We start from the raw sequence: 72,089 nt of genomic DNA on the forward strand, positions 1-72,089 counted from the left end.
CTTTCGGACCAACATAACAAGAAAGATTGTCCTCTTTTGCAAGACAAAGAAAAGGCCATGCACACGATGCAATGCCTCACATTACATTCATCACCTAAATATTGTGCTATAGAGGTTCTTCATATGGAACAAAAGCACAAGTGTTGTGTGCCTCCTTCAATGTGGCAGTCCACCTTTGGCCCCCATGATTTGACCCGCATGCATGGCACTATAAACGGACAAAATATTTGTATTTTAGTGGATGATGGTGCAACTCATAACTTCTTGAACTATAATCTAGTCAAGAAATTGAAGCTTACACAGACTCCCTACTCTCACAAGTATGTGGTGGAGTAGATGTCTGGGAATGATAAAGAAGTATGGGACATGGTAGTTCAAGTGGTTGAGCTTATTGTTCAAGATCATACGATGACCCTTGACTTCCAAGTTATGAACATGGATCGTGCTGATTTAGTTTTAGGACAGGAGTGGCTGCATGGTAGGAATCACATTGCACACGAGTTATAAACACAACTCCTTATCCTTTATGGCCAATGGTAAACATGTGCATTTTCTCGGTGAGAAAAATATACCATCTGCACCTCTTATATGTACAACCTAGCTTTCTATTTTGCAGAAAGCAGATTTAATAGATGAAGTCTTTTTGTGTTATTTCTTGTCTCCAAGTCTTGTGAATTCTCAAGAGCAAAGTGCTATGAATTCTAGTAATGGTATGCAAAGTGCAATGAATTCTACTGATAAACAAAGTGTTAACAAATCTAACGAGGAGATTGCTCTCAATTTTAATTCTATAGATTAACGTGCAGCTGTTGTAAAACAAACATTACAGGAATTAAAAGATTCTCCATCCCAACATAACTCTAGTTTACTTTCTCCTTTTGCACGACAAGAGCTTACTCACTTACTCACGGAGTATAATGATGTGTTCTCAAGTGATTTACCATCGGGTTTACCCCCTACACGTGATGTGCAGCATGACATACATGTCTTGCCAGGCACTAAACCGGTGAGTAAACCACCTGATCGTATGAGTGCTAAAGAAGCCAAGGAAATTGAGAGTTAGTTGGCTGACTACCTCCCTCGTGGTTTCATTAGACCTAGCACTTCGCCTTGGGCATCACCAATTCTATTTGTAACAAGGAAAGATGGTACTATGCACATGTGCGTAAATTATCACGGATTAAATGCAATAACCATCAAGAACAAGCATCCTCTACCTCGAGTGGATGAATTGTTTGATCAACTCCACGGGACAAGATAATATACAAAGATATATCTTCGTTCAGGATACCACCAGGTATGTATCCTACTGCAAGATATCTCCAAACTGCCTTTAGAACACGGTTCGAGCATTTTGAATTTTTGGTTATGCCTTTTGGTCTAACCAATGCTTCAGCTACATTTATGACAATCATGGATAGTGTCTTATGTCCCTATCTTGGAAAATTTGTTGTGGTTTTCCTTGATAGCATTCTCATTTACAGTAAGATTAAAGATGAACACATAGAACACTTATGATTAGTGTTTGAACAGCTACGAGCTCACGCGCTGCATGCTAAGCAAAGCAAGTGCGATTTGTTTAAAACAAAGATACATTACCTTGGTCATGTGATCTCTTATTCTTGCATCAAGATGGACACTGACAAGGTCGCTGCCATCCTTCGATGGCCACATCCCAACACGGTTGAAGAGCTTCAAATATTTTTAGGCATGGCTGGATTTTATCGACAATATATCTGTGACTATGCCAAAGTCATTGTTCCTATGACAGATCAACTTAAAGAAAAAGGTAAGACCTTTTATTGGGAAGAAGCCCAAAAAAGCAGTTTTGAACAGTTCAAGGTAGCTATAGCCACTGCTCCCATCCTAGCAATCATCGACCCACTTAAGCCGTTTGTGGTAGAGACTAATGCTAGTGATAAATCCATTGGTGGGATACTTCTCCAGGGGGAAATACCGATAGCCTTTGAAAGTAAAAATTTAGATAGAGCTCAACAGAATTATTATGTTTATGAGAGAGATCTCTATGCCATAATTCACGCTTTATGAAAGTGGCGACATTATTTATATGGTGCCGAATTTGAAGTAGTTTTTGACTGAGAGTATCAAATGGTTTACTACTCAAACATACTTGAAGGGCCGTAAAGCTAGATGGGCAGAAATCCTTCAAGATTATGATTATAAGCTACGATATCGTAAAGGGCAATATAATGTAGTAGCGTATGCACTAAGTCGGATGCCTTAGATTAATTCACTTGCTTTCACAGAACTAAAGAGTGTATTTTTGGAGTTATTATGTGGAAAGTCTGCACAAGATCAATCATATGCTAAAGTGTGAAGTGCAGTTTTAAAAAGGGATCCCTCACACTCACATGTCTCTTAACAGCCATATCAACATGTCTCTGCACACGCAAATAAAAACTCCAACACACAGAGCTCCACCCCTACTTAGGAAGATCTTAAGCGATGGAAGAATTTTTCTATTGATGATGGCTACTTACTCCACAAAGGTAGAGTATGTGTGCCAAGGGACTCTTACACTAGGCGCCAAATCTTATTTGAGTGTCACAATAGTCCAAGTGCTGGTCATCCAGGTATTCGTAAGACATATGCCTTAGTTCGACGACAATTTTTATTGGTCGGGCTTACATCATGATGTTCAAGAGTACATACTAAACTGCCAATAGTGCCAAGTTAATAAGGCAGAGCGCCTCAAGGTAGGTGGCCTTTTACATCCTTTAGAGATTCCACAAGGTAAGTGGAAGAGTATCTCTATGGATTTTGTAGTAGGACTACCTACTACAAATCGTGGCCATGATGCCATTTGGGTAATTGTAGACCGTCTCACAAAGATGGGACGATTCATTCCCACTAAGACTATAGTTAAGACACTGGAATTAGCACTTCTGTTTGTAGATCATATATATAAACTCTATGGTCTTTCAGCTAGTATCATTTGTAACAGAGGTCAAAATTTCGATAATCACTTATGGAGAGCTGTGTTCCAAAAGCTCGAAACTAAATTTAATCTAAGTACGGATGATCATCTAGAAACGGATGGTCAAACAGAAAGAGTTAATCAAGTGCTAGAGGATATGCTATGAGCGTAGGTTAGCAAGAAGCAAACCAATTGGGAAGACTACTTACCTAAACTGGAATTTTCTTATAAGAGTTCAAAGCATGTGACTACAGGGTTTAGTCCATTTATTCTTTTATATGGATTTCAACCTAGATCACCCATTACGGTGGGGTTGGCTAAGGAGAAGATACAAAAAGCGAAGGATTTTCTCCAAGACCATTTTGAAATGCTTTGAGTTGCTCAACAGAATGTTAAGCAAGCTCAAGATCGATATAAAAAGTACGCAGATGAGCATCATCCTCTTGCTACTTTCAAAGAAGGAGACAAGGGTTTCCTCAAAGTTTTGGAGCATTCAGAAAGTCTGAAGACGGGAAAAGTTGCTAAACTTTGACCATGCTATTGTGGACCGTTTACCATTCTCAAATGTATAGGTCAAGTGGCCTATAAGTTAGCTCTCCGAGAGCACTCACGAGTTCATCTTGTTTTTCATGTTAGCCATTTAATGCTTGGCGGTTCGATAAGGTCAGCTAACACACATGTGTCAATGACGTTATTATTCTGTCCTAGCTGTTTTTGTACCCGTGAACACTATCCGACTATGCGTAATCCCTTCGAAGTCGCTTCTCCCTTGCGTGAGTAACTCCACAAAATTTGAAGTCTTTCACATCAACCAAACCACCACTTTTCCTCAATGATGTTCAAACTCCACAACAAAATTACTTCACCTCGGTGCACAACAAGCAAATTTCCACTCCCCAGCGGGATCGCCAAAGGGATGATGGAGAAAAAGCCATCGTGTGCACACTCACACACCCAGACTTTCTCAATCAATGGTGAAGTCTTTGCAATGGTTTGAGAGAGTAATTTTGTGGCTGAAGCTTTTGAGTTTTTGATGGTTTTTATTGTATATTTTGGTCAACATCAAGTGTGATTTCAAGTGTTGATCAATTGGACTCGCCTTGTTGTGTCTGCGGGCAAGGAAGGGCTTGTAGGTTGAGGTGTTTTGAGTTTGAATTGAGCTTGTGGGTAGTAATTTTATTAATCTCTTGAGTGGTGGTGTGTGTGGGTTGTAATTTAAGTAAATTCCACAATGAGAAGTACATCACCCTCAAGCTTTACATACAATGTGCTTTTTGTTGGACTATTACAAAAGCCTCGTTTGACCAAATGAGTGTTATCCTTCTCATACCAAGCACAAGGAGATTGTGTCAACCCATACAAATCTTTCTGACATTTGCACACTTTATCCTCTTTTCCTTCCTTAATAAAACGGCGAGGTTGTGTTACATAAACTTCCTCAAATATATCACCATTCAAGAAAGGAGTTACAATGTCTGACTCATGTACATCCCAACCAAAATGAGCTCCCAATGCACATAGAAAACACACAGTAGTCATACAACAAGTGAGAGCAAAGGTCTCTTCATAATCACTGCCCTTTTGTTGTGCAACAAGTCGAATGCTTATATCGATCAATCTCACCATTCGGCTTGCGGTTCAACTTGTAAATCTACTTCATACCAATGGCCTTTTTTCCAAGAGGCAAATCACATAAAGTCCATGTGACATTTTCTATAAGTGCATCATATTCAAATTGCATGATAGCCATCCAATTTTTTGAATTCTTTGCTTCATCAACAGACAGAGGTTCCTCAACATCACATAAGCTAGACACAACAAAAGCATAAAAATCTGATGCATAAGATGCATGGAAAGAACCTAAATGAGTACAACTAGACAAAGAATCATCCAATTTACTAACATGCCAAGTATGCACCAACCATATTGGCATACCTCTAGCCTGCTCATTCTCAACCCTTTCCTCATCAAGTACATCATGTACATCTGCATCAGTAATAGGCTGATCTATAACATTTTCAAAAAACCCCATAGGTTGTACATTTGTCTCATTGGAGTTTGCATTTGAACTTCCGCCACTAAAAAGAAGCAATAAAGTGTCATAAATTTCCTGTGAGCTTACATTATTGTCTCTAGTACATAGCAAGGACTGAGCTGTTCCTCCTATGAGCGAAGTTTCTGCTCCAGTTTGTGATTGTATCTGGCTTCTTTCACCCATAGTGTGTGAGCTATTTGCCCCATTGGTGTTGGCCCAAGCTCAATTGTATCTAAACATCAGAAATTCTCCTCTTTTGAGCTGAGTTTTTTGGGTGTGTGTGTGTGTGTGTGTGTCTGTGTGGTGGATAGTCTCTCTCCTCTCACTCTAGAGGTGTGTTCCCTGTCTCGGCCAGGTGTGTTGTCTAAGCCGAGTGGTGCCCCATAGTGTGTGTGTGTATCTTCCCAAGAGTGTGTGTCGGGTCGTTATAGAGGCGCTGTGTGTGTTTTCATCCCGCCCACAACGCAAACCAAGCTCTCCGACAAACACAACATCCTGTGAGACCAAGATACGCTTTGTTTGCGGATGATACAACTTGTAACCACTATACCCAACAAAAATATATTTGACAGCCTTATCATCTAATTTTTTGCGTTGCATTTGTGGCACCCAAGCATATGCCAAATAGCAAAAAATACGCATGTGCTCAATAGAACACTTTCTATCATGCCATGCTTCATATGGAGTCAAAGACTATAAAGCTTTTGTAGGACACCTGTTAAGTACATAAGTGGCACACATGATGGCCTCAAGCCAAAATGAATGAGGTAAAGCTTGACGTTTGACCATACATCGTGCCACTTCCATAAGTGACCTATGTTTTCTCTCAGCAACACCATTTTGCTAAGGTGTATAAGGCTGGTGTTTTACCCCACAACTAGCAGAAATGCATTAAATTACACCACATGATCGTGTTTATAGAAAGGAAGCTCTTATGCCCATACAGGTGCAGTTGGATGCCTTGAAATTGTTGTGCAGAATTCAAGGTGCGCATATTGACAAGATGTTAGGAAAGAATTCTTGCTCTAGAGTTATTGCAAATGAATAAAGAGAAAGCCAGTGATTATTATCTTCAACAAGCAGATACAAAGATAGAGATAATGAATAAGAGGTTTCCAAAGAAAGAGATTAAAGAGGGAGATATGATGATGAAGTATGACTCTTGCTTGGATTTCACTTTTCAAAAGAAGTTGAGGGACAAATGGTTGGGACCATACACACTGAAGCACGTGTCACTCCCCCATTTCACACACCCCCTCCCTCCCTCCATGTTTTCTATGCACCTCACCTCTCCACCCCCCTCCCCCCCCCCCCCCCCCCCCCCCCCCCGTTCCAAATCCTCATGGCGGCCTCCTCTGCTCCACATGCCTCGGACTATGCACCCATCCTCTCGCCATGCTCGCTTGCCATCCTGAGTTGCATCCGCCCTCCCTCTCCTCACCATGATTGGTTGTTGTTGAGCTCGTTCGCAGTTGTACAACTCATCTCGGCCCTACACTCAATCCGTCTGGATCTGCATACACGGGAGAGAGAGAGAGAGAGAGAGAGAGAGAGAGAGAGAGAGAGATGACACCCCTAGGTCTCTCTTCGTGTTTGTCACTGGCTCCCCCTTCACTGAGAGAAAACAAACTTCTTTGTCTGCACCCTGCGAGTTTCTTTGAGAGAGATGACACCCCTAGCTCTCTCTACGTGTTTGTCACTAGCTCCCCCTTCGCTGCCCCTTCATCGAGAGAAAACGAACTTCTCTGTCTGCACCCTGGGAGTGTCTTTCAAAAGGATGAGAGCGAGGGAAATATCTTATAGATATAGAGAGAGAGTGTGTGACATGTAGATAGGTAGAGAGAGAGAGAGAGAGAGAGAGAGAGAGAGAGAGAGATTTATTGACTTTAGCTTTTGCTCAAACCTTTAGGATCTTCTTAGATTCCCATGAAAACAAATGGTTTGAAAATTCGGCAGACATACATACTCATTTCTGCGTACTCCTATTAGGAGGTGTCAAACGCGGGCCCGGACAGGGCCCTAAAATGTACCATTGGGCGCGTTTCCTGTCACACAGGGCGGCCACTTTTCGCCACAGGCCTTACTAGTGCTTTTTTTTGGGGTGGGGGGAGGACCCGCGATTCCCAAATGGAGGGAGAGAGAGAGAGAGAGACAGCATGCAGCTTGCAGTACTTGAGGACAACAACGCGCCTCCCGCTGCGGAGTTTCTCAGCACCCACTCATCATCCTAGTAGGCACAACTGTCCACCCAAGATCCTCACCTACTCATCATCCACCCACTCATCATCCTAGTAGGCACAACTGTCCACCCAAGATCCTCACCTACTCATCATCCTAGTAGGCACAACTGTCCGCCTCCCAAGATCCTCACCTGGAGGCTGGCCTCGTAACTGATCGTAACGTCTCCTCACGTCTTGTATATATATAGCTACACACCTGCAGAGCATTCATTGCCCATGGCCTTAGCTTCTTGCTTCATCTTCCCCACGCCTCTGCGTGCCCCCTCTTCTCTTCTCTCTCCCTGTCAGGTACCTCCTTCTCTACATGCACACCATTGATCTATTTGAAGCAGCTAACTTTCTTGGCATGCGTTGGCTGTGACGTCTGGCATGTCTGCATTTGCTAGCGATCTTGAACGTCGAACTAATATTGGGTTCCTTCCATTTTGGCATGCCCAAAGGTAGTGCGTGCTTTCACTTGGGCATAGCTCAAACTCCAAAAACATGAGTGCTATTTTGCTATTAGTAGAAAAAACTTCTTGTCATTCCTTAACATTTTGATCTTTTAAGAGTTACTGTTGTTTTGTTTACTATAGGCATTGAGTTCAAGATTCAATCATTAAGGTCTCTTGTGATTGTTCCTGGGACATTACAATCTTCTCTTCTCGTGTGTGTGTGTGTGTGTGTGTGTGGAGGATATTGGAATAACACTTCTATCACCCAAGTGTGGTGAATTAGTTATCCAAGTTCCCTCTTGAATAATTGGTCTCTAGTTTAGCACCATCAGAGATAGATCTTTGAGGTCTCTTGGGATTGTTCCTCTGAAATTAATTAATTCTCTTCTCTTTGCTTCTATAACATGTTGAAGGCTTTAGAACGATAGATTCAGTATGTATTCATGGTGTCAATGCTATAGGTTTCATACTAATAATGAAGTATTCAAAACACTCGAAAGAGTCGACCAAAAAATGAGACAAAGCATAGCTTAGTCAACTCATAGATTCGATATAGTCTCTCACACAGGGATTTCATTAACGCGATCACAACCATGTGAACAAATTAATAACGTTGAGTGATCACGTTTCAAAAAACGTGATTGCGGTAAATATTCATGTGAATTTCACTTAACCTATAGAAATCATCTAATTTGATAAGCCCGTTGGGATTTTTTCATTTCTGAACGGGCTCGGTTTAGCGTTTACATAGTTTGCTAGTAAGCTTGTTAGAAAAAACGCAAACCTTGGTGGGTTGCCACGTCACCACTTATTGGCTTTTTTGTGATCACGTTAATTTTGATTATATGAATGTGAATATGAGCATTGTGATCAGAAGAAATTTCACGTGATCACGTGAACATTAATTCCCTGCTCACACTAAATGTGTAGAGAGATAGCATATATGTAGAATAGTATCCCAATGGATAAAGGTGTCAATTTGGGTATTACATAGAGTTTTTGAGATGTGTGGATATAGTAACTAGGAGTTCCGTTAAAAGTAATATAGGAAACATGGGGCTTAATGATGTTTGAAACCCACTAGCTATCTAAGTGGGTACAAGTGGGCGATGTTGTTGAACACCCCATGAAATATAGAGATGATCATGTGTCATGGGTGTTGGACACATCAAATAGAGGTTGCAGATGGCAGAACAAAGAGTTATCTTCTCACACAACCTCCTTCTGGTCTCAAAGAGTTGTCTTCTCATACAAGCTCCTTTTGGTCTGGTTGTGAGTGAAGCATGGCAAGACACAAGAAGATGACATTATGACAATGAACTTTGAGACAACATAACTCTCATAGAGACATCAAGGATACTTGTGTCAAAAAAAATAGGTAGCAAGCACATGAACGAGGAAACAATGCCAATGAGCATGCATGCCTTGATCCACCATGCAACATGGTACCTTGACACCAATTCCCTTTGGAAGAGATGACATAGTCTCCACTTTTTGATATTATGGCTTTGTTCATAAAGATTCCTCTAATCTTGCTACAAATTCTTAACGACACCCTCAATGTCTATAAGAGGCTCCTTCTTCTTAAGGAAATTGTTGAATAAATGGTCAGAAAACTTGCTATGTTAAAGAGCATTGAGAAGTACGACCACCTTGTCTTCATCTGGCTCTTACTCTTCAATAATGCACTCCAAATAACTCAAATGGGTGCATATGTCACTCAGCCTTGTGACAAGACTAGCTACATCTGCTCCATTCTTGCACCAATAGGATCAATCCAAAGAAAGATACTTTCAAACAAACTTCAGTAGTCGAACTTTTGGATACCTTCCTAAGCATGAAGAGAGGGGTCTTACCCTTTGGTAGGAAAGGGTAGTGTCTACCTCTTATACAAAAGGATCAAAATGAGATCATCACCTTATGTGAGAATAGAGGATACACAACATAGAAAGGGTTGGTTGACATGAAAAATTAAAGAGGATTACCCAAGCGCGTGAGCTAGTATTGTCTTTTTGGCAATCCTTAAACTCCAAAAAGATTGAGTGCTATTTTACTCCATTCCTTAGCATTTTGATCTATATAAAAAGTTATTATTGACTTCTCTATAGGCGTTGATCGCATAGGTTTGATGCACTAGCTCTCTTGCAAAATGTTTAGGAGGTAGACAAAGCTTCCAGCAAAAGAGGAATACATCACCAAACAATGGAGACACATAACAAGATTAATGATGTCGAAAATCCACAACCGATTCAAGTAGATAGGTGATTTTCATCAAGACCCACGCAACAAAAACTTTATTCTCATGGGTACTAGATAGATCATATAGAGGTGCAAAGGATGGACCAAATACTTTCCTTCTCATAGAACCTCCTTTACGATTTGTTCCTAGTGAAACATGACAAAAAACAATAAGAAAAACTTATGAAAATTATCCCTGAGACAACATGCCTCCCATAGAGACTATGACAATGCTTGGTTTTCTTCTTGTTGTCCTTATCGTTCCTCCTCTCATCTTGGTAAAAGTTGTTGATGGCATCCTCAATGTCTTGGATAAGCTCCTTCTTCTTAACACTAGAATGGTAACCTAACAGGACAATATAAAAGTGTCCTTTCAGGGTTTTGGGAAAAATTTCCAAAACCATAGTAAATCCACTCATTTTGAAAAATCCTTTCATGAGCTTATAGTTCAAGAACTACTACATATGGAAAAAATGAGAAACTTGTAAGTTTTCTCATCCCTTGGTCACTACAAGCCTCCAAAGTTGATGGACCAGTGCATTTTGCCCAAAACAGCAATTTCTTACGGTTGATTGCATATAAATAAGAGTGGGGATTTTTGTAGGATGTGAGATAAAATGCCCTGTTAACTTCAATGGGTTGGTGATCAAAAAATATGGTTTCTTTTACCTCACTAATTTTTTTTTGGGCAAAAAAAATAGGTACAAAAAAGTTGCATTTTTGCCATTCTGCGGACCTATCATCAAAGTTTCTATAGTCACTCTCAATACAGATACTATATACATGTTTTCTTAGTTCCCTTTGGGCCTTTGGATTCAAAAGGAGCCATGGAGAATGTCAAAAGGATAATGGATCTCTTACTAAGTGCAACCTTGGAGGCAATGATAAAGTGCTAAATACAACAAACATGAAAAAATTGGGTTTAGCATTATAACCTCTAGAAACCCATAGAAACTACTCAATATCTAGCCAAGTTTGTAGTCCATGATTAGATATGGTTACTACCTACAAAATACACACAATTGGCCTAAGAAACTAGCAATATGGAGAAAGTTATACTTGCTACTCTAAAATGTAGCGTATTCTTCAGCAATCAAAAAACTCAACCATCATCATATACTATGCTATATAGCATATTAGGTTCCCCAAAACTCAAGTAAGATTAGCTTTATGTTATACATTACACTCACACAATCAAAATTGAATTTGGATATCAAGAAAGCCACCCAAAAAATCATAAAAGAGCTAATTTTGGCCAAAAAACAGGATTATGCAATTCTTGTAGGTTGGTCATAACTTTCAATTTTAACACTTAGCTTTCCGTACAAGCATCAAAACATGTTGAGAACTATGAAATCCTAACCTCTAGCCATCTAAACCTCATAAACATGAAGTTTAGAGTGGTATAGTTGCCCAAAATTGAAAAAAATCCAAAAACAGGACTCGTTTTTTCACACAGTTTAGGTTCAAAAATGTCGTGCAAGAGTAAGGTTAATGGTGAGATCGATGATCCAAAAAAAATGCTAAGTTTTTTTCAGCTCATAAGGCAACTTTGTGGATATATAGCACCTAGAAATTCATTTTCATACTCTTCAAATAATTCAAGCAAAATGGCCACTTAACAGGACACAAAAGTGTCCAAGGACATAAAAGTGTCCTATTACCATTCTAGTGTTAAGGACATTTTTGAATAATTGGTTATATCCTAGTTCTCTTAAAATTCTTTGAGAAGTAAAACTGCATTGTATTCCTCTTTAATATGCACTCCACACATGCCAACACGGTGCATATGTAACTCAACCTAGTGGCAATACTAGCCGCAACTTTTTCCTTCTTGCACTTGCAACATCAAACTAAAATGAGATACTCTTATGAAAATTTTAGCATCAATTGCTCGATTGGAATCATCCAATTGATGCACAAAATTGTCTAGTCTTCATCAATTGTGAGAATGGATCTACGTCTTCCTCAATTGTAAGAATGAACCCACATCATCAAGCATTGGATTTCCACCTGCGAGCAACTGTGGAAATCAAAATCTTAGAGCTTTTTTATATCTTCTTGTCCCATTGTGATTCCTAATTTGCATTTATAGGGATTATCCTATGATAGTAAAGGAAAGTTTCTACTCTTTTATGGAATGAGCAACTTTTCTACATACAAATTTTGACATCCATTTCAAAGAGAGTGTGTAGACAAATAGAACCCTAAAAATAGGGAATAATGGAGAAAATTTCAAATTTCACAGGTGAATAAACAAAAACATATGATCTGGGGGAATGTGGGTTATTTATGACATTCTAAAAGTACTTCTAGGTTGTTAAGGGTACACCTCTTCCCCATTTTGGGCCTATACCTTTAGTCTCGATCAGAGCTAGCTGATTAAAATTTCAGCATTTAAATGTCTAACTAAAAGGATCCATGAGTACTCCCATAATGTGGTCTCTTGTAATGCACTTATCGTAGGATACACGTTGTAAGAGGTAGTTTCAACAAATGTGAAATGAGGATTTGATTTCTCTCCAAATGAAATTTATTTAAATAATATGAAAGTCCAAAGAGTTGATGAAAAGAATGAAACTTTCTTCATTCTCTTGAGTATACATATAGGAGGATCTATACAACAAGGAAATATCTTCTTTGTCCAAGCTAGAAAGGTCTATCCAAGAAAGATCTGGGCAATTTCTTTTTCAATGGATGTAAGAGAAAAATATCTTCCCATATTTGATTTTTTTGAATTACCAAGAGAAAATGATAGAAAATGGAGAGAAAGGAAGATCTTGGGTGTTCTTCACAAATGCAATATTAGGGGTTCTTAAAATATCTATGAAAATTGTGGAGCATCCCAGGGTTCTTACCAATAAGAAAACAAAGTGAGTAATCAATAGAAATATTAGAACATGAATTTTCTTTTGTAGTAGATGGAAATGGTTATGCATCTCATGAAAAACCTTATTATATATATGATGGGAGATGGGAGATGGAATATGTCAAGGCTATGGGTGAGCCTAAAAGAAAGAGGAAGAATACCTAGGCAACACTCCTGATACAACAAAGCCCTAGGTCATGATCTTTTCATCTAAGGCTAGGCGATGTAGGTGATCCCAATCTTGTATCGATGTATCATGAGAAACATAACACATGAGTCGAGTCAAAATAACATCTTGCATATGCACAAACAATCCTTTTTAAGGCAATCAAATTGTATATGGTCTGTTCCATTATACCTCTGACATAAACCATCAAAACCACTTCATAATCCAATTCAAAATCACAAACCATAATCTAATCGTCATCACATATGTGAGCACGCCACCCTACTCTGGGTGATAACATTCATCCTATGAAACCAACTTTAGCACATAACATGGTTGCTAAAATTAGGGTAGGATTTGGGCAGCACAACTATAACTGAAACAAATTATCCAAGATCCACACCAGCTTCCACAATCAAAAACTAGCAAACAAATTCATAAGGGATCTTGAACCCTTGACCATAAACCATATTCCTCACTAAATTGATTCCCACACTTGGAGTTTTGACTATACATGATGCACTCAAATTGAGCCAATGCACAAGGTCCTTGAGGAAGGATTTTTTATGTGTAAGAAGAAATCCAACTAAAGACTAAATATAGTCTCAAAATACAGTTTTCGAAGTGTTTAACCATGCATAAATGATGTACTATGATTCAACATCACCCCTCTTGCAAATATAGCTGGTTTCGGCCTAGAAGGGTGGAAAACACAACATGCATGCACAAGATATATTCACATCCATCTTGGAGGTTCCATACATCATATGACATTGACACGTCAATCCAATCATGATACAAACAGCTTTACCACTTTGTTTACCCATATGCCATATCTTCACATGTAGGCATTGTGACAAAACATGTAAGTTGTGTGATGCAAGTGAGAGGTTTGATCTTTGTGTGCAAGCCTTGCATTTATGCACACACTAGCTTAGTGAGGCCACTTCTATTGTTGCTTATCCTAGTCGCCTCAATAAGTGGAAGATTTTTTATGCTTTTGTGATGGCCACCTATGAATATAGAGTCCCAAAAAACCTATGAAAAGACAAATTTAGTGGTAATAATAATCGTTGCTATATCTATTGCCAAACAAAATGAAGAAAATGCAACTACTTTGTACCTTATGCCATCTTCAAAAGAAAAAAATATTGGGGCCGAAAAAATTATATAGTGTGATCAACAACCCATTGAAGTTATTCTAAAAAATGATTTCAAGGTTTCAAAAAAATCCCTGGGATACTCTCCTACATATAGGCTATATCTAGTCTACACAATTTGTGATAGAGAGAGTGTATAAAATTCATGAATTGGTCATGTTATGCCTTTTGGTCTACAATTTTAATGTTTTGAATACTTTACTGACAGCATGAAATCTATAGCATTAACGCCACGAATACATCCCTAATGATTTATTATTGGAAAATAATTTATTATCTTCATAGAAGTAACCACCTAGAGACTTACCTTAATGATCTACCTAACAGGTGTTGAGCTAAAACTTGTTATTCAAGAGAGAGAGGGGATAATCAATCTACCACACTTTGGTGATAGAAAGGTTATTTCAATTTCCTCATATGTACACACATACACACATCCATGAGAAGAAAAGTTTTTAATGTCATAGGAAGAATCCCAATAGACCTCAACAATCAATGAGAAAATGGAAAATGGTGAACTCATTGCTTAAAGCTTAAAAGAAAAATGCGAAGTATTAATGACAAGTTGTTTTTCACACTAATAGAAAAATAGCATGCATGTTGTTTTTTGAGTTTTAGCTATGTCAAAATGACAACACTACCTTTCGGTGGGCCAAAATGGAAGAGAGACACTTACTGCAAGGAACCCATTATTATTGAAATTAAGTCAAAGTCCAAGATTGCTATCAACCACATGTCAAGGAAATTGGTTGCTTCAAAACAGATCAAGAACGATCATTATCACTATATCACACAGGCATGCTTAAATGGGATCAATGGTGGAGAAGGAAAATGTGGGGCGCGCCAATTGTGAATCGTCCGATTCGACAATTGCCTCGAATTTACTAGTCTTCCCAAATTTACAAATTTGCCCCAAATTTACTAATCTGTCCACATTTACAATATGACATACTTGAATTCCCTATATTTCAACGAACGTATGCGGGCGTAGTGGTTAGTGCACATGGCTCACAGTGGGGAGGTTGCGGGTTTAAGACATGGGGTGCGGACTGCTCCGAATTTACAAGCCTTCCCAAATTTACTTTTTCTTCCACAATTTACCAAATGTAATCTCCATTTGACGGTCCGAATCACCTCAATCGTAGATCCCATTTGAAGCCGTCCGTGCAAGATAGTGTGGAGGAAGAACGATCGAATCGACATTGGAATTCGGGAGGCTTATTGTTGCAGAGTGGACCAGCGACGGTTTGTAAAAGTTGATGACGACGCCCTGGATTAATGTAGAGGGGACCTTGTACAATGGGAAATTCTTGTTATTAGGCCCTGGCCATGCGTGTCGAGCCTCGCAAGCGGGCCACGTCTTAGAAACCTCCCGAGCTCCACCTTCAACAAATTTCCCTCTGATATCTGTCGCCGCCATGTTCATCTCTCTCTCTCTCTCTCTCTCTCTCTCTCTCTCTCTCTCTCTCTCTCTCGGATAAGCTCTTTGAGCTTGATAATATCCATGGGTGAGTTATAATGTGTCAACTTTTTGGGATGAATTCTTGAGCCACTGTATCAGCCCACCATTGCTGGTTTCCCCAAAGGAAAAAAATCTCATAATTGTGAGAAAGGAGTAGACAAGGTCTTTTTTGTTGTCCTGCCTATATTATTGAGCCTTATATCATCTTCATATATTACTATCTTCTCCAAAATTGTGGAAGCCACACTAGTGTGAGTATGTATGCTCTCATTAGTGAGAATCTTGGAAGATGCCTTGCAAGTTAAAAGAAAAAGGGAAGGGTGAAGAAAGAGGAGATTAGGGCGTGACAAAATGAACTGAAATTTTATAATTATTTCATTGAGTGTGCCTTTCAATCACCACCTCTACAATCGCTCAACATGAGTGATGCATGCTTTTCACCACCTCCCTAGAAGCCATCACCTCTACATAGCTAGGAGAAAAATTAAAAAAAAAAGAGAAATTAAGATAAAATTTTTCTTTCATCTTGCATCTCAATAAAATGTGACACTGTATTGCGAGATGTCGATGTGGGTGAAAACTGTAACTAGTGAGATCCTTAAAAACCCTTAATTAGCTCTTCACTAGGCTAGTTGAGCCAAAAAATAAATAAAATAAAAACTAAAAGTATATTATGGTCTTTTTATGTGTAAATATTTCATTGTATATAGGACCTAAATACAAGGATTTTCTATAATTATTTTAGTATTTTATTTAAATATTTATACCTAAGTGTGTGTTTTATTAAACCTATGTACGCCTTCTTTCATCCTCTTGCACCATAAGTATATTTTATGCCAATGTGTACATACTCTAACCTCATATTTTTCTTTTACACAAATCATTCCCACATTTTCACCCTCACCCTTGTGAAAATAAAAAATGGGTTTCTACTCCCTTAGTCACGTTTATTATATGGTTTTCATTTACTTGCATACTTTTTCCTCTTTCACCCAAAATAATACAAAAGAGGAACCATATCATATGATTCCAATGTCTTATTCCATATCCATATGTTTTTCATATTTTTTTATTATGTACTTATTATTCTAACACCATGTGCTCATTGAGCTAAAATCCATGAATAGTCCATACACTAGTTCCACCATGTATATATTTCTTTATTCACCTCCATGCATGTGTAAAGATAACTTGGATGCTTTGTATCATGATATGACAAAGGAGGGGCTCACTCTTGGATGCATTGTGCAAATTCAACAAAGAAGGGGGCCACTAAAAGACTTTTGCAGGCATAAAAGAGAGGCTTTTTGGTGAAATTTTTGGCGTCTATCTCCTCTCGAACTTTGAATAAGTGATTAGCAAGGTAAAATGTAGCTTACAAGCTAAATATAATTTTTGGAGCTACCATCAATGAGATATGAACTTTATGGTGGACCCCAGTCTGCCCACCTTTTCTCACAAGTCACCCAGTCTTCTCTCACGTCTTTTCACACTTCTACACACACACACACACTCACTCCTCTCCATCCCTCACTCAAACTTGCAACTTTCATGGTTTCTTTCATCTTCTTTATCATTTTCATCTCTCGATCCTTTACCTCGTAGTTCAAAAATTTATCATCTCTACACACATAAAGCTCAATTTCTCTCCCTACAATCAAATTCATAGTACCATAACCTCTTCCTCCTTTCATAAAAAGAGAAAAATCAGCAAATAACCAAGCTCAAGCTCTACTAAAGGAGGAGTTTGATCGTGGAAAATTCAACTTTTCCATTGTCACAAGAACTGCACCGACAGAGTTCTACAACCGCTTCTTTCACTGGAGGAGATAGGTGAAAATTTCCCTTTCCATCTTGTGGTTTCCATCAAATCATGTATATTATCATCCTTCTCTTACTTTTTATCATTTTATAAATCATGCGATGGACCTTGAGTGCATATGCCATGTAATTCTACCCCGACCTACTAACAACAAACTACTAACACTAATGACTAACCGTTCTTGTAAATTGCACCCTCTACTATCTACTAGAGCAGGCACCTCCAAGTTACTCACCTCTCTCTTCTTTTACTCTCAATAATTCTTCCCATTGAGCCCACATCCATGTGAATCAAGGGATAAGGATGACCCACTCCCATCTTGAAATATTTCATAATCTTTTGTATTGATAATAAAATTGATTAGGTCCTAATCAAGGCTCCCAAAAACCTATAACATAGAGCCCCTTCCTCTTTGTAAGGATGCTTTCCACACTATTTCTCACTACTTTGAGTATACCATTCTCCATCTTATTTGTAGAAGGAAAGAGTGAGCTCTCTATACACCATTACTTGTGGTGTATAGGAAAGCTTCTTTGAGCTAGTCTTAGCATTGCAAGGGAGTGAGTGATTCATAACTTCCAATCTAATTTGTACCTACTCTTGCACCACATCAACTGAATCAATAAGTTGGTGCAACCACGGTTCATAACTCTCTTGAGTCTCTCCAATTCATGCTTGGCAACCTCATGTCATTTGGTTTAAGGTGACACGTTTTCATTTTGATTCTTTTGTAGTATTTGCTTGTATGTGACTCAAGAGCTTTTGTGTTTCTTTTTCTTGCGGTGAGAGGATTCCCATAACCCTAAAATAATGTGTAGATCGCAACATCATCAAACTTAATTATGTCTCTTAACTCTCTTCCAAGTTGTTTACGCGTCAATCATTAAAATTGAAGCTAAGTTCTTGCACAAAACTCTGTGTGTGTGTGTGTGTGTGTGTGTGTGTTTGGTGTGCGTATATGTAGCATTGATATTAGTGATAGCGTACTCTTCCTTCTCGCTTGTATTGGTCAGGGATTCTCCTCTTTTGCGTCCTAGTTCGCTCTATAACTAGATGGTGGCCCTTCACTTGTTTGGTTGGGGGTTTGTTGTTTTTGTTTATTGATTGTGGTTTCCCCAGCCCCAACTGACCAGAATAGAAGCCTTGAGGGGTGTTTAGAGGTTGCCTCTCTTGTTGCCCGCCCCGGACCGCCTCACTAGTCAAAACGTTGTCGTGCCGTGGCACGTACTACATAGTGTGAAATCAAAACATTCACCTTACTCTTCACACTTATTAATAATTGCAAATAAAAGAAATCATGTAGTTATTGTGATATATGTTGAAGCGTCTATTGTGGTCATTATCACGTACATACCTATACGGGGAGTCATGACCCTAGATGTCGCGCATTTGCATGCTTTTCCACTTGATAAGATGCTTAATTGGGTTGTACAATGTATATATTCCAAGTGTTTCATGGTGGCACACTCATCTCACCTATAAAGATTGATGCGGACAAAAATGACCAAAAATAGCAGCTAAAAGGCACAGTTGTTGCAAAATTGCATGGAAAGTGACCCAAAATGGTATATTGATGGAAAATTATACTTATCTATTATTTTTATGCTTATACGAGTGATCCCAAAAATTTAGGGAATTTTTTGACTCCGTTTGGGATTTTTCGCATAAAAAATGGCATTTTTTGGGTAACAAATGAGCTGAAAATGGCCTAGTTTTGGTTCAAAGTGGAAAAATGGCCTAAAAAATGACACATCAGCTGAAAATTATGTGGGCAAGAGAGAGAGGTATGATTTTTACAAAAAAAAACCTGCAATTTATCACTACTGTGAAATAGCTTCCATGGTTGCTCAATCTATGTGTGCTGCAGTCCCGCCTCTTCGCAATCTTGTATCTGAGCTTGTGAGGGAGTGAATTAAGGTTTCCCCTTATCAAAATGGTGTTTGGGATTCAATATATAAGCTCCTAAATCTTTGCAAAATCAGAAAATGGTCGTTGTGAAGGTGGAAGCTCGAGCATTCCTTTCAACTGTTTGATGTTACGACTATGTAATTGGGGGCGATGCTACATGATACCATGAAAGAGGTTTGGGTTTTGATTGAGAATTGTGCTTTTATGAGCATTGAGGTTTCATGGCTGAAAATTTAGTGTTTTTAAATGGACTTGTAAAGTGAAATTGAATGTAATTTGGTGACCCTCTCATCATAATCTCAACTGTGAAAACAAGCAGACTCCAAGCACGATGAGAAAGAGGGTTTGTGACTTTGCTGTCACGAACGCTCTTAGATTTTTTGTCACCCTTAGAAAGAGGGTTGTTAATTCTCCACAAACTCTTTTTCACAAAGTGTTTGTGACTCTCATCATGAACTCTTATAGCTAGAGGTTTTGCACCTTCCCAACTAGACCGCACACATTCCGACATTTTCGGTGAACCCGACGCGAAGCAGCTGGGGTGGGGGTTCAAAAACTTGTTTTGAAAGGTTTAATTACAAATAACTAAAGCTATGTATCAACAAGAGCAACAAGGCATCCATTTTGATCAAGGCACAATGCAAATGTTTCAAGCATTCACCATGTTTATGCAACAACAACAGACTACAGAAAGAAGGGAGGTGTCAGCAATGACAGCCCTTCAAGCTATTGTGAACAAAATGGACCAGTTTGAAGGGAAAGATGTCACAAATTTTCTTTGTGGTTATGTAAAGGAGATGGAGCTACAACGGGTTCCAAAGGTGGACATGATTCGTATTTTGAGCTTGTTGTGGTCCCCGAGATTAGAGACCATGTAAGAGGAATTAGGGAGGAGCACGAAGAAGGTTAAGAGAAGGAGGATTTATTCCCGTATTGGACAAGGTCAGTTGCTAGGCAGTTTTGGCAGTATGGGGGAGATGGTCAGTATTCCGAACTGTAGGGAATTTTGGATTATCCTGGGATGCACCAAGTTTCCATAGGGGAAGATTCAGATGATACTGTGGAGGATTTGGATGGCGCAGAGGATTATCTGAGTGATAGATGAGAAGAAGAAGTACCGAAGGAATAACAGGATATATTTCCGTGATTGTTTGCGGTTGCAGTTATTCAACATGCATTAGTGGCAGGAAGGAGATTGATTTTTGATCCGTTGGGAAGTACCAGTGCAGGAAATCCTGTACAAACAGATGGACCTACAAATATGGCGGCGGCTAGGCAGGATATGTGCGTCAAATTCCGGACCTTTTCGGGAAAGTCGAAAGAAGACCCCGATTGCCACATATCTCAATACGAGACAAGATGGCACGCAAGAGGATTTGCCGGAGTGTACGATGCCCAGGCTATGATGCGCCAGTTTGAGGCTACTTTGGATAGGAAGGCTATGCAGTGGTTCAACAATTTTCCAGCAGGTCATTTTGCTGATTATGATGGATTGAAAGCAAATTTTTTTAATAGGTTTAGAAAGAAAAAGACTCCACATGATGTGTTGACCAAGCTTAGGGAAATGAAACAAAGGAAAATGTTTGTTGAGGATTATGCACAAAAATTTAACCAATATGTGAGAAGGTTGTCTGCTCAAGAAAGGCCAACTGATGAAATGCTTGCTTGATATTTTTTGAATGGATTAAGGAAGGAATTGAAGAATGTTGTTGCTGGAGTTGATGTTGTAGGTGGATTACAAGCATTAGTGGAAACAGCACAAAGATCAGAGAAAAGGTTTGGGGTCTTTCATGGGAAAGCAGCGAAGAGGTCGTCTAAAGAAAAGAAGAAAGTAGGTCGAAGAAAAAGAAGAGGTCAGATAATTCGGATTCAGATAGCGATTCGGATTCGAAAACTGATACTGATTTTGATACAGAAATGGATTCAGATAGTGAAGAGGATTCCAGTGAGGATTCGGATTCAGATGAAGATGAGGATAAGAAGAAGAAAGACAAGAAGAAGTCGAAGAAAAAGTCTAAAGAGAAAGAGGATAGATTGGAAAATTTGGTAGCAAAGAAATTGAAGAAGTTGGGAGTGCAGAAAGTTGTGGAATCAAAAACCCCTCATTGTGAAATTTGTGTTAAGGATGGGCATTGGACAAAGAAATGTTGGTTTAATCTGAATTTTAGAGGTGTCGTACCAGAAAGGATTCAGCAGAAGTTACAGCAACAAGGACCTTAAACTCATGGGGTGTTTCCAGAGACAGGAGGAAAGCAGGGGATGTTCAATAATCAAGGATGGCAAAGGCAACAATCGTATTCCGGGTGGAGACCACAAAGGGGACCACCATTTAGAGGAAATTTCAATTCGGGCGGAGGACCGAGATTTGGAGGATGAAAAAATTCAAGACCCCCATGGGGAGGAAATTGGGATCAGCAGCAGCGGTGGCAGAATTGGCATCCACAACCACAAGGATGGAATCAGCCAGCTTGGAATTATCAAGGGGGGAATCAACAACAGCCAAGAGGGCTAGTGCCGCAGTTGCCAGCACCACCAATACAGTCAGCTGAAGCAAACAAAGAACCTGGAAGCAGTTTGATAGTAGTAGAATCGTTTCATGATCAAGGGGTGAATGAAGTTGCTATGGATTGTCAGCCGGAATGTGATTGTTCTAAATTTTTTCAAGAGGAAGTAGATGTATTAGTGACAACAAGGTCCAAAGCAAGGTTGAAAACTCCACTAGATTGGGAGAGCAGAAGGAGATTCGGGGATGAAGTAGCTGAAGATTTGATGCAAAAGGATCAACATCAGAGCAAGCTTAAATGGAAGGAAAAAGGAGTAAAAAAGGAGGAGAAGGAAAGAGAAAGGATGGATGATTTGTTTGAGGAGTTAACTAATTCCTCTATACATTTTACATTGGATCAGTTATTGTAATTAGTTCCAATTTTCAGAGATAGACTATATACAGTGATGCGAAGGACAAAGACTGTTCCAAGTATGAAGGAGGTGCACCCGACAGTTCAGAGTTGTTAGATTAGCCCGGAGGATGTGGATTTTTCAGTACCAGCACTGTCATTGGAATTTAATAACCGTAAATTTTGAGATGTACTATTGGATCGTGGATCAGGGGTCAACATACTTTCCGAATCGGAATTTCTAAGGATGCAAGATGTCAAGTTGGAACCAGCTCCATTTCAAGTGCGTATGGTTGATCAGAGCAAAGTTCAACCAGTGGGGATGTTAAGGAGGCAAGGAATTATTATTCATGGATTGCAGTTTATGGTAAATTTTGTAGTCATTAGGATGAAGGATTCACAAAATACCTATTCTATGTTGTTGGGGAGGCCATGGTTTCGCACGGCTAAGCTGAAACAGTATTGGGGAAATAATGAAGTGACGGAAGTTAAGAAAGGAAGGAGAGAAGTCACATTACCAATGGGGCCGAAGAAGGAATTGTCAGAAGAGATGAAGCCAATGTTGGCACAAGCAATTAACATGTCTGAAGGATTGGAGGATGATGAAGAAGCATATTTCTTGGCAGCAAATCCAACAATCGTTCCGGTATTTGAGGTAGATGTGGAGAGGATCATTGAAAAATATGTAGAAAAAGAGAACAATTTGGGAATTGATCAGTTGCAGGGGAATACAAATGGTGGGGAATAGGAAAATTTAGAAGAGAAGAAAATCCGAGAGGAAACTGTGATTCAAGATTCAGAATTGGAGCCAAAGGAGGCAATGCAGAGAGCGAAAGCTCTGTATGATAAGATGATACAGAAAGTTTCTCAAGTAAAGGAGGATGATTTACAGGATTTGAATTGGGAACGGAGGATCATCTAAAGATGGTAAGAGTTAGTGTTCACTTGGAAGAAGGCTTCAAAGGAGGACTTGAAGGAATTACTATTGGAATATATTGATGTCTTTGCATGTGATTATTATGATTTGAAAGGCATGGATCCTCAAGTATATAAGCATCATATAAATTTGAAAACGAATGTTGTTCCAGTGATTCAGCAAAGATACAGGATGAATCCAAATTATGCCATTGTTTGGGGAGAAGCACGCTTTTCATATTATCAAAAAGATATTGGTAGTTTCACCGATACTTCAACCACCAAATTGGGAATCTCTGTTTCATGTGTATGTTGATGCTTCCGATATGGCAGTAGAAGCTGTTTTAGTGCAGGAGAAGATTAAGGGATGGTTCATACTAGTTTATTATGCTAATAGAATGTTGAGAGCACCGGAGAAGAATTACACAACTATGGAAAGGGAAGCTTTGGGAATGATTTTTGCTTTGGAAAAATTTCGACATTATCTGTTGGGGAACAAAGTGGTTTTTCATGTAGATCATCAGGCTTTATTATTTCTGGTAAAGAAGCCAAAAACTCTGGAAAGTCGGAGGAGTGGAATTGAACAAAAGGGTACAGAGGTATTAATAAGTGGGGGTTCTCATTTTAAGGCAGAAAATTTGCTTAGTGCTGATGTGACTCATTTAAGAAAGCATAATTTTTTGGCGAATCCTGCATGGCGTGCTCAAATTGAGGAGAATTTTCATCATCATAAGAGTAAGGTGGTGAGACGAGGTGAGGATCACATCCAAGTGTGTGAGTGTGGCAGTTTAGTGAGTGTTAAGTTGGGTGAGAAGGGCGACATGTTTTTAGAGAATATTAAGGACAAACTCATGGCGGGTATGCAAGAGGATGCAACAGAAGCAATTCCGAATACCAGGTCTATGAAGACGGCGATGGAGGAGTTGTTTAAAGCGCAGCAACAGGAAGAGCCAATAGAGGTGGAAAGTGATGGGCCGAATCTCTGAGTGACCAGGGCAGTGTGGAGATGGCGGTGGTAGCTTTCGACCCTGATGAAGCGGAAACCCAGGTATGGTTAAAGCGTATCGATTTGTATGAATTTGCATTCTACCATGGGATACATGGGCAAAAAATGAATTTTCCGAGCAGCAGTGGAGTACGATAAAGGAAAGTGATGGAATGATTACTGCGGATGTGCGTTTGACACAAAAGCTGATGTCCAAAGTCTTCAAGGTTCCCTGTCTAGCTGTGCTGGCTAAGACGAGGAAGTTGGCCGATTCCCAGATGAAAGGGAAATTCGGAAATCCTCTAGGCACGAATGCATACTACATGGTGAAGAATGCGGGTGGAAACAGAGCTTCAAATTTGTTTTGGTATTTGGAAAAAGTATGCATCCTCCAGAAGACTGCCTACATGTCCAAGGAGGCTTTTTCTCATTTGTTTCGTGCAGAAAGAGGCATTAAAGTAGATTGGGCATCAGTTCTTTATGATCGGATGCAATTAACCAAGAAAAGAGACCGACATCGGACACCAGCAGTGGACAGAGTAGCACCTTATTTGGCTGCAATTTTCGAGTATGTTCAGAAGGTTTCGACAGAAGCAACAAGTTTGAAGACACCAGTGGTAGATGTGGCTAAAGAAGAGGGCATAGCATATGGAAGCAAGATAAAGAAATTGTTATTAGGCTCTCCAATAGTAGAAAAAGTTAAATCACCTTTCAAAGTGTCTTGGAAGGGTTTGGAAGAATCGGATTCAAAGCCGAATAGTTTCACAATGGAGTCAGAATCAAAGAAATTGGAGTCCAAGGGCAAGAAGGTAACGCTGTTCATGAAAGGAATGGATGGAGGTGTTGAGAAGACTGCTTTGGACAACTTCAAAGTAAAAGCGGGGAGCACTGAAAGTTATGAGCATAAGGGAATTTTTTCTGTGGAAGAGGTAGCTAGCAGTTTGACTCAGCTAAATGACATTATGTAGAATCAATATGCATCTCTGAGGGTGATGGAAGCTGAGAAAATGGAGCATAAATGCAGTGCTATCCCGGAGTGGGAAATGCAGAAGGTTCGGATGCAGTTGTTTCAGGAGAGATCAGAAAGAGAAAGACTGCAGGAGGAAGTGAGACGGATTACAGCAGAACCTATGGCGAGAAATGCAGAAGTCTTGAGTGTAGCAGAGGATTTTACTAAGTGGGCAGACGGACTAAAAGCTGCAGTGGATGACCAATTCAAAGAACTGGGAGATAAAGTGGCGGAGATGATCACTAAGAATATTTTCCTAATCAATAAATTGAATCCGTTGGTAGATATGGAGAAAGCCGCATTGCAGAACCAAGGAATGACAGGTATTTTGGTTGCAAATTCGGATGCGGATGTTTTGAAGCAGGAAGTGTTGGAGTATACACAAGAGATGTGGAATAAAGCTACAAGGCTTTGGAAGGAACACACATGGAGGTGTCGACGGACAGATTCAAAATTTGGTTTCAGTTGGCAGGAAAAGAAAGTGTAAGGAGCGAGAATGAGGAATTGAAGGTGGAAAATGAGAAATTAATGGCAGAGATTCAGGGAGTTGAAGGAAAAGGGTAAAGAGATTGAAGTGAATGCAGGGGCAGTAAGTAAGTGGACACCAGAGCTGAGCAGTGATGTTATGGGACAAGATTGGATTGTAGCAGGAGGAGCGGATTCATAGTGGAAAAGGAAGTGGAAGCTGTAGCAGAAAAGAAAGCGGATTTGGATGTTGCAGCAGAGAAGGTAGATACAGAAGGAGATGCTGGGGAGCAGGTTGTTTGATCAAGGGATTGTGGGTCCAGGTCAGCCTGTGGCTCTAGCCACCGGGCTGTGCTAGGTGTTAAGCCTAGGAATTTTGGGATGTTTTACTTAATGGAAGTTGGAATGTGAACCTTTGTACTTTTGGGATTCCAAGAGGTGTCTTGGGAAAGGGCGTTGCCCATTTAGTCTTATCGAACTATGTAACTGATGTTCAGTATCTTCTTGGGAATGTGAAGGCGGAAAAGTTATGGCGGATTTAGTATGTTGTCAATTTCTGTATTCTGTTCTAGTTCCAGTCCCATTCTGATTTCTGTGCTTTGTCTATTCTGAATGTTTATGCCTTAAACATTGAGACTTGTGAAGATAAAAAAGATTTCAATGCTAATGAAGGACCGGAAGTGCGTGTGGAGACCAACTACAAAATGGTGGCAAAGAAAGTGAGACCAGTGGCCTTACCTTTACCATCAGATTGCAAGAAAAAGCTAAAGCAAGCTTCTTTGCAGCCCAGTCTCAAGGATCCAAAAAGAACCGGACACAAGCTCACAATGGAATCCCTAAAAGAGATAAATGTTAGTTGTGAAGAGTTTTTAACACAGGAAGAGAAGAAGATTTTTAAAGAAATGCTTTCAAGACATGGTAAGGCTTTTGCTTTCCAGTCAAATGAGATAGGGTGTGTTGATCCTAATGTTGTTGCACCTATGGTGATCTTCACTATCCCTCATGTACCTTGGAATCTACGCCCAATTCCGGTTCCGAAAGCACATTTGCCAAAGTTAATAGAACTACTCAATGAAAAGATTAGCATGGGTATCTTGGAGCCTTCTTGTGCGCCATATTCAAATAGGTGGTTCACTATGCCTAAGAAGAATGGAGCTTTGCTGTTCATACAAGATACGCAACCTATAAACAAGGTTACCATCAGGAATGTGGGTACAGGACCTATAGTGGATGAATTTACAGAGACGTTTGCAGGAAGTTCAATTTACTCAATGGGAAATCTCTATTCAGGGTACGATCAATTTCAGCTAGATGTTGAGAGTAGAGATCGCACAGCTATGAAAACACCTTTGGGACTGGTAAGGATGTGTACCTTACCTCAAGGAGAAACAAATTCAATTGCACATATGATGAATGGGATGAACATGGTTCTACGTGACTTCATACCTCAAATCACAATGCCATTTCTTGATGATGTGCCATCAAAGGATGTGAAGATAAAGATAAAAAAGAAGGTATGGATTCAAGGGGGTGCCTAATTTTGTTGCAGACCATATCGTAGATTGTGAGAAGATTTTGACAAAGCTGGAAGAAGTTAATCTTACCCTCTCATGGAAAAAATCTGTATATGGTGTCAATGAAGTGTTGATTGTGGGGCATATGTGTGTCCTTATGGTAGAAGGCCTTGTCCAGCAAAGATGGATGCAATCAAAAACATGAAAGAAACATGTACAACTATAACTGAAGTTCAAAGATTTGTTGGTACTTGCATCTTCTATCTTATTTGGATACCATATTATGCACATGTAGCATATCCCCTTTATATGTTGTTGAGAAAGAATTAGAAGTTTCGATGGAAAGAAGAGCACACAAAAGCCATGAGAAAGCTAAAGAAGCTACTTCTTTCATCGCCAAACTTGAGAGAGAGACCTGTCATTGTGACAGTGGACACGATTCCTACAAGGATAGGATGTGCAGTTGGGAAAGCTGATGATGAGGGAAAAAGGTATGAGGTGAGATTTGGAGCCAAGATTCTGAGTTCTCGCCAACGAGATTATGCACAAGTAAAAAGGGAACTATGGGGGGTGGTTACAACATTGAGGTGTGACAAGGAGTACTTGGTAAGGGTATTAGTGGTTGTGGAAACCAATTGTTTGCCTCTTCTTGGAATGATCACAAACTGTTTGACTCCTGATATTGCAATGCGGAGAGTCTACATAAAGTCCTTGAATCCCGAGTTCAAGCATATTGCAGGAAAAGACAATCCAATGGCAGATATGCTATCTAGGGCAAGGTATGAAGATGAACATGACATGATTATTGAGGGAGATGATGTAGGCACAAAGTTTGACACTATTGATCATGCAAAGAGTACTCATGCATGCTTTGTGTCTTCACTTGAGTCCTTTTCATAGGAATTATATGAGGATGAATGGCTCTTGATAGGTCGCTACTTAAGTACTCTGTAGAAGCAGGATGATTGGACTGAGCAGGAATTTAAGAGGATAAGAAGAAAAGCATATGGATACTTCTTGAGGGATGGCTACTTATGGAAGCATCCTAAACAAAGAGATGGAACACCATTGCATGTAGTATGCGATAAGGTTACTCAACAAGAAATCATCAAGGAGTTCCATGAAAGTTTATGGGCAGGACATCGAGGTGTATAGGCAACATTTGCTAAGGTAAAAGAAAGGTATTGGTGGAAAGGTATGTATAAGGATGTGGCTGAGTTTGTGGAGTCTTGTGTGACATGCCAAATGTATTCAAATGTACGGCATCATGATGGACTACATCCTACTTATCCATTAGCCATGCATTATAAATGGGTTGTGGACTTGGCTACAATGCCTTTGGGAGTTTGGCAAATGAGGTATTTGGTGCTTGCGAGAGAAGATTTGTCTAATCAAGTTGAAGGGCATGCATTGAGGACAAAGAGTACACAAGATGTATGTAAATTTCTTGTTGAAGATATGAACTGTCTCTATGAGTGTGTAGGAAAGATAACTGCAGATAGAGGTGAATTGGATGTTGATGAAGCAAGGGAATTCTTCTCTAGAATGGGCATCAAACTAGCTTTAACTTGTGCTTATAACCCAGAGGGAAATGGAAAAAGTGAAAGAGGGCATCCTCTATTAATCAAAAGCTTTAGCTAAGGCTTGTGAAGGTAATCTTGGAGAGTGTCCAAGGTTACTTCCATTTGCATTGTGGGCTGACCATATAACACATAGTTCAGTCAGTGGCTTTATGCCAGTTGAATGGATGTATGGTCAGAAACCTGTGATGCCAATTGAGGATGTAGTTCTTACATAGAATGTATTGCCATGGGAAGATGGAATGAGTAGAGAAGATCTTCTTGCATTGCGCATACGGCAATTGGAGAGAAGGCGTGAAGACACTGAGCTTGCAAAAGCTCCACTAAAGAATGCAAGGTTGAAAAACAAAGACAGATTTGACAAGATGCATAAGCTCAGACCAAAAGACATTGAAGAAGGTGATTGGGTGTTGGTGCACGATAGTAGCCTTGAAAACCAGCACTTTACAATAAGGAAGCTTGCAAAGAGATGGTTTGGTCCTTATGTTGTCAAACATGTGCATGAAAAAATGGTTTGGTCCTTATGTTGTCAAACATGTGCATGGAAATGCAACTTACACCTTGCCTGAACTGGATGGGATAGAACTGAAAATTCCCATTGTAGGAAAAAGAATTCAATTATTCAAAAGAAGAGGGTATTATGATCCATTTGATTCACAACCAAGTGAAGAGGATGATGAATCCAACTATATGCAAACTGAGAATGAAAGTGAGAATATGGCGTCTGACCATGAGTTTTAATGCTCTACAAAGGATGTGCAGGTTCAAAAGGGGCGGATGTCGTGCCATGGCACGTACATAGTGTGAAATAAAAACATTCACCTCACTCTTGACACTTCTCAATGTATGCAAATAAAAGAAATCATGTACATATTGTGATATATGTTGAAGCGTCTACTATGGTCATTATCATGTACATACCTATCCGAGAGTCGTGGCCCTGGATGTGGTGCATTTTCATGCTTTTCCACTTGATAAGATGCTTAATTTGGTTTAACAATGTATATATTACAAGTGTTTCATGGTGGCACACTCATCTCGCCTATAAAGATTGATGCGGACAAAAATTACCAAAAAATAGCAGCTAACAAGCGTCATTGTAGAATTGCATGTAAAGTGACCCAAAATGGTATATTGATGGAAAATGATGATTATCTATGCTTTCTATGCTTATGCGAGTGATCCCATACATTTAGGGAATTTTCTGACTCTGTCTGGGATTTTTCGCATCAAAAATGGCCTTTTTGGATAAAAAATGAGCTGAAAATGGCCTAGTTTTGGTCCAAAGTGGACAAATGGCCTAAACATTGACACATCAGCTGAAAATTCTATCGGTAAGAGCGAGAGGTCTTCTTTTTATAGAAAAAAACTGCAATTTATCACTACTGTGTAATAGCTTCCATGGTTGCTCACTCTATGTGTGTTGCAGTCCTACCTCTTCGCAATCTTGTATCTGAGTTTGTGAGGGAGTGAATTAGGGTTTCCCCTTATCAAAATGGTGTTTGGGATTCAATATAGAATCTCTTAAATCTCTGCCAAATCAGAAAATGGCCGTCGTGAAAGTGGAAGCTCGAGCATTCCTTTCACTATGTAATTGGGGGCGAGGCTACATGATACCATGAAAGAGGTTTGGGTTTCGATTGAGAATTGTGCTTGTATGAGCATTGAGGTTTCATGGATGAAACTTTAGTGTTTTTAAATGGTCTTGTAAAGTGAAATTGAATGTGATTTGGTGATCCTCTCATCATAATCTCGAATGTGACAACAAGCAGACTCCAAGCACGATAGGAAAGACGGTTTGTGACTTTGCTGTCACAAACGTTCTTAGTCTCCACAAACGCTTTTTCACAAAGTGTTTGTGACTCTCATCACGAACTCTCACAACCAGAGGTTTTGCACCTTCCCAGCTACACCGCACACATTTCGACAACGCTATCATGCAGCTCCCATGCTAAGAAAGATGCTAGCAAAATGTACATCAAGTTTGTTTGAAGCTTATATGTTTAATGAATAGTGATTAAGGCCTGGTAACAGGCCAAGTTCAATGCTGAATGTATGTCAAATGCGGCTGAAAGGGCCAAAACATGCCTTAATGATGCTAAAAAGTGTAATTCTTGAAGTGGACACGGATGGGATATTGTGACCTTGAAATGTAGTGCTCGATGTTCTCTACTGGCCTGTCTTTATGGCTTGTCGATTGGAGCTATGGTGAAGAAGTTATGACTGTTTTAAGTTGAGTCAGTAGTAGATTCATACCCGATGGAGCACCTGCTGATAAAAGGTCAAAGATGAAAGAAATGCATGGGTCCAAAGTGCTCACTTCCACGAGCATGTTGGTCTTTTCAGTTCGTCAATCGGGGTTTCGGTTGGCAAGATATGACTAGTTTAAGTATCACCCGGGGCCAAATTCGAATCGCTCTGGTCGCCCTGATCATCCACATTCAATCTGGCTTAATGGAGTGCGGTGCCGATGTGTATCCCAAATGTGGGCCAATGCGGAAGCATTTTTTTTACATATAATGTCTTGTCTTGACGGACATGAAGCCAAATTGTGGGGGACCAAAGTCGTGCTTGGAAATTGCCTTGGCCGGGTTTTGAGGCGTGGTGGCGTTACAAATGCACAAAAAGTTCTTACTAAGCTCTTTGTCCAAGGTTTCATATCTTAGAGAGCATTGGTGGTGGAAAATGTTCAACATGGAATGGAAATTTGATTAGATTTTGTGTGCGAATGCCGCCAATGGAAAGCTTAGCAATGCATTGCTCGGTAGCTATGCCAAATGTGGTTCCTTAAAAGGGCATGACTGCCCACTAAGTCAAAGAGGCCACCCTAAGTAGTGTGGCCGCCCATTAAGCCATGAAAGGGTTTTTTTTAAAAACCTAATGTGAAAAGAAGGTGGGCAGCCGAAACAGCAGCGCAGACAAAGGAGATTACGCTCGTGCCGGCCTGTATGAGCGGCAGATGAGGGTGCTGCAGTGACAATAAAGCATCTCCTTGCCATGGCAATCAACTTTGGTCCAACTCCTCCGACGATTGGTGCAAGTAAAAATTGCCTGCCATGTCACCAAGGGGGTACCCATTAGCGACGTCGCTAATGGGTGCCTAAGCCTTTTTTAGTAAGAGAAAATCCCATGCAAAGTATAAAAGAAAAGGGGGGGGGGGGGGGGGGGGGGGGGGGGGGGGCTCTACTTGAGGTGTCGTATGATTTCTTAGGTCCTCTCCTCATCTTATTGAAATTTCTCTCTTCGGGAGAAGAGGAAAAAGCTCTTAAACACTCATTAAGCAAGCCATTAGGAGGGATTTCATAACAAGCTCTTGGGCAACTTAAGCTCTCAATCGATTTCTTAAGCGAGAACCATGCTAAGCTTCATAAGTTCCCTAAGCCTAAGCTTTGAATCCTAGCCTCATAAGCCAAAGCCAAGTCTAAACTCTCATTAATCAAGCTTAAGCCTGATTTCTTAAGTTCTAATGACAAGCCAAAGCAAGGCCTAAGCCTAATATCATAAGTTGGGGTCTAATCCTAATCTCCTTAAGCCAAACCCAAAGTTCCCTAATCTCTCAGGAGCTAAGCCAAGTTTGCCCATTCTCTCTCTCATAAGCCATAAATCTTAAGCCAAATCAGACGACCATTGGGAGACGAAATGCCTATGCCATAACGGGAAGAAGCAAAAGGCAGTACAAAGCAGGTCAATATTAATTTTCTTGATTAGCGCCCCGATTAAGCTAGATTCCACCTTGTAAGGAGAATAAAGCCTCCATTAACGATTGATTAAATATGGATACTGTTGATTGAGTGGTATTAAGCGAAATGATTGTTTTGAGCTCTATTTCTGCTAATCGTGCCTGCTTCACCTCTTTTCCCCGCGCCTCTCACAGCCAGGGGCCCTGTGCCTTCCCGGCTCACCTTTCACACATTTATCTCCTGACGTTCTTGGTGAACCCGACGTGAATCGAGTTGGGGTGAGCACTGTGGTAGAAGAAGATGTCAACACCGCAAGAGGCTGCCATGCAGCAAATGATGCAGCAGTTTTCTACTGACATGCAACAAGAACAGGCTGCCCAACAGCAGTATAACTTGCAAGAAAGGATCCGTAAAGCTCGGCACACGGTTACCGAGAAATTGCATCGATTTGAAGACCGGGATATTAGCAAGTTTTGCAATATCTATGAGCAGGCAATGGAAGAAAATGGAATTTATGATCAAAATGCAATGGAAGGGTTCCACTTAATTGCGGAGCCAGAACTTAGGAGTCGAATTAAAGAAATTCAGGCGATTCAAGGCTCGAATTGGCGGGATTTCAAGAAGGCGCTTCAGGAGGAATATTTCCTTGAGGATTCGCAAAGGGTAACCAGGCAAAGCTTTATGAAGTGGGTGCAGAAGAAGAACAAAAATCTATCTCCACGAGAGTTATTACGGGAATTTGAGAAGAAATTCTAGAAACTGTCCTCGACAGAGCAACGTTCAATGAGGGATCAGAAGGTTGAGCTGTTCATTCAGGCTGCTGATCCTTGACTTCAAAAGAGTCTAGTGCAGTTGCTGGAGGATTCAACAGGAGAATTGGGCTTAACATCCAACTGGAAGGTAGTCACAGAAGCAGTCAACATGATCGTGAAACGACAGATGAGAGTCAATAAGTTGATTGTGGCTGATATCATGGATGTTGCAAAAGAGGAACCTAAAGAGAAAACAACCTCGATAATACCTGGAGGAGCCAGCTCTTGACAAATTGGTGAAAGGTATTCAAGAATTAAATTTGAATTTTAGAGCTATTAAATTTGACGAACTAGCTGCAAAGGGGTCTACATATGAGCCTAGACAGCATCCACCACACAAAGGCTGGGACCGATGCATGTGGTGTGACAGTGAAGACCACAAGTACGTTAAAGAATGTGATGATTTTGACGAATCTTATAAAAGAAACATGGTGTTCTGGAAGGACAAGAAGATACACCTTAGGGAAATAGGTGAGATGCTCACCTGAACTTCGGTAGGGGCCGCATGAAGAAGATAGTTGAAAAGATTCAGCATAATGTTTCTCTTGTAGAAGCAACTACATATGGGCTGCAAATCTGCGGGAAGGGTGATGATGATGGTACAGGTACCAAGGGTAAATTATGTCCTTTATGCTTTGAAGACAACAAAAACTGGACAGATAACTTATGGGAAGCTGCAGCAAGTAGGGAATTCGATTTGAGAAACCATAGGGTGGACTGATCCAGTGGATTCCCTCTCGGTGTATGCATTCATTGCAAAGTCTCAAGCTAATGAGTCCATGGTGGAGGAAAATCAGAAAAGAGATGAAGAAGCTCCGAGGACATCGAAAAGGACAACGAGGTTCAACAACAAGCAAGAAGAAGGCCCTATTCCTTTGCCCTCTCCTGAAGTGATGATGGAGGATGCACCTAAGGACAAAAAGCAAGGTCAACCCAGGAGACCCTCATATAATCTTAAGTATGACATTGAATTAGCTACCGATTTAAAGAAAGTTTTTGAAGAGTGCATTCTGAATAGCAAAGTGGAGCTCACATTGGGTGATATTTTGGGCATTTCCAAACGTGAGTTTCATGAGGAGATAATTGACATCATCAGAAGAAAGTGGCAGATACCAAGTGAATAGGAGCCGAAGTCAGTGAAGAGCTAGGCAGTTTGCCCACATTGAAGCAATTCTAGACGACTATGAAGAGTATTTGGCGAATCTTGAAGAGAAGAAGAAAAGACAAGGTCTATGGTGGTGTCAAATCCAATTGTACCGTGATCTAAGGCATGTTCATTTCAATGAAGATGAAGATAGTGAGAGCATACCAAGGAGTCACTTTTCAAGGACTCATTGGGCAAGGGCAACAACCGAAACTATTATGAAGCTTGGCATCATTGAAGAACCGGTCTTAGCACTCATAGATCATGGATCGGAGATCAATTTGTGGCTAAAAGCTTGCACAAGAAGGGGAAATTGCCTATTGATGTGGACCATGGTTGGCGGATTCGAGCTGCCAATATGCTTCTAGGAGACCTCTATGGTGCATGTGCCAATGTTAAGGTAACTGTAGGGGATGTCTGTGATGAGCAAAACTTCTTTATACAGGAGCATTCCTCTTATCCATTAATTATGGGGAAACCCTACATTATGGCTATGTGAATGGAAACCAAAGTGCTGGATGATGGCTCGGCCTATGCTAGGGTTCGAAGTCGAGATGGTAAGAAAGCACTGTATGTGTTGACCATGCCAGGAATAAGGACATTCTACGTGATCATCCAATGCCAAAGATACGCAAGGAATTTAGGGAGCACAGGTTTGCACAGGATTCTCTCGGAGTGCCATTATAAAGCGGGACTATGGTGGTACAAGTGAGGAGAAGTTCTCGCAAAGAGAAGCTTTATCTTTGGGGTTTCTGGGGTTAACATCTGAAGGTTCAGTCTCTTTCAAAAAATTTAATGATTTTGCAAAGTGGGAAAAACAATATGTTTCGGGTATCCAAAGTGAATTGGAGGGTTGTGATGTGCTTGAATCCAATGATGTGATTTCAAGAGTCTTTGAAGAGGTATCTTATGTAGATATTATGTCAGAGCTTGAGAAGATCAGCCAAAACAGGTTACAAAATAGAATTGAAGTGGTCAAGGTCCATTCAATGGACATGTATGATGAGTTAAGTCTATATGAAGCACTTATGCATAGTGAAGATGATTTAGGTGAAACTGTTGAAGCACAGGTAGAGACAAAATACAAGACTATTGCAAAAAAACGTGAGGCCAGTCGCTACACCGCTACCAGAAGGAAGTAATGGGATGATCAAGGAGGCTTCTCCACAGCCTATACTCAGGGATCCAAAGAACATAGGGCATAAGTTTACTAAGGAGACACTGCAGCAGCTGAAGGTTGGAGAAGACGGTTTCCTGAATGAAGAGGAGATCAAATTTTTTCAAGGTATGCTCGAAAAACATAGTGAAGCTTTCACTTTTGAGCCAAGTGAGATTGGGTGTCTAGATCCAAGTGTTGTTTCACCAATGGTTATTTTCACTGTTCCACACATGCCATGGAGCTTGTGTCTTATTCCAGTTCCTAAAGCTCACTTGCCAAAGCTTATCAATTTGCTTAATGAAAAGATTCAAATGGGAATTTTGGAGCCATCATGTGCTCCGTATTCTAATCGATGGTTTACTGTTCCGAATAAAAATGGTACATTAAGGTTCATTCAAGATATGCGACCAATTAACAAGGTAAGAATCTGCAACGTGGGTACTGGCCCAATTGTGGATGAATTTGTTGATTCCTTTGCAGGTAGATCTATTTACTCCATGGGTGATCTTTATTCAGGATATGATCAATTATAGTTAGCTTTGGAGAGCAGGGATCTTACTACAATGCGTACTCCTCTTGGTTTGGTAAGGATGTGCTCTCTTCCACATGGTGCTACCAATTCAGTAGCTCATATGATAAACGGCATGAATAAGGAATTAAGGGACTTTATCCCACATGCTACTATGTCTTTCATTGATGATCTACCAATTAAGGGCTGTGAACAAGGCTCACAAGATGAAGCAAAAGACCAGAGGGGGTGCCGAGAGTTTGTTGCTCAACATATTGCTGACTATGATTCTATTTTAACGAGCCTTGAAGATGTTAACACTTTAAGGTCAAAAATCAACTTTTGGTGCTAAGGAGGTCTTAATTGTGGGACATATGTGCGGTTCTAAAGGTAGAAGGCCAAGTCCAACAAAAGTCGAAGAAATCCAAAAGATGAAGGAAACATGCTCTTCGGTTACTGAGGTTCATTGATTCTTACACGCATATGTGTTCTATCGTATTTGGCTGCCACACTTTGCTCATGTTGCACAAGTGCTGTATCAATTGCTATAAAAGGTAAAAGGTTTGTTTGGGAAGAAGTTCACACACAAGCTATTAAGAAATTGAAGAAGATGCTTCTTGAGGCTCCAACCTTGAGGAAATTTGATTATAAATGCAAGAGGCCAATTATTTTAACAGATGACACTAGCCCGACAGGTATTGGATGGGCTATACGTCAAGATGGTGCTCAAGGACACTGGTATGCAGTGAGATTTGGAGCCAAGGTGCTCAATGCTCGTCAACAAGGATATCCACAGGTGAAGAGGAAACTTTGGGGTGTTGCTACTACTCTAAGGACCGATAAAGAATACTTTTTTTGGAGCTTTTGTTGTGGTAGAGACAGATTTCTTGCCATTGATAGGGATGATTGCAAACTTCTCTACTCCGTATATTGCCATGCTACGATGGATAACCTCTATTAAGTATATTAACCTGGAATTTTGTCATATTGTAGGTAGAGATAATCATGTTTTAGATATGTTATCAAGAGCCAGGTTTGAAGATGAAGAAGATATGCTCACCACGAGTGATGATGTTGGCTTGAAGTTCTACACATCCTTTTATCTACATGCCAACTGTGGAAATATTTCTCATGTTTTTGAAGTCTTTTTTGAAGAGTTTTATGATGGAGAGTGGATTATGATTGGCCGCTACCTAAGTACTCTCACTAGACAAGAAGGATGGAGTGACAAAGATTTTAAGAGGATCAAGAAAAAGGCCTATGGCTATTTCCTGAAAGACGGACATTTATGGAAGCAACAGAAGCGCCCAGGAGGGGTACCACAATGAATTATTTGCGACAAAGCATCTCAACAGCAGGTGATCAAAGAGTTTCATGAAAGTCTATGGGCTGGACACGGAGGAGTCTGGGCAACCTTTGTTAAGATTAAAGACCGGTATTGGTGGAAAGGTATGTACAAAGATGTGGTTCAATTTGTGGAATCATGCATAATATGTCAACAATACTCTAATGTGCAACATAGAGATGGATTGCATCCCACCTATCCACTCGCTATGCACTACAAGTGGATGGTGGACCTTATTACAATGCCAGTAGGAGTGTCGCAGATGAGATATATTGTTCTTGCCATGGAATATCTTACTACTCAGGTTGAAGGCAGAGCTTTGTGTACCAAAGCTACCAGTTCAGTATGCAAGTTCTTGCTTGAAGATGTTATCTTCAGGTATGGATGTGTTGGCAGAATTACTGTAGATAGAGGAGATGAGGATGCACATGAAGCTCGAGAATTTTTTGCTTGTATGGGCTCTAAACTTGCTCTCACTACAACATATAATCCAGAAGGCAACGGGAAAAGTGAAAGAGGACATCAGCCTATTGTTAAAGCTTTAGCAAAGGCATGTGAAGGACATATTGGTGATTGGTCTAAACTCTTGCCATTTGCTTTATGGGCTGATTGCACTACACACAATTCAGTTATAGGATTTATGCCATTTGAATTGATGCATGGGCAAAAACCCATTATGCCTACAGAGGAAGCAATTATTACTTGGACCATAATGCCATGGGAAGAAGGTATGTCTATTGAAGACTTGCTTGCTCTACGTATTCACCAGCTTGAGAGGCGTCAAGAGGATATTGAGCAAGCTAAAGAGAAGCTTAAGGAGGCAAGATTGAAGAACAAGGCAGCATTTGATGGAAAGCATAGACTATGACCACATGCTATCAAAGATGGTGGCTGGGTACTTGTCTATGACAGTAGCTTGGAGAACCAATACTCTGCTATGCGGAAAATGGTTAAACAGTGGTTTGGACCATATGTAGTGCAACATGTTTTTGATAATGCGACATATCAATTATGTGAACTAGATGGTACTATGCTTAAGGTGCCTATTGCAGAGAAAAGGATCAAGCTGTTCAAGAAGCGAGAAGGCAAGATTGTTCTTGAAGATTCCCATTCAGATCGGCCTCTAGAGGATCATGTTATGTATACATCAGATGATATGTCTGATGATGATTTTAATGAAGCTGATTAAGTGCAATGGGAACAAACCGGAGGCAGTTTAGGTTCAGAGGGATTGGATGTCATGCAGCTCCGCTCCCATACTAAGAAAGATGCCAAAAAAATTCACATCAAGTTTGTTTGAAGCTTATATGTTTAATGAACAATGATTAAGGCTTGGTAACATGCCGTGGTAACATGCCAAGCTCAATGCTGAATGTATGTCAAATGCGGCTAAAAGGGACAAAACATGCCTTAATGATGCTAAAAAGTGTTATGCTTGAAGTGGACACGGATGGGATATTGTGACCTAGAACTGCAATGCTAAATGTGCTCTACCGGCTTGTCTTTACGGCTCATCGAGCTACGGTGAAGAAGTTATGACAGTTTTAAGTTGAGTCAGTAGCAGATCCGTACCGGATTGAGCACCTTCTGATAAAGGTCAAAAGTGAAAGAAATGCATGGGTCCAAAGTGCTCACTTCCAGGAGCATGTCGATCTTTTCAGTTCGTCAATCGGGGTTTCGGTTGGCAAGATATGACCAGTTTAAGTATCGCTGAGGACGGGGTTCGAACCGCCCTGGTTGCCCTGATTAGTCACATTCATCTATCTTAATGCAGTGCGGTGTCGATGTGTATGCCAAATGTGGGCCGATGCAGAAGCAGTTGTTTTACATATAATGTCTTGTCTTGACGAACATGAAGCCGAATTGTGGGGAACCAAAGTCGTGCTTAGCATTGCCTTGGCCTATTTTAAGACGTGGTGGTGTTACAAATGCACAAAAATTTCTTACTGAGCGCTTTGTCCAAGATTTCATATCTGAGAGAGAATTGGTGGTGGAAAATGCTCAACATGGCATGGGAATTTGATTAGATCTTGTGCCCGAATGCCGCCAATGGAAAGCTTAGCAATGCATTGCTTGATAGCTATGCCAAATGTGGTTCCTTCAAACTGCATGACTGCCCACTAAGTCAAAAAGGCCACCCTAAGTAGTGTGTCCGCCCACTAAGCCATGAAAGGTTTTTTTTTTAAAACCTAATGTGAAGAGAAGGTGGGCATGGCGAGTTGAGCCAAAACAGCAGCGCAGACAGAGGAGATTACACTCGCGCCGACGTGGGTACGAGCGGTAGATGAGGGTGCTGCAGTGACGAAAAAGCATCTCCTTGCCATGGAGATCAACTTTGGTCCAACTCCCACGACGATTGGTGCAAGTCCAAAATTTCCTACCACGTCACCAAGGGGGCTACCCATTAGCGAGGTCGCTAATGGGTACCTAAGCCTTTTTTAGCAAGAGAAAAGACAATGCAAAGTATAAAAGGAAAGCGGGGGACTCTACTTGAGGTGTCGTGTTATTTCTTAGGTCCTCTCCTCATCTTATTCAAATTTCTCTCTCTGGGAGAAGAGGAAAAAGCTCTTAAACACTCATTAAGCAAGCCATTAGGAGGGCTTTCATAACAAGCTCTTGGGCAAGTATTTAATCTATCTTAAGCTCTCATCGATTTCTTTAGCGAGAACCATGCTAAGCTTCATAAGTTCCCTAAGGCTAAGCTTTGAATCCTAACCTCATAAGTCAAAGCCAAGCCTAAACTCTCATTAATCAAGCTTAAGCCCGATTTCTTAATTTTTGATGCCAAGCCATAGCGAGGCCTAAGCCTAATATCATAAGTTGAGCTCTAATCCTAATCTCCTTAAGCCAAACCCAAAGCTCCCTAATCTCTCAGGAGCTAAGCCAAGTTTGCCCATTCTCTCTCTCATAAGCCATAAATCTTAAGTCAAATGAGTCGTCCATTGGGAGACGAAGTTCCTTTGCCATAACGGGAAGAAGCAGAATGCACTACAAAGCAGGTCAATATTAGATTTCTTGATTAGTGCCTCTAGAGATTAAGCCACGTTCCACCTTGTAAGGAGCATAAAGTCTCCATTAACTATTGATTAAATATGGATACTATTGATTAACTGGTATTAAGAGAACTAATTGTTTTGAGCTTTGTTTCTGCTAATTGTGTCTACTACACCTCTTTTCCCCGCACCTCTCACATCCAGGGGCCCGATGCCTTCTCGGCTCACCTTTCGCACATTTATCTCCCGACAACGCTCTTGAGAGGAAAGTGCTCAACAATGCTTTGATTGAAATGTATGCCAAACCAGGAGGATTAAGAAGCAAAAGGATTCATGGAGAGACCACGTTTTATGAAGGGAACGATCTTCCTCCAAGTGCAATCACCTATGCCCACGTTGTCGAGAAATTTACGGTCTTGCCAGGGAAGCACTGGGATTTTGGCTATGAGAGTTTGTGAGAGAACTCCAAAAACTATATGAAGGAGTTAAACCATAGATGCCATGAAGTATGGGGTTTGGAAGGAAGTGCAATCAAAGAAGTTTCATTCTTTCTCTCTTGTACTCACACACATGAAGAAAGAACACAAATAGAATATCAAAATAGCACAAAGATGAAACCATCAAGGCTATGGTCATATCGTATCATGGGTAATATGAAAGAATTAATAGATGGGTTAATGGCATTCAATCTTTGCTGACCAAATAGGCTACGAATTGTTCTTTGGAATTGTAGTTTTGTGCTTACTATAATATATATGTTTTTTTTAGTGATTAGGATTAATTGTGTGTACAACTCCTTTTGGTTCATAGCAAGATAACTACACTTACGTAAAAAGAAAAGTTATAGTCTATAAGAGGTAGTATGATGGGATCCGATGAAATAAGTATTTCATTGAGCCTTTCTGGGCAAAGAGAAATACTATACGTTGTTGAAACTGTATTTTACGGCTAATCCATACGTTAATTTTAATAGATTGCACAGAGTAGAAGCGATAGAAATTTTCATCATGTGGATTATTCATCTAGGATAACTCTAGGATGTGCAAAATATAGATATGAGAGAACAGAAGAGAAGAGAATTTCCCTCCCAATCCCTATTCTTGCTCGTAGGCAATAAGGATACTGCATGGAGAGATGTACTTGTAGCAAGGAGAACCTAGAATTTGTAGAGAGAATGAATTCCTAAGAGTGTGAGAGATAGGTTTGTTTAAGAAGATTAGATTGGATATATATATGTTGGATTAGAGATGAAAAAGAAAACAACAAGAAATCAACAAAACATCAATGTAGAACACATCTTACTTGACAAACCCTTCGGTACCATTATTCATGGAGAGACAAGAAGAGGAAAGAATTCAAGTTTGATTGATACACCAAGTCCAAGACCTTCTTTGATTAGAGTTGATTTTCCAAGGATAGCATACAAGAATGGTCAGTCTTCCTCTAGGAGAAAGTGTAGGCTTAGGTTTATGTTAATGGCTAAGTACAATTAGGCATTACTACTCACTCCCTCAAGAATTCCTCTCATCAATGGATTGAATGCTTGAGTGCTTTTCAAGGAAGAAGAGGTCCCCTTTTATAGGTGAAGGGAACCCCCAAGGGTTTACACAAGAAGAGAAGAGCCAATGTCTACAGAAACTGGAAAAGCTTGAAATGAGATGTTCCTGGATGATGTGGGCAGACTGGGATCCAGTATTTTGATTATATCTCCTCAACCATGGCTCCAAATAAAAAAGAAAAAATAGGGAAAAAAATTCAGCTCATTACCTACGACTTCCATTTTATATGCATTTTCCAATTCGGATTGGAACCTTGTGTAAACAAATAATCAAAATAGGGTACAGTTTTGGAAGAAAAAGTCTTCTTGTGGTCCCCTTAGCCTAGACTTTCATTTGATTCCAATGGACACCTCATGCAATATGAAAGCATGACATTGCTCCTTGACAAAGTCTTGTAATCATGCTTGCAATAATGCATTAAAATAAGTGTATCTTTGAAATCATGCCACCTAGTGTCCTCGTAGGATTTGATTCCCTCCTAGTATCTATTTAAAAAGAAATATAAGAAAAATATGAAAAATACATAGAATATATATACATTGAAAATTACCCTAGATATAGGATCTAGCTAGGGTGTGAGATAATAATGAGATGGTAGAAAGAAAGAATCAATGTTTTTTGCCCCAAGTTAAAGAGGCGGAGATATTGACGCTTTCCCCACGTTACCCTCGAGATAAATAATAGGATGAGATAGAAAGCTTAATATTATACTTAGATATGCATATATACATTATAAGAAATATAATTATGTATCTAAAAAGTTACAAGATAGATCTTTTAGCATGCGTTCCCACTATGTACGTGTCCCAGGCACGACATCCACCCCCTCTAAACCTGCACATCCTCCGGTATGTGCCACATTTTTGCTTTGTTGTAAGATCAGTCCTCTTGTACATCTTCCTTGATTTATTCTTCATTGGATGATTCTAAAGATTCATCTTCACATGTGTTTTTCTCTTCCTCCTCGTCAACATTTTTTGGATCATTGTCACCTCTTCTCTTAAACATTTTGATCCTTTTTCGTGCAATGGAAATCTTTACTTCTGTACCATCTAGTTCAGACAAGCTGCAAGTAGCATTTTCATGCATATGATTTACAACATACGGTCCAAACCATCTTTTTGAAAACTTATGCATGAATGTATGCTGGTTATCAAATCTACTATCATACACTAAAACCGAGTCACCTTTGTCAATTGCTTTGCTTCTTAGTCGATGTCTCTTATCAAAGTACTTCTTGTTTTTCAATCTTGCATTTTTGAGTCGTTCTTTTGCAGCCTCAATGTCTCCAAGTCTTCTCTCTAGTTGCCTTATGCGCAATGCAAGGAGACATTCCATGCTAAGCCCCTCTTGCCAAGGTAGTACATTCCATGTCAAAATTGTATCTTCAATCTGCATCATTGGCTTTTGACCATACATTAGCTCTGCAGGCATGTAGCAAATTACTGAGCTATGTGTTGTACGATTAGCCCATAAAGCATATGGTAACAATTTTGGCCACTCACCAACTCTTCCTTCACAAGCCTTGGCCAAAGCTTTGATGATAGGAGGATGCCCTCTTTCACTCTTTCCATTGCCTTCTGGGTTGTAAGTTGTAGTAAGAGAAATCTTGATTCCTAATCTAGAAAAGAAGTCCCTTGCTTCTTCGGCATCGAGTTCACCTCTTTCTGCAGTGATCTTTACCACACAACCATAATGGAAAATCACCTCACCAAGAAGGAATTTGCACACAACTTTTGTGGTTTTAGCTCTTAATGCTCTTCCTTCAACCTAGTTAGTTAGGTCCTCTCATGCAAGAACCAAGTATCTCATTTTCCATAGTCCTAAAGGCATTGTGATAGATCCAAGACCCATTTATAGTGCATGGCTAGTGGATTTGTAGGGTGCAGTCCATCACAATGTCTGAAATTTGAATACATTTGACAAGTTACACATGGCTCTTCAAATTGAGATACATCTTTATACATACCCTTCCACCAGTATTTTTCTTCCAACTTGGAGAAGGTTGCCCACACATCCTTGTGTCTAGCCTATAGACTCTCATGAAACTCTTGCATGAGCTTTACTTGAGTCTTTTTTTTACATATAACCCGTTGTGGTGTAGCACCCTTTTGTTTAGGATGCTTCCACAAGTAGCCATCCCTCAAAAATTACCCATATCATTTCCTGCGTATCCTTCTGTATTCTTGTTCAGACCAATCATCTTGTTTTGCTAGAGTACTCAAGTAGCTTCCAATAAGAAGCCAATCACCTTCATAAAGATCTTCCAAGAACAAGTCAAGTGGATTAGTCATGGAGAGATTGTTACCTTTGACATGAGGGATGGAATAGAACTTGGGCCCACATCATCTCCCTCGTCAATCATATGTGACTCATCTTCATACCTTGCCCTTGATAGCATACCTACCATTGTATTGTCTTTACCTGCAATGTGCTTAAACTCGGGATTTAAGGACTTAATGTATGCAATCCACCGCAACATAGCAATGTCTGGCGTTGAACAGCTTGTAATCATCCCAAGAAGTGGTAGACAATCTGTTTCTACAACCGTACATGCACCAATTAGGTACTATTTCCCACTTTTCAAGGCTGTAACCATACTCCATAACTCTCTCTTTATCTGTGGATAGTTTTTTTGGCGATCACTTAGTACCTTCGCTCCAAATATTACCACATACCTGTGTACTTCTTTGTCATCTTGCCCTATTGCCCATCCAATCCCTATAGGACTGGTGTCTATTGTCACAATTACTGGCCTTTGACACTCATATTCTAACTTTCTCAAAGTTGGTGATGGCTGAAGTAACTCTTTTGGCTTCATCATGGCTTTTACATGTGCTTGTGTCCATTTAAACTTTTGATTCTGTCTAAGCAATTGATAAAGTGGATCAACTACATGTGTATAATGTGGAATCCAGATAACATAAAATACACATGCTCCCAAAAACCTTCTGACCTCAGTGATGTTAGTGCATGTTTCTTTCATTATTTGGATGGCATCTACCTTTGTTGGACAAGGTTTTCTACCATATGACCTGCACATGTGCCCCACAAAGAACACTTCATTGACACCAAACATAGACTTTTTCCCTGACAATGTAAGATCACTTCTTCCAACCTAGACAAAATTTTATCACAATCATTTATGTGATTTACCACAAACCTGCGACATCCTCTGAGATCCAAAGCTTCATCTTTCTCACTTTCTTCACATCCTTTGATAGGCAAATTGTCAATGAAAGGTATTGTGTTTTGAGGAATAAAGTCACGTAAGACCTTATTCATCCCATTCATCATATGTGCAACTGAGTTGGTTTCTCCTTGCGGCAAGGTACACATCCTTACCAAACCCAAACGTGTCCTCATGGTTGTCAAGTCTCTGCTTTTGATTGCAAGCTAAAATTGATCTTACTCTGAGTAGAGATCCCCCATTGAGTAGATTTCCCTCCCTACAAACGCCTCTGCAAACTCATCCACAATTGGACTTGTACCTACATTTCTAATTGTCACCTTGTTCACTAGTTGCATATCTTGAATGAAGCGTAGAGCACAGGAGGTATTGTGAAAATTACCATAGGAGCTACAATAGAAGGATCAACACATCCTATCTCATGTGGCTCAAATGCAAAAGCCTTACCATGCTTTGAAAGCATTTCTTTGAAGAACTTTGTCTCCGCTTGTGTTAGAAACTCCTTGCAACCAGTCAGCAACCCTTGAAAAGACTCCTTTGTGACGGTATGCCCGATCTTTTTAGAATTCCTTAAACTTGCTTGGAAAGAAGTTTGCTCAATCTTTTCTCTGTTGTTGGGTGGTAAGGGTGAAGCTACTGGTTTCACCTTCTTTGCTACACTCTTGTATTTAGTTTCAACATGGACTTCTGGGCCAAATGTTTGGTTTTCTTTAAAGGCTTCTATTACTTGATACATTTTCATAGAGCAAACTTCCACAACTTCAATTTCAAGATGCAAACTAGACCCCATTATATCATCAAGCTCACCCATAGTATCTACAAAAGAAACTAATTCACACAAACCCAAAACATTTTTGGTAGGCTCTAGCAACCCACTCTTTTTCATGCCTATTTGTACATTATGTACATATTGCCTCTCACATCTCTTCAAATATTCAAGTTTTGTAAAACATGTTGATCCATTCCTTGTTACCAAGGAGCCCATTGAGAAAGTTTCACCTATTTTTGGATCAGGCGAGACCCTTTTTCTTTCTGTACCTCTGGAATCCCGCTTGACAATGGTACTTGGCCAAAACCCATCATTACCCTATGGTCATGAAACTCTTTGGTCACCTTTGGTAGAGGATTTTCTCTGAGATTGTCATGATTTCTTTCATGGTTTACACAAACTGTGAGAAATTAGATAGCACGTTTACCATCTTTACTGCGTAGCATATGCTGAACCATCCTCCATTACCTTTGTTTCCATTCGAACTCCCACAATGTAGGACTGTCCAAGAATGAGATGATATGAAGATGTATCTTGTACAAAGAAGTTTTGGTCAATCTTTACATCAGCTATTGTCACCTTCACACCCAGACATGCTGTATACAATTCACCGGATGAATTGTTTGCCACTTTTATCATCCAACCATGATCTGTTTCTATCGGCCATTTGCACTTGTTGTAGAGACTCTTTGACACTATGTTTATTTCTGAACCATGGTCAATCAAGGCAACAAATGGCTCTTCAAGATCACCTACCTTGACCAAAGTTTTTGTAGTAGCCCTTGCCCAGTGACTTCGTGAATAGTAGCTCCTAGGAATAGCTTCAACTTCTTCATCATCATTTGAGATATGCACTTGCTTCACTCTCCCACTAGATTGGTAGCATCCTACCACAGCTCCATCATCCTCCTTATTTTGTAACTACATCGCTTGTGTCTTTAAGGTTTCTCCGTCAACCTCTGGACGAGAAACCTCAGCAAGAGTTTGCCTCTTTCTCTTGATGATGTGAATGATCTCCTCATGCAATTCACGCTTTGCAATTCCAAGGACTTATCCCAGAGTGAACTCAATCTTGCTATTCAAAATCCTTTCCTCCAAGACTTTCTTTAAATCTGTAGCAACCTCAATATCAGATTGTAGTTTATAAGTTGGGCCTTTTGTCTTACCTTTTGTTCGCTCTTTCTTGTTTCCTGTTGTAGACTCCTCCATGAGTACTTCAGGTGGAGATGCTCCTTGTGCCGAGGGTGTTTGAGAAGGCATTGAGTCGCTTCTTCCCCCACTACTAGAAGCTCTTTTTGATGGTCCTTCATCAGCATTCTCATGTCTGTGCTTCTCTTCTACAATAGCCTCATTTTGTTGGCATTTTGTAATGTAGGCATGCACTGACAATGAGTCCACTAGATCATTCCATCTTGTTTCTAGACGTATGCAATCACCTGCTTCATGTAGAATCTCTTTTGTAAGATTTACCTTTTTAGCTAATTGCTTGACATTTGGCCAAATTTGACCATGATGGTCACTCACCTCTTCATCACTAAGATGCTCAATTTTTACTCCATAAGTAGCTGCCTCAACTGAAGAGGTGGCATGGTTATTTGCCATATATTCAACTAAGGTTTTCATTTCCCCCTTCCCAAAGTTAGTTCTCAAGGGTAGACCTGTCTCTCTTAAGTGGATTTTACCATCCTTAAAAAAGACAACATCTTTTGACAAAGCATCACTAAAATCATCACAATCCCTTCTTACATGGTCTGTACTATCACACCAAATACATCTAGTAACAAACCCTTCTTTGGGCTATTGTCTTTGCCTAAGAAGTGGCCCTGACGGTTGGCCTTTTTCTTCAATCTTTGCAAGCTTTACCTTCAAGTCACGCATTCCCTTCACAAGCTCATCTAGCATGGACTCATCAAACTTAGGAGCGATAAAAGTAGGCTTTATTATTTTGTCAGAAGTTAAGGTGGAAGGACTTGTAGTGCTTACTACCATCTTGTCCCTTCTTCTTTGTTGTTTGGAAAGCAATGAGATAGCACCTTCAACCTCATTCCAGCCAGTCTTTAGTCCTTGTTTAGCATCTTTATATTCAAGAAGAAGCTCCAAATTTTCTTGAAACTCTTTACCTGCAACTTGTAAGTAAAGATTTGTCTTTTCTGCATCTAGTGTGGCCCTTTCTATCCTGGTGAGTTGTGCATAGCGCCGCTCAAATTCCCTAAGTAGCTCTATTATTGATAGTCCTTGATTTGGCTTGACTACCCATTCTAAGAATGTCCGTTTGGTCACTGTCTCAGAGTCCTCCATGAAATACTCCTCCTTTAAATCTACTTTGAGTTGTTCCCAATTTCTCCCATGTCCACCTTTAATTCCCCTAACATGTTCTCTAATTTTTGGAGCAAAAACTAGCTCAAAGCTTTGAATCATCTCACCTTGTGACACGCGATGCAGCTCCATCTCCTTCACATACTCGCATAAGTATTTTCTTACATCTTTAGCATTGAATTGATCCATCCTGTTGACGACCGCTTGTATGGCCTCTATTGTTGAAATCTCCCTTCTTTCAGTGGCATGTTGTTGTTGCATGAACATTGCAAATGCTTGAAATGCATTTGCAATGATCACCCCTGGTTACCCAAGAGCTCTCACCCTAGCAGTTTTGCATCGGATTCACCAAAAATATGTTGAGAAATTTGCGGCCTTGCTAGGGAAGCATCAGGATTTTGGCTCTGAAAGTTTGTGAGAGACCTCCAAAAACTATATGAAGGAGTTAAACCATAGATGGCATGAAGTATAGGGTTTAGAAGGAAGTGCAATCAAAGAAGTTTCATTCTTTCTCTCTTGTAACACACATAAACAAAGAACGCAAAGATGAAAATATCAAGGCTATGGTCATATCGTATCATGGGTAATATGAAAGAATTAATAGATGGGTTAATGGCATTCAATCTTTGTTGACCAAATAGGCTACGAATTGTTCTTTGGAATTGTAGTTTTGTGCTTACCATAATATATATGTTTTTTTTAGTGATTAGGATTAATTGTGTGTACAACTCCTCTTGGTTCATAGCAAGATAACTACACTTACGTAAAAAGAAAAGTTATAGTCTATAAGAGGTAGTATGATGGGATACGATGAAAGAAGTATTTCATTGAGCCTTTCTGCACCAAAGAGAAACACTATACGTTGTTGAAAGTGTATTTTACGACTAATCCATACGTTAATTCTAATAGATTGCACAGAGTAGAAGGGATAGAAATTTTCATCATGTGGATTATTCATCTAGGATAGCTCTAGTATATGCAAAATATAGATATGAGAGAAGAGAAGAGAAGATAATTTCCCTCCCAAACCCTATTCTTGCCTATAGGCAATAAGGATATTACGGGAAGAGATGTACCTATAGCAAGGAGAACCATTTGTAGAGAGAATGAATTTCTAAGAGTGTGAGAGATAGGTTTGGTTAATAATATGAGATTAGATATATATATGTTGGATTAGAGATGAAAAGAAAACAACAAGAAATCAAGAAAACATCAATGTAGAACACATCTTACTTGACGAACCCTTCGGCACCATTATTGATGGACAGAGAAGAAGAGGGAAGAATTCAACTTTGATTGATACACCAAGTCCAGGACCTTATTTGATTAGAGTTAATCTTCCAAGGATAGCATACAAGAATGGCTAGTCTTCCTGTAGGAGAAAGTGTAGGCTTAGGCTTATGTTAATAGCTAAGTACAATTAGGCATTACTAATCACTCCCTCAAGAATTCCTCTCATAAATGGATTGAATGCTTGAGTGCTTTTCAAGAAAGAAGAGGTCCGCTTTTATAGGTGAAGGGAAACCCAAGGGTTTACACAAGAAGAGAAAAGCCAATGTGAACAAAAACTAGAAATGCGTAAAATGAGTTGTCTCTGCATGATGTGCGCAAACTGGGATCCAGTATTTTCATCATATCTCCTCAACCGTGGATCCAAATAAAAAAGTAAAAATATGACCAAAAATTCAGCTCATTATCTATGACTTCCATTTTTTATGCACTTTACAATTTGGATTGGAACCTTGTGTAAAAAAATCGTCAAAATAGGATACAATTTTGGCGGCAAAAGTCTTCTTGTGGTCCCCTTATCCTAGACTTTGATTTGATTCGAATGGACGCCCCAGGCCTAATTACTCTAACCCTAACCCTAACACCATGGTGAAGCTAACCATACATCCACCATATCTTGACGCTTACCATTGGTGATTAGGGAGACGCGTCCGCTAACCTCTGACCCAACAAGTGGTATTAGAACTTAAAATTCACCCATAGACCTATTCGTTTCCAAAATTACTTTCCCAAATCACTATTTTGCAAATTAAGCTTGGGTCTGCTCTTGGAAACACCAATGAGCCACTACCCTTCTTAATGAGGCGATTTGTTATTAGTGACACCTAATAATCATTTGTGTGTGTGATTTTTACTTTGATTTTGTGCTCATTTTCGTTTTAATTTATCGCACAATTGCTCTTATCATAGCCACCATTAGCTTGTGCAATTTGTGAATGTTCAAAGTACTTCGCGATGCCCTTCCAAAGAGCTCTCACATGCTTGAGTGTCGTCTCATTTGGCTCATCAACCAAGCTCACCATATCTTTTCATTTCTAGCTTGATTAATCTGTACTTTTTGCTTCATTAGGCCTTAAACTTTCCACCTACCTCTAGGCGTGTGAGTGAGTCTGTGTGTGTGTGTAAATGAGAGGTAAGTGGTGGGAGCCACATCCTGCATAAACAAAGGATGGTCAATGCCCTCGGCACATGTAAACAAGCCAATTGTTAACTGGAAAACATTGTTTGCTTGTCCTCACTGCACCCGAGGGCCCGCAAGCTCTCAAAATCAAGTCCCTTGCACGAAGAAAAGCTACAAGGATACCCTGTCAACCTCAACAACCGGTTGCAACCTGTTACAACTTGTCAACTCATTATCAGCCATCACTACATGTGGCCATAAGTTCTACACATCTGTTAGCACCACCACCAAGTAGTGCCAAGCTTTGCATCACTACATACTGAGGCAGTCCGGGGCGGGGAACAAGAAGAGCAGCCTCTAAACACCCTTCGAGGCTCCCGAGATGCTCAATTAGGGCTGGGGCAAGCACAATCAAAGACAACAACAACCCACAGTCAAAAACCAAACAAGAAAGGGGCACCACCTAGTTGTAGATGTGAACTAGGACGCACACAATCTCCTTGTACTCAAACACACAAAGGGAGGGGAATGCAAGATAGTCACACACACCAAACACAAGCATTCACCACACCAGAGTGAGGTAAAGAGCACAAATCAACTTGAGCAACTCAGTCTTAGCCTTAAAGACTAGATGTACACAAAGCTTGGTGAGAAACTGAGAGACAACACAAAACTTGACCTTGTTGACAATACAAAAATTGTCTTAGGGTCACGGGAGCCCTCTCACCAAGCACCCTCTTACAATTGAATCTTTAGGCAAACAATTCAACAAGCCCTCAAACCACCAAGCATGAAATGGCATAACAGACTTCAAGGACAATATGCCTTCCACCACCTGATGAGCCAACTTATCAAGTAAATTTGGAGAGAAGAGTCGTAGTTGCTACATACAATTGCACCCAAAACTATAAATCTTATTTAGGCACAAGAGTAGGCTACAAGTGTGATGAAGAATATGGCATCACTCCACTCCTCTAGATGACATAACTAACTTTAAGCTTCTCCATGCACCTATATGTAGTGATGGAATAGAGCGCTCACAATGCACACACTCTACACAACTAGGCTTGTAGAGTGGTGTGTTATGTGTGGAGAATGGTGTGGTGTAGTGTGATCATGTGCTGATTTACAAGGGAGAGAAGGGCTCTATTTATAGGTTTTGGAAGCCCCGATTAGGATTATACATAATCAAGTTTATTTGAAGAAATCAAAGATTATGCATATTTTTATTTTTTAAATGAGGGTGTGTCTCTCTTATCCTTTAGTCACATGGATGTGGACTCAAGGGAAGAGAATTACTAAGGATTAAAGGAGAGAGGATTAAGTGAATAATTTGGGCATGCCTACTCTAATAGATAGTAGACGGTTCATTTTACAATAAGGTTAGTGGTTAGTGGTTAGTAATAATCACTACAAAATATTTACAAAATCATTCACCAAATGGTGAGATATATGATGAGCAAAGTTAGAGAAGGGATAAGCTTGTAAAGAGAGGTTGAAGCTTTGAAGAAGTTGACATTCACCTCTTTACAGCACCGGTAGAAGAAGCGGTCAGCATGATGAAGTAGCGTGTGTCAATGAAGTTATCTTCAAATCTTGGAAAATTCATGATAAAATACTTCATCTGCAGAGGTTAACCTTGGATTTTTGCTGATTTTTTTGGAGTTCTTTACAAAGCTGAAGAGGGTATGGTAATATGGACATATATGTAGAGAGAAAGGGGAGCACATAGGGGTGTAGAAATGGAGGATAAAGGCTATGGAGGTGTCAGAGAAGTGGCAATGGTGAAGAGGGTGAAATAGGACATGGGAGTTTCAGGTGTGGGTGTGGGAAAGAGAGGGAGGAGTGTGTAAGAGAGAGTAGGTGTGTGGAAGGGTGAGAGAAAATAGGAAGATTTTTTTGGTGTATGAGGTGGCAGTTTTGAAGTCGTCCATAAATTTCATGTAAAATTTCCCTTGACTTGAAATTTTTTGAAACAATTATAAAAAATACTTCAGCTCATGAGCTAAATTTTCTCTTTTGAAAGTATCCTCAGATTTGGATTAGAAGAGGCTGCCAAAATTCGAGCAAAAAACTGTCCCTGCAGCACCTAATAAGGCTTGAAGTGGGCCACTATTTGATTCTTTTTCCTTTGTAGTCTTTCAAGTGAGCCCCCCATACATCAACCATGACCTAATATTGCCAAGGAACTTGCAAACATGTATGGTATAAGATAAGTGTCAAATATAATATATATTTGTAGGATAAGAAGATAGGCTAGCTAGTAATGAAAAATGGACACATGGGATGCATGGTGGCAAAAAATATATAAAATAAAAAGAGAAAAATCATGAAGAAAGGGACCCTCAATTATTCTCTACTTTGAGTGATTTATGGAATTTATTTGAAGATGAAATCTATGTACTTGTGAATATTTATCTAGGAGGGATGAAAAAAAATATGACGAAGCTGATAAGGTTATTGGTGAATTTTTACGGTGAAGTCACATAAAGGTTTATTCTAGTCTTGTGTGAGTAGAGCTTAAGGGATAGAATGATAGTAAAATATGTATAAGGAATGACGCGCAATGAAAGCTAGCATACTTAGGCCTGATTACGCACACCTAGGAATATATATATTTATATAAATACAAAAAATTTGAAAAAAACCCTTTATACTTAGGACCTTTATTTGATGGAAACTATTTACATGTAAAGAGGACCGTAATATTATAGATTTATTTTTCTGTCTCCTAGCCCAATGACTCGCTCAATGATTTAATTAAAAAAATGTGATAAAAACTGTAAACGCACGCACACTATTTACGATGAAAAAGCGAGCCTAGTCATTGTGCTAGGGTGTTTTTGTGGGGCGAAGTGGCTTCTTAAAATATTTTATGAGAGCTGAAAAAATGGCTATCATTTAGCCCTCCCCTAGATGATGGTACATTCATGTACCATCAAAAGGCATACCTTCCAATGAGAGTGTTTTTCGATCCTTCGTGATATTTGGTGCCTTAATCGAATCTTCATCTTGTAGTACCAAGCTCAAAGACTTACATGGTATTGTAGCTATTTGTTGCTCTTGTAGATCTTGTGGTAGAACTTGACTCAAGTAAGGCTTTAATCGATACCCATTCACCTTCTTGGGGTGCTCCTTGCCATCCAAATCCATGAGTTGATAGTAGCGTGAACAATAGGCCTTCTTTACATTGTAGGGACCCTGCCATCTAGTATTGAACTTCACATCAAAGCGATTTTCAAGGCGATTATCGTACCCTAGCACCAAATCTCCTTCCTTGATCCCTTTGTCTGTCACCTTTTTGTCAAGCTTGTCCTTTATTTGCGTAGCCTTTCGTTTATAGCACTCATAAGCCGCCTCCCATTTCCATTCTAGTTCTGCGAGGGTGAGAAGGTGATCTTCCCATGCTACTTCTTCGCCTTGTGCCACCTTTCCATGAAGTCGCATCGTTGGAATGTTGATCTCGATGGGTTGCAAAGCTTCTTGACCACCATAGACTAGGTGGAAGGGTGTGAAATCTGTCGCTTCCTTGTAGATAGTTCAATAGTCCCACAATGCTCCATCCAAGAAGTCATCCCATACCTTTGTCTTGTTCCTTACCATCTTTCGGATGATTCCTACAATGATGCCATTAGCCTTCTCTACCAAACCTTTTGATTGTGGATAGTAGGGTGTGCTATTCCGATGTAGAATGTGAAGCTCATCACAAACTTCTGTGAGCAAGCCCTTCCTAAATACTGGACCATTATCAAAAAAAATATCCAAAGGTGTACCAAATCTGCAAGAAATGTGAGTGTACACAAACTTGCTAATTGTCCTCTCATTTACTCTTGCCACCTAGTCATGTAATCTATGGCCACCAAGATATACAGTTTTCCATTTTTAGTCATGGGCAATGGACCCATAGCATCAATGCTCCATTTTTCAAATGGACCATTTGCAAGGACTAAGTGACGTGGACCATGTAATAGACGCTTGTTTCCATTAATCTGACAATTGTGGTAGCTTTTATACCAATGTTGAAAATCCATGTGCAAGCTTGGCCAAACATACCCGACAAGCAAAATCCTTTTTGCAATGAGTTCCTGTGCATAATGACCACCACACGCTTCCTCATGAAAACCTTCAAGAATGGCTAGAATCACCTTGGTTGTCGGTATTCTCCTACAAACTTGATCTTTTTCCCTTTGGTAGAGGACACCTTCCAAAACAAATACGAACTTGCCTTCTTAATGAGCCTCCGCTTTTGAGCCTTTGTGAAGCCCTCTGGAAACTCGCCCTCTAAAATGTAGCTCACAATGGGAGCCAATGAATCCATCCTCAGGTACCTTGGTTGCTTTATCACTGTTGCTGCCATGATGACATGCACTTCACTCTCAACACATGCAACTGCTTTTTGGGCAAGAAAATCAGCATCTTCATTTTGTTTCCGAGGAATATGATACAGTTGTACTTCTTCAAATTGATTGAAGAGTTTACAGATGGCATGAACCTTTTTCCTTAGCCTTTCATTCTTACAAACCTAAACACCTAGAATTTGCTTCACAATGAGAAGTGCATCCCATTTTACCATGAGACGTCGTATCTTTTGAGCAACACACATTTACAAACCATGGATTAGTATGTCGTACTCTGCTTCATTGTTTCTCGTGGAACCGGGAAAATTTACATACTCTTTCATAACAACCTCACAATTTGAATCAACCAGCACAAGCCCTCCCCCTAATTTTCCTGTAGCCTTCTTAATGCTCCATCAAAGAACAAGGTGAGTGCATTAGGTAGATGCCTTGGTGGTGGTAAGGGTAGGGTTTTTACTTTAGGCACCTTGATGTTCCTTTCATGCACTCTATAGATGAGAATCCTTGCTAATTGTGCATGTACACTATCTTCTACTCTGAAAGAGTATTGGAACTCTTGCAATTCCATGATCCATTTTGAAATCCTAGGACTTAGTGTCATTTGAGATGACACCCAAGGAAACAATTTTTCAGTAGTGATTATGATAAAGGGTTTTGGTAGGAGGTAGGATCTAAACTTTCTCACTGCAAAAACAAGAGAAAGCATCATAGATTCTGCTTCTGTGTAATCCTTTTCAAGTGCATTCATGACCCGGCTAGCAAAGTAAATAGGCAGCATCTTAGTGTTATGAGGATCTTGCTGCAACAATACCACACCCAATGTCTCTTTACCCACGCTTGAGCTAACAAAGAATGTACACTCCCAACGTGGAGGCATGAGCATTGGTAGTTCCGCCAAAACCACTTTTATACAAGAAAAGTACTCTTCAAGCTCATCAGACCATGCAAAATCTACATATTGTGTCAACTTTTGGAGGGGGTGAAGTAACTCCAATGCCAAGTGAATGAAGCATGACATGTACTTCACCTTTTGAATAAATGAAATTACCTCCTTAAGAATCTTTGGTGATGGTAGCTCAATGAGAGCTTGTGCCTTTGCTAGATCTACCTCAATGCCTTAAGACTCTTTGGTGATGGTAGATCAATGAGACCTTGTGCCTTTGTTGTATCTACCTCAATGCTTTTTGTATTTCACTCACAACTCTCTATACCTCTAAAGAGTAGATCTAGAAAGTCCCGAACTTTGAGCCTCTACCAAGCACTAGACTACTAAGGTGTAAATGGATATCAGAATCTAAGGACAAGAAAGATACAACTACGACTAGGTCACTCACCACCTAAGGATCACTATATCCTAAAACGGCACCAATGTTAGCGGGTCACCATGATCGAACATATGTAGCATAGCTTTCTGGCATTAACATACTGTCAATACGCAAGGAAGTGACTCGTATGGAACACAGAGACTCTTTGAGTGTGTCAACCTCCAGAAGTGAACCTACAAAATGAAGCTATCTAAAGCACTAAAAAATCTATCATTTTCTACTCAGACAATCTCTCTACGTCTTGTCTCACCACTCTTGGTTGTCACACCTTTGCACTCAAACAAAGTTGAAATGCAACAAAACTTTGGGAGGTGATGTAAGAGTTCTAGGAGCACTATCGGTAGGTTTTGTTGTAGTTTTTAGGACCTTGATCACGATGGACCATGATTTTGGTACCTCATTGGATTGCGACCAAACTTGGTACCTCATTGGTTTGCGACCAAACTTGGTAGGATTGTGCCCTTAGGTTTCTTAGACCTCCTCCTAAAGTTTGGAAGCATTCGGACTTTGTTTGAGTGCAGAAATAGTGTGACGGTTGGGTGTGGTGACAAAGGACATAGGTAGTTTGCTAGGTTCGAGAGTAATACATTTTCTAGTGCAAAAGATGGCTTCGTTTCGTAGGTTCACTTCTTGAGTTTTATGCCCTCAAAGAGTCTTTGTGTCCCATCCAAGTTGCTTCCCTGAGTATTGACATTATGCTAGTGTTAGATAGCTATGCTGCAGACACCTACCACGACGACCCAAAGACATGGACTCCGTTGCTGGGGATAACAATCCTAAGGTGGTGAGTGACCTTTATACTTTAGTAGTCGAGTAGCTAGACACACGATTTACTACTTGGTAAAGGCTAGAAGTCAGGGACTTGCTAGTTCTATTCTTGAGAGTTAATGGGAGTTGTGAGGGAGATACAAAATTATTTCATTCTGCATATTTTATGATGCTTTGAAAGTATTGTTCCATCATCTGTTTCTCTTCTCGTTTTGTACTATCTGTTGGCTTTTGTTCATAGGATTCATTTTAGTACTTAGGAGTAGGATAGGTAACATTTATAACCATCAAATTGGGCAAAAAGGATCAAGAATTGTTTTTTGTCAAAACCATATTTTGGTAGCTGAGACCATAAACTCTAAAATTTTACAAAATTGATGGTCATAACTCAAAACTTGATACAAACCCAAAAATAAGTGCAACAAGGGGAAAACCAAACTATAGATAGTAAATCAAAAAAGTTTCAAGCCAAATGGTGTAGGAACATGGATCGTGATCCATGACTCCCTGAGGCATTTTGGGCAAAAATTGATACTGATAGCCGTTTTTCGGCTTTCCATAATTTCCATAGTAAGCTACCTCACCCTATCAAATCACTCAAACACTATGGATATCCCTACCATTTCACTGTATATAGGTGTGTGTGAGTTAGGGGACTTTTCCCATATCTTCTTAAAAACCCTTAATTAGCTAGTCACTGGGTTAGTTGAGCCAAAAAAATAATAAAAATAAAAAATATAAGTATATTATGGCCCATTTGTGTGTAAATATTTTATTGTATATAGGGCCTAAATAAAATGATGTTTTATAATTATTTTGGTATTTATTTAAATATTTATACTTAGGTGTGTGTTATTTATGCTATGTACATTGACTCATCATTACCATATTTTTTCTTACCATTTTGCATACTCTTTATTCCATATAAAAATAATTTCATGCAAGCTTCTCTTATTTTTGGTGTAACTCCATCCCAACAAAAATCCAAAAAAACTAGTTTTATTTATGTGTATATTTTTTCACTATTGTGATTTTTCCTTCCTACATCTATTCTCTTTTACTCTCATAAATTAGAACACCAAAAATATTCATCTTTTTATGGTAGACTTATAATGAGAGAGATTTATTTTGACCTCTTTATATTTTTTCCACCTATATTATTTATATTTGACATGTACATATTTTTTTAGACCCCTCAATATTGAATTTTCTTAGTTGTACTATTCACTTATATCATGATCTCAACAATATCTTCAATTATAGACCTACCAAATAAGGTCAAGGGTATGTGGAATGCATGCATGCACCATGGGGAGCTCACTCTTGAACGTATTCAAAAGAATCATCCAAAGAAGGACCTCACAAGGACCTTGTGTAGTGGAAAAAACAGTCAGTTTTGCTGAATTGTTAAAGATCACATGCTCCCCCAATTTGAAAAGGTGATACAAACAAAAGTTGTAGCTCGTGAGCTGAACTTTCACCTCAAATTTTTTCATATGTTTTTGAGCTAGGAGATGTGAGGTAGGATTTTATTTATGGACCCCAGTTTTCCCATGCTATGCAGCCACACTCCCTCTTCCACTTTATCATTTTCCTCTTTCACACACACCTCTCCACCTCTCTCACCACTCCTCTCTGCACCCTACTCACCTTCTTCTAAACCTTGAAGAATAAGAGAAACCATGGTGAACTCATGTTTCCTACACACATTTCCATTCCAAAATTGACCACCTAGTCTCATTTTTCCTCATCCATATTACCCATATCTAGAAAAAAACCATAAAATTCAGCCTCTTCTCTTGAAAGACAGCATCATGGTGATTGATTACTCATATTCAATTACCTTGGCTCCCAAAGGAAGGTCAAGAGTGAAAAAAACGTATCGTCAAAGCTAGTGGACCGTCAACAAGCGTCAAAATTGACCCTACTCAAGACACTTGGAGCATCAACAATGTAAGAAATCCATGTTTTCTTACCTATTAAGAGTTTTTTCTTCCTTATTTGTATCCTACTTGGATACTCCCATTGTAAATATCCAATTCCATTTGTAAATCAATAAAATAACTAACTCTACTAATTTACTAACACTAACCTACTATGAAAAGTCCTATCACCTCCACTTCTCTCCTCTCTCTCTTCTTCATCTATCCACACCAACTTCTTGATAATTCCAAGCAAAAGAAATTAGATAAGTGCTGAAAATCTAACCCAACCATGGTTAGAGGAGTAACCCTAGCCTTCAAAATTGCTATAAAAGGAGGGTGTAGCTAGCACAAAGGGGGAGCCATAAGCAAGAGCACTATGCTATAGCTTGAGAAGCCAAGCTCAACCTCTCTAGAAGGAGCTCTTGAGTGGAAGCTCATTGTCGTATGCTTGTGCATGTGTTGTAATAGGGGTGATTAGCACGGAAACTCTATGCCATTGTAAGAGAGAGAGCGATCATTCAATTGAGAGTGGAAAATCTATCATTCCTCCTACTAGTGTAGGCCCAACATTTGCTGAATCAAGGAGGGTGGATTTGGACTAAGCTTGGATACTTTATCTCTCTTCCAACGTGAAGTAATGGACAACAATGATGTGTAAGTGTCTTCGTGATATTTTTAGTTCTTTATAGCTTGTGTCTAGGTGTTGTCATCAATTTAGCCATAAATCCCATATATTGTAGGAGGGCGACAGGGTGGAGAGGACTCCCCTGGCCTTAAGACAGTGATTGGGGTGGATTTTCTTGTGATGTGTCATGGTGAAATTTACTCAAGCTATGATGAACAAATACTAATCGCACTTTGATCGGTCATGACAGATTTGTAAGAAGGTATTAATGCAACAAGCACCCCTCCCTCTTCTCTCTCTTTCTTACATATATAATTGTGTTTGCTTAATCATTGCTGATACATTTCAAAGAAGCCCAAGCACTATCTCTCTCTCTCTCTCTCTCTCTCTCTCTCTCTCTCTCTCTCTCTCTCTCTCTCTCTCTCTCTCTCTCTCTCTCTCTCTCTTTACGCGTCCTAGTTCGCATCCAAAACTAGGTGGTGCCCCAAATTTGTGTAGGGTGAGGTTCCGGGTTTGTGTGTGTGTTTGTTGTTTTCTCCAACCCCAACCCAATTGAGTAGCACGGGAGCCTACAAGGGTGCTTAGAGGCCACTCTTCTTGTTGCCCGCCCCGGACTGCCTCAAATTGGTGCCCCCACGGAGGAGTGAGCGATTGTGTTAGCATACACAAGATAAGTTTTCAAAAACTAGTTGTGTTTACATGAACAATCCACCACCTCCTAATCCTTCTCATGCAATTCAAATTGATCAGTTTCATTGGGTGCAAGGGATTAGGATAAATGTTTGCATTGATAGAAAAATCTTTTTTCAACAACGTATTGTATTCCTCTTTGGTCCTGAAGCATTAAGAGATATTCTACAATCTCCAAATCCTATTTTACTCCCAATTGTAGACTATAATGTCTCTTTTGATGTACATCTGTTTATCTTGTTTTAGCTAGGTTAATGAATCAAGAGGACTTGTATTGTACATTCATTCCTTTGGCTAGACAAGACGTGCATGTAATAGTTGGCACAAAGTTACAATTTCAACGTGTTTTCCGTCGTATGTTTGAACCTAGGCAAGTAGCGGCTATCAATGCCTCAGTCAATCCGTTCATTTTGCCATTGATTCGCTACGATCTAAGCTTTGACGTTTACATTTTCATTCTACTTTGAAATTTGATTTTGCAACACAAAAAATAAAAAAAAAGAAATTTTTGAGTAAAACCAGCAACATGGATACAACTAGGCAAATGAGTGGTTATCCTCTTTTCTTTGGAGAGCCTGGAGAGGATGCAGAATTATTTTTGGCGAATTTCAAGATGTCTTGCCGTATCAAGAGGATAGTAACTGATCAAGAACATGTAGAGATGTTTGAGGTGGTCCTTAGGAAAGATGCTAGCACTTGGTTTGACTCTTTGCCTGAGGAAGTTAAAGGGAATTACACAGAAGTTTTGAATCGTTTCAAGAAATACTTCTTTGATCCCCAAAACACTCAAAAACTATGGCAAGACATTGTTTCTCATAAGCAAAAAGACTTAGATGACTACTACTTGTACAAGCAAGAGTTTCTACGTCTTTGGGCTGTATGGGTGAGAAATGTTTCTAACCCTGGTGATGGTGCAGAGTTCCTAAAGAAGGAGAGGTTCATAGCCGGACTCTTTCCTGACCTTAAGATAAAAGTTGAGGCCGGTGCACCTCCTACCTTTGATGCAGCTGAAACTAGGGTTGCTGAGAAATATAGGAAACTCAAGTGCTTAAGGAGGGAGGTTCCAATAGAAGGTCTTAGACCCAAAGGTAAGTCACAAGCATCAACATCTAGGGAGCTTCCTGAGGTAACGGTGGAAGTGATTGAGAAGTTAAATGAATCTTTAAGCAGCTTGTCAATTCACCTTGCACAAGATGTAGGTCCAAAAGGACAAGCAAAGAAGTCTGAAGAGTGAGATCCACGACCTAGGAGAGTCTTGCAATGTTGGAATTGCGGAGAGTCTAGACATGGGATGTATAATTGTCCTAATTGTCCCCGTGGGGAGCTAGGGAGACCTAACTAGAATTACCCAGTGATGAATGCAGGTGAAGGAACTGGTCAACAACCAAGGCTTCTACAAAGGCCAAATGGAGCAAGACCACCTTCACAAGGAGTGGAAGGAGTTCCACCTTTGCCAAACCCAAATGTGCATGTGGTAGAGGTGACAAACTCAAATGAGGTTGACATGGAAGCAAATGGCATTAAGGGTGGCCGAGGAAAAGGTAAAGAGAAAGAAGGTGTCACATCACAGAGTGACCATGGACGAGGCAAGAAGGCAAAGGAGACCAAGAAAGATAAGAGGACTCGACGTCGTATCAATCTCCAAGACTTCCCTCTTGGACATGGTATAGCTCCATACAACCTATTGGAAGACATGAGAGGTAAGGGTCCTGATATCTCATGGCCTCAGTTTCTTGCATTATGCCCACAAGTTAGGAGGGATTTAACGAAGGCAGTTAGCACTAGGAGAAAGATAAAAGAGAGTGTTCCTGTTGTAAAAATTGCACATGCTAAAATGAATGAGGATATCACACCTGTGCTAGATTTTTATATCAAAGGAAGATTGGTTAGGAAAGGTCTAGTGGATGGGGGTGCACAAATTTGCATCATGACAGAAGGACTCATGCAAAGACTAGGCATGCACATCCATGAGACATGTGAAATTAAAGTCAAAATGGAAAACACTAGCAAGGCTAGGTGCGTAGGCATTTGTAAAAATGTCTCTGTGGAGGCCTTTGGCATTAAGAAGGCAATGGATTTCTATGTCATGTCTACCAAAGGAAATGGTTACCCATTTATCCTAGGGAGACCATGGCTAATGAAAATGCAAGCTTTGCAGGATTGGGAGAGTGAAAAGCTAATTTGCAGGAATGACAATCATAAGAAAGTTGTCTTTGACATGAAAGAACAACGCCAAGAGGAGCTCCATGAAGAATCATCTCAAAGTGAGACGGAGGAAGGTTGGACCGATAGCACTTCTGAAGGAGAAAGTAGCGGCAGCATTACTGAAGAGGAGTCTTCCATCGAAGTCATGGGGGTAAGGTTTAATCCAAACAACCAAGAGACCTCTTGCCGAGGTTTGGAAGAGGTAGGTTCCCAAGAGAGCCAAAATGTGCAAGATGAAGGAATGTTAGAAGGTATGTTGTCTACAACACTTACAAAGGACAAAAGAGAGGAGTTCAAATGTGTGCTAAGGAAATTTCCTAGGCTTTTTGCTAAAGACTACACCGATGTGCGTGGAATAGATGCTGTTCAACACAAAATTGAGTTGAAGCCAGAGGCCACACCTAAGGCTCAGAAGCTACGAAGGCTAGGAGTTATCAAGAAGTATGCTTTACTCAAGGAAGTAACAAAGCTTCTAGCAGCAGGTTTCATTTATCCAGTGGAGAATTCAGAGTGGGTCTCTCCCGTTGTTGTCACTCCTAAGAAAAATGGCAAGTGGAGGGTGTGTGTGGATTACCGTCCGCTCAATGAGGCAACAAAAAGAGATCACTTTCCCCTCCCATTTCAGGATGAGATACTAAATGAGGTAGCTAGTCATGAGAAGTACACTGTGTGTGATGGCTACTCGGGTTACTTTCAAATAGGTATCGCATTGGAAGATCAATTGAAAACAACCTTCATCACTCCTTGGGGTTGTTATGATTTTAGAGTCATGCCATTTGGACTGACAAATGCTCCTGTAACTTTCCATCGCTTCATGAACATGGTGTTTCAAGCATTCTTTGGAAAGTCAATCAGGGTGTTCATTGATGATTTTTTCATTTATAGCTCAATATCATTGCATCTACAAAGGGTAGAAGAAGGTTTAAAGAAGCTCTACGACATGGGAGGTCAACTCAACCCCGACAAGTGTCACATAGGTGAGGATGAAGTGATCTTGCTTGGTCACAAGGTTTCCTATAAAGGCATTGAGGTGGATCCTTCAAAGGCAAAGGCTCTTATTGAGCTCCCATCACCCAAGAATCTCAAAGAGGTCATCTCATTCATTCAAAAGGTGAAGTATATGTCACGCTTTATTCACTTAGCCTCAGAGTTACTTCACCCTTTGCAAAAGTTGACACAACAAGTAGAATTTGCATGGCCTGATGATCTTGAAGAGTACTTTTGTAACATTAAAGTCATTTTGTCAGAGCTACCAACACTCATGCCTCCTTGTTGGGAGTACACATTCTTTGTTAGCTCTAGTGTTGGGAAGGAAACAATTGGTGCAGTTTTATTACAACAAGATCCCCACAGTACCAGGATGCGACCCATCTACTTTGCTAGTTGGGTCATGAATGCTTTGGAGAGAGGCTACACGGAGGCAAAACTCATGATGCTTTCTCTCATGTTTGCGGTGAGAAAGTTTAGATCCTACTTGCTACCAAAACCTTTTGTAATTCTCACTGCTGAAAATTTGTTTCGTTGGGTGTCATCTCAAATGAATCTTAGCACTAGGATCTTAAAGTGGATTATGGAATTGCAAGAGTTCCAATACTCTTTCAAGTAGAAGATAGTGTGCGTGCAGAATTGGCAGGGATCCTTACTTATAGGGTACATGAGAAGGAGATTAAGGTGCCTGAAATAAAGACCCTACCATTGCCACCACCGAAAAATATTCATAATTATTTTACCTTGTTCTTTGATGGAGCTTTTCGACGAGTCATAGGAAAAGCAGGGGGAGGGCTAGTGTTGCTCAACCCAAGTGGGGAGGTGGTCATGAAAGAGAAGGTCAATCTACCAGGTTCAACTAGCAACAATGAAGCAAAATACGACACACTACTTCATGGTTTAAAGATATTCATTGGCCAAGGTATACAACGTCTCATGGTAAAAGGGGATGCACTTCTCATTGTTAAGCAAATTTTAGGCATTTGGGCATGCAAGAATGAAAGCCTAAGGACAAAAGTTCATGCCATTCGTAGATTGTTTAATCAATTTGAAGAAGTGCAACTATATCATATTCCTAGGAGACAAAATGAAGATGCCGATTTACTTGCACAACAAGCAGTTACATGTGTTGAGAAAGAAGTGCAGGTCATCATGGTGGCAGCAACTGTCAAGAAACCGAGATACCAGGGATTGGAGTCATTGACTCCCATTATTAGCTACATTTGGAGGGTGAGTTTCCGCAAGACTTCACGAAGGCTGAGAAGAGGAGACTCATGAAAAAGGCAAGGGCGTATCTCTTCCTAGAAGGATCCCTCTATCAAAGAGGGAAGGATCAAGTGTGCAGAAGAGTACCAACTATCAAGGAGATTCCAGTCATTCTAAAAGGTTTGCATGAGGAAGCGTGTGGTGGTCATTTTGCATAGGAACTCACTGTAAAAAAGATTTTGCTTGCCGGATATGTTTGGCCAAGCTTGCACAGATTTTGCTTGCCGGATATGTTTGGTCAAGTAAATGGGAATAGAAGCTTGGTGTATGGTCCAAGGCAAATCGTGCTTGAAAATGGACCCTTTGAAAAGTGGGGCATTGATGCTATTGGTCCTCTCCCTAGGACAAAAAATGGTAAACTCTACATTCTAGTGGCGATAGACTATATGACTAGGTAGGTGGAAGCACAAAGTGTGGCAAAGGTAACTGAGAGGACAGTGAGCAAATTTGTCTACACTCACATTTGTTGTAGATTTGGCACACCTTTGGAGATTGTTTCTGATAATGGTCCAGGGTTTAGAAAGGGCTTGCTCACAAAGGTCTGTGAAGAACTTCACATTCTACATCGTCATAGTACACCCTAATATCCCCAATCCAATGGTCTGGTAGAAAAAGCTAATGGTGTCATTGCAGGCATCATTAGAAAGATGGTGAGAAACAAGACAAAGTTGTGGGATGACTTCTTGGATGGTGGCTTGTGGGCTTATCGAACCACATATAGGGAAGCCACGGATTTTACACCATTTTACTTGGTCTATGGTCAAGAGGCTTTACAACCAATTGAGCTCAACATCCCAACAATACGACTTCATGGCAAAGCAACACAAGATGATCAAGAAGCATGGATGGATCGACTTATTACCCTAGCTGAGCTTGAGTGGAAAAGAGAAGCAGCATACGAGTGCTATAAGAGGGAAGCCACACAGACAAAGGAGAAGCTTGACAAGAAACTGAAGGACAAAGGCATCAATGAAGGAGATCTTGTGCTAAGGTATGACAATCGACTCGATAATCGTTTTGATGCCAAATTTGAAACTAGATGGCAGGGGCCATACATAGTCAAAAAGGCTTTCAACTCAAGCTATTATCAACTTATGGACTTGAATGGGAAAGAGCACTCTAGGAAGGTAAATGGTTATCGCTTGAAGCCCTATTTGAGTCGCCTTCTACCAAAGGATCTACCAAAGATCTGTCAAAGGGCAGCTGGCTCATGTAAATATTGCTATATGAAGCATGAGTGTAACTCCAGCCAAAAATTTGAGGGGCCAAACAATGAAGATCTCGTTAAGGACTCTGAAGCACTCTCTTTGGAAGAGATGCTCTATGGTGGTACATGAATATACTATCATCCTGGGGGAGGGCTAATGATAGCCATTTTTCGGCTTTCGATAATTGCCATAGTAACCTACCTCACCCTATCAAATCACTCAGACACTATGGCTATCCCTACCATTTCACTGTATATAGGTGTGTGTGAGTTAGGGGACTTTTCCCATATCTTCTTAAAAACCCTTAATTAGCTAGTCGCTGGGTTAGTTGAGCCAAAAAAATAAAAAATATAAAAAAAAATTATATTATGGCCCATTTGTGTGTAAATATTTTATTGTATATAGGGCGTAAATAAAATGATTTTTTATAATTATTTTGGTATTTATTTAAATATTTATACTTAGGTGTGTGTTATTTATGCTATGTACATTGACTCATCATCACCATATTTTTTCTTACCATTTTGCATACTCTTTATTCCATATAAAAATAATTTCATGCAAGCTTCTCTTACTTTTGGTGTAACTCCATCCCAACAAAAATCCAAAAAAACTAGTTTTATTTATGTGTATATTTTTTCACTATTGTGATTTTTCCTTCCTACATCTATTCTCTTTTACTCTCATAAATTAGAACACCAAAAATATTCATCTTTTTATGGTAGACTTATAATGAGAGAGATTTATTTTGACCCCTTTATATTTTTTTCACCTATATTATTTATATTTGACATGTACATATTTTTTTAGACCCCTCAATATTTGATTTTCTTAGTTGTACTATTCACTTATATCATGATCTCAACAATATCTTCAATTATAGACCTACCAAATAAGGTCAAGGGTATGTGGAATGCATGCATGCACCATGGGGAGATCACTCTTGGAGGTATTCAAAAGAATCATCCAAAGAAGGACCTCACAAGGACCTTGTGCAGTGGAAAAAACAGTCGGTTTTGCTGAATTTTTAAAGATCACATGCTCCCCGAATTTGAAAAGGTGATACCAAAAAAAGTTGTAGCTCGTGAGCTGAACTTTCACCTCAAATTTCTTCATATTTTTTTGAGCTACGAGCTGTGAGGTAGGATTTTATTTATGGACCCCAGTTTGCCCATGCTATGCAGCCACACTCTCTCTTCCACTTTATCATTTTCCTCTTTCACACACACCTCTCCACTCATCATCTCCACCTCTCTCACCACTCCTCTCTGCACCCTACTCACCTTCTTCTAAACCTTGAAGAATAAGAGAAACCATGGTGAAGTCATGTTTCCTACACACATTTCCATTCCAAAATTGACCACCTAGTCTCATTTTTCCTCATCCATATTACCCATATCTATCAAAAAACCATAAAATTCAGCCTCTTCTCTTGAAAGACAGCATCATGGTGATTGATTACTCATATTCAATTACCTTGGCTCCCAAAGGAAGGTCAAGAGTGAAAAAAACGTATCGTCAAAGCTAGTGGACCGTCAACAAGCGTCAAAATTGACCCTACTCAAGACACTTGGAGCATCAACAATGTAAGAAATCCATGTTTTCTTACCTACTAAGATTTTTTTCTTCCTTATTTGTATCCTACTTGGATACTCCCATTGTAAATATCCAATTCCATTTGTAAATCAATAAAATAACTAACTCTACTAATTTACTAACACTAACCTACTATGAAAAGTCCTATCACCTCCACTTCTCTCCTCTCTCTCTTCTTCATCTATCCACACCAACTTCTTGATAATTCCAAGCAAAAGAAATTAGATAAGTGCTGAAAATCTAACCCAACCATGGTTAGAGGAGTAATTCTAGCCTTCAAAATTTCTATAAAAGGAGGGTGTAGCTAGCACAAAGGGGGAGCCATAAGCAAGAGCACTATGCTATAGCTTGAGAAGCCAAGCTCAACCTCTCTAGAAGGAGCTCTTGAGTGGAAGCTCATTGTCGTATGCTTGTGCATGTGTTGTAATAGGGGTGATTAGCATGGGAACTCTATGCCATTGTAAGAGAGAGAGCGATCATTCAATTGAGAGTGGAAAATCTATCATTCCTCCTACTAGTGTAAGCCCAACATTTGCTGAATCAAGGAGGGTGGATTTGGACTAAGCTTGGATACTTTATCTCTCTTCCAACGTGAAGTAATGGACCACAATGATGTGTAAGTGTCTTCGTGATATTTTTAGTTCTTGATAGCTTGTGTCTGGGTGTTGTCATCAATTTAGCCATAAATCCCACATACTATAAGAGGGCGACAGGGTGGAGAGGACTCCCCTGGCCTTAAGACAGTGATTGGGGTGGATTTTCTTGTGATGTGTCGTGGTGAAATTTACTTAAGCTATGTTGAACAAATACTAATCTCACTTTGATTGGTCATGACAGATTTGTAAGAAGGTATTAATGCAACAAGAACCCCTCCCTCTTCTCTCTCTTTCTTACATATATAATTGTGTTTGCTTAATCGTTGCTGATACATTTCAAAGTAGCCCGAGCACTCTCTCTCTCTCTCTCTCTCTCTCTCTCTCTCTCTCTCTCTCTCTCTCTCTCTCTCTCTCTCTCTCTCTTTACGCGTCCTAGTTAGTATCCAAAACTAGGTGGTGCCCCAAATTTGTGTAGGGTGAGGTTCCGGGTTTGTGTGTGTGTTTGTTTTGTTTTCCAACCCCAACCCAATTGAGCAGCACGGGAGCCTACAAGGGTGCTTAGAGGCCACTCTTCTTGTTGCCCGCCCCGGAACGCCTCAATACCAAGGGTGTTAGAGTAAGCCCACACTTGTGGCACCACATGGGCATAACCCCTTGTCTACTAGGAATGGACGAGGAGATGACATGGTCCAATGGATAAGGATGCAACCTCTCTAGCCAATGATGTAAAAGCATTGATCCTACTTAAGAGGCTTCTTTCTAATCAATCATTTGCACTTTTGACTCTATCATTGTGTCTACTCTCTAGATTTATCCTCTTGATATTTCCATAGCCTAAACCCTAATCCTAATTACTCTAACCCTAACCTTAACACTATGGTGAAGCTAACCATACATCCACCATATCTTGACGCTTACCATTGGTGATTAGGGAGACGCTTCCACTAACCTCTGACCCAACAAGTGGTATTAGAGCTCCCTAAAACTAACCGTTTTGTTGTTGGAAGCATGTTGGAGCCACATCATACAGATGATTGGTATCTGGATAGTGGTGCCACAAATCATATGACATATCATGGTGAATGGTTTGACAGAAAAGAGAAGTTAGAAGAGGATGAGTTTGTCGCTACAGGTGATGATACTATGCATCGGATTACGCATGTTGGTTGAGTTCCATTGCTAGAAAAAGACGAGACATACAACACATTGGGAGATCTTCTATATGTGCCTACAATCACAAAGGATTTAGCATCAGTTGGACAAATGACAGATCAAGGGTTGCAAGTCCATTTTAATCGTTATGACTGCTTCATAGAGAAGTTTCACAAAGGCAGACCAGGCAAGATATTGGCACGTGGAAGAAAGAAAGGTCGCTTGTTCTCATTGGAAGCTGGAGTTCCATGTTTACACAGTGGTATGTATGCAAACAAATCATCCACTCAAGATGTTTGGGCAGAGTTATGGCATAAGAGGATTGGTCATGTCAATTTTAGAAGACTAAAACATATGCAATCAAATCAAATTGTACGTGGATTACCAAAGTTTGGCAGATTGAATTTTGATCATGTTTGTGAAGCTTGTCAATTTGGAAAGCAATCACGTTTACCATTTCCAAAGAGGGGGAGAATTAGCCAAAGTCATTTGGAAATTCTTCATTCAGATATTTGGCGACCTTGTGATCATGCTACGCTGAATGGTTGTCAATATTTTATCACATTTATGGATGATTACAACAGAATGACATGGGTTTACTTTCTAAAGGCAAAGTCAGAGGCATTTGAGGTATTCTTGGAGTTCAAAGTTATGATTGAGAAAGAGAATGGTTGTCAAATTAAATGCCTACGTACAGATGGAGGGGGAGAGTACATGTCACACAGTTTTGATGATTACTTACATGAACAAGGCATAAGAAGACAAATTACTTGCAGATACACACCACAACAAAGTGGAGTTGCTGAGAGAAAGAATAGAGTCATAGTAGAGATTGCAAGAGCCATGATGAATGAGATGAATATGCCATTAACATATTGGGCTGAAGCAGTTCATACAGCAGTACACATTATGAATCGAACACCAACATCTTCCATTCATGAAATCTCACCTTATGAGAGACTTTATGGGATCAAGCCAACAATTTCCTACATGAAAGTTTTTGGATGTGTTTGCTATGTTCATGTGCCAAATGAAGCAAGAAAGAAGATGGAGGCAAAGGCAGTGAAGTGTATATGCTTGGGCTACCCAGTTGCAAAGAAAGGTTACAAGTGCTATGATCCTATGACAAGACAGGTTTATGTCAGTAGAGATGTCAGATTTTGTGAGCATGAACCATGGTATAAACCAAATCTAGTGATGATAGAAGATGAGTATGAAGAGCAAGAGAATGTGTGTCATGTTTTTGATAAGCTAGGACCATCAACAAGAACTATTTCAGGACCACATATGGCAGACAAGAGTACAGGAAGTGTCAACCCATGGAGTGGTCGTTTGCGAGATAAGAAGCAAGACGAGAAAGGCAAGAAAAAAGTGGTTGAAGAGAGTTCTGGAGATGAAAGCTTCAATGAAGAGCGTGGTTTACCACATTTGAGGACAGCTGGCAGTAAGCATATTGAGAAATATGTACCCCCATATGCAAGAGTTTAAGAGAAGAGTGCACCACAGTTGAGAAGATCAGAGAGGGTGCGTTATCCAGTTTTGATAGATTGACATACAACGGTTACATGCGTACACATTATGCATACATGGTTTCATGTGTGCAACATAAAGAGCCTACATGTTTTTAAGAGGCAATTGGAAAATCAGAATGGGAGTTAGCTATGGATGATGAGATGGATGCTCTTGTGAAGAATGACACTTGGGATTTGGTTCGCTTGCCAAGTGTAAAGAAAGCAATTGGTTCAAAATGGGTATACAAAGTCAAGTGCAAGTCAGATGGTAGTGTGGAAAGATACAAAGCGAGGCTTGTTGCTAAAGGTTATGCACAAACAAAAGGTATTGATTATGATGAGACATTTAGTCCAGTTGCAAAGATGACAACAGTTAGATTGGTGATAGCAATGGCAAGTATGTTCGGTTGGAAGTTACGGAAAATGGATGTCGATAATGCATTCTTGAATGGTGACATGGAAGAAGAAGTTTATATGATACAGCCAGAGGGTTATCCACACCCAGAGTTTCCATATTATGTATGTAAGTTGAAGAAAGCATTGTATGGTTTGAAGCAAGCATCTAGAGCTTGGTGTGAAAAGATAACTAGATTCTTGAAGAAGATTGGATTTAAACAGTCTACTGCTCATCACTCATTGTTTTTGAAGCATGTTGATGGAGAGATCGTCCTTATTGTTATCTATGTTGATGACTTGATTCTCACTCGAAGTCATGATGAGCAAATTTTACATGTCAAGAAGAGTTTGTTGAGAGAATTCAGCATGAAGGACCTTGGTGAGTTGAGATATTTTTTGGGAATTGAAATTGTCATTACTTTATCAGGAATTTGAATGATACAAAGACAATACACGTTGGATATGCTTGAGAAGTATGGAATGACAGCGTGCAAACCGGTTGATACACCTCTTTATCAAAATGTGAAGTTGTTTGATGATGGACATTACATTGAGGATGTCACTATGTACCGCAAGATGGTTAGAAGCCTTATTTACTTGACAATAACAAGGCCAGATTTGAGTTATGCAGTGGGTGTTGTGAGTCAATTCATGCAAAAGCCATGTAAAATTCATCTTGATGTAGTGAGACGGATTATGAGATATGTTAAAGCCACTGTCAGTTATGGAATATTTTATGAAAAGAATGGGAAGCCTTGTCTTTATGGTTACACAGATGCAGATTGGGCAGGAGATTTTATGGATAGAAGATCTACAAGTGGTTATGCATTTTCCATTGGCAATGGTATGATAAGTTGGAGTAGCAAGAAGCAATCAACAATAGCATTATCAAGTACAGAAGCTGAATATCGTGGAGCAGCTTTGGCAGCATGTGAAGAGTCATGGTTGAGAGTACTTATGGT

General features: G+C 39.9%; 1 long non-coding RNA gene across 1 annotated transcript; it reads left to right on the forward strand.

Annotated features, from left to right (window-relative positions):
* The first annotated feature begins 7,441 nt into the window (after positions 1 to 7,441).
* Positions 7,442 to 18,013, forward strand: LOC147427380 (uncharacterized). The gene is made up of 2 exons (XR_015185981.1): positions 7,442 to 7,653; positions 16,764 to 18,013. It is a non-coding gene; the product is annotated as an uncharacterized LOC147427380 (long non-coding RNA).
* The last annotated feature ends 54,076 nt before the right edge of the window (positions 18,014 to 72,089 follow it).

Source organism: Adiantum capillus-veneris, chromosome 23, assembly GCF_014529385.1.
Source record: "Adiantum capillus-veneris isolate H3 chromosome 23, ASM1452938v2, whole genome shotgun sequence".
NCBI lineage: Eukaryota > Viridiplantae > Streptophyta > Polypodiopsida > Polypodiales > Pteridaceae > Adiantum > Adiantum capillus-veneris.